Source organism: Choloepus didactylus, chromosome 26 (genome assembly GCF_015220235.1).
Source record: "Choloepus didactylus isolate mChoDid1 chromosome 26, mChoDid1.pri, whole genome shotgun sequence".
NCBI classification, from domain to species: domain Eukaryota; kingdom Metazoa; phylum Chordata; class Mammalia; order Pilosa; family Megalonychidae; genus Choloepus; species Choloepus didactylus.
In genome coordinates this window covers 5,729,184-5,801,272 of record NC_051332.1, presented here as the reverse complement: position 1 = coordinate 5,801,272, position 72,089 = coordinate 5,729,184, and the positions used below count along the sequence as shown (strand labels likewise).

The window sequence follows — 72,089 nt, the reverse complement described above, 5'->3', positions numbered from 1 at the left end:
AACAGGACATAAACTTTGAATGTTTCATGATTTCTGAATACCTTGACAGAAAAAGTGGGTTCTTCCTAAGATTCAACATCCATAGTATCAAAAAATGTCCCAACTACACTTGTAAGTCTGAAATCAAAGGATGGCATTGGAAAATAAAGCATTCTTAAGAAACATATTTCTTAAAGTTGTTTCTAGTTGAAAAAGAAATTCAGATTGTCAGAAAGTAACAAACATTGCTTTTGTCAGGAGAAAAGAGAGAAAAACAACACAGGAAACTGGCTTCATCGTTGAGAGCATGGACCCTAGTTTAACAAAATTCTCTGTTGAAACAGCTCTGTGTTTACTAACACTGCAACCTTGGACAGCCATCAAACAGGATGTTCTGAAAAGTACATCTGTGTAACAGCAGACCTGGGCTGGCCAGTGGACTGGGTTCCAGTACTTTGTGGAAATCATACAGTACCATGGCCTGCCTTGCCAGTCTGTGAGTTAAGTGCTCCATTCTTGTTTTCTAATGCTGCTGTTATGCAAAATACCAGAGATGGATTGGTTTTCATAAAAGGGGTTTATTTGGTTACAAATTTACAGTCCTAAGGCCACAAAAGTGTCCAAACTAAGGCATCAACAGGAGGATACCTTCACTGGCATTGGGCCACCTCTGTCAGCTGGGAAGGCAATTTGCTGGAGTCTGCTGGTCCCTTGCTTCTGAGTTGTGTTTCAGCTCCTCTCTGTCAGCTCCTGTGCATTCTTGCTTCTTTCTCCCTGAGTATTTCTCTCTAATCATCAGTGGGTTATCTCTTTGTTTCTCTGGGGCAAACTCCAGGCTTCATCTCTTAGCTTAACATCTCCAAACATACTTCTGTTCACATACCTAAGCATCTCTCAGTGTCAGCAGGCATCAGCTTTCAACAGCTCTCTCCAAAATGTCTCTCAGCTACTCATGAAGTGTTTTATCCTCTGTGCTCTCTGTGTGAGTGCCCTTCAAAGGACTCCAGTGATCTAATGAAGACCCACCCTGAATGGGCAGAGTCCACACCTCCATGGAAATAATTCAGAGGTTCTATCCTAATCAACTGATGAAGAAGTCTGCCCCCACAAGATTGCATTAAAGAATATGGCTTTTCCAGGGGGCAAAATGGATCCAAACTGGCACATGCTCCAAGGAGGTAACCACCACCATTCATGGGATCATCATTCTGGCCAAGCTCTTCATCATACCTGTGTGCCAAGACTAATGGGGGAACAAGATCAGCAAGCCCACACCTTCCCATGCAAGGTGACAGGACACCTGGACTCCATGCTGGTGTGTCTCATCCATGTCCTGGGGTACTGGCATTGTCTCGACCTCTGTGCCCAAGATACTGATGTTGATGGTTGTATTGACCTCTGCTACACTTCAGCCAGTGCCTGCACAACCACCCTGGGTAACTTCCTGACGGCCACCTTCAATAACATCTCCAAGACCAGCAGCTATCTTTCCCTCAACGTCTGCAAAGAGACCTTGTTCACCAAGTCTCCCTCTCATGAATTCACTAAACATCATGTAAAGACCCACACCAGGGCCATGCAGGGGACCTGGGCCCCATGTGGGCTCTATGTAGGGTTTTTACACAAGAAAAAATAAAAATCAAACAAACAATGCTCTGAGCTTCTTTTTCATCCAGTATAAGAAGAGATTCATTATCATACCTAACTTATAAGGTCATTTGGGAGGATTAAGTTGGTCAGGTATATGGCAGATTACTAACTGGCCCATAGTGAGTAATATATAATTCTTGCTAATTTTACTAATAATATCAGGAACATTATCACTGTATTGGTATTTGTATCAATATCAGCAAAATAGCTGGCACATAATAATTTCTCAAAAATATGTGGCAGGATGCTGACATTTTGTGTGTGCCAATTATTGGGCTGATGCTTTCATATATGTCTATTTTACTTAATAGGATGACCTGTCTGGAAGTATAAGTAATCTTTATGAGCTTCATTTTTTCTCAACTCTGTTGAAAATAAGGGATTTTGGACCTGCATTTAACAGTTAATAAGTTAGAAGCCCTACTTTTAAATCTAAATTCTGAATACAATTCTACTGGTTTCCCCAAACCACAGACTTAACTTCTATAATTCTAGATATTAAAGAACAAAAACCTCTTGGTAACTGCTGACATAAAACTTTGGTTTACTTCATATAAGAGAAGAATCACTAAATCACTCTTTTTCTCATAGTCTTAATTAGGTTTTCTGCTCTGTGGAAATGGAAGTGGGAAATCACACTATCCTGACTGACTTCATTTTGGTGGGCTTCTCAGCAGACCCCAAGTTGCAGCTGATTCTATTTGGAATATTTCTGACTCTCCACTTAGTGACCTTATCAGAGAACATGACCTTGGTTATGTTAATCAGGATTGATTCCCATCTGCACACACCCAGTACTTTTTCATTGGTAATCTGTCTTTCCTGGATTTCTGGTACACATCAGTGTACACGCCAGTAATACTATCCATTTGTGTCTCAGAAGATAAATGTATATCCCTTGGCTGGATGTGGGGCCCACTTCTTCTTTTCCTGTGCTGTAGCCTACTCTGAGTCCTATCTCCTAGCAGCCATGGCTTATGACCACCATGTGGTAATTTGTAGCCCATTACTCTATTCAGGTACCATGATCAGGTCCCTCTGTACTGGCCTTGTTGCTGCGGCCTACATAGGAGGTTTCCTGAATGCCATAGCCCATACTGCCAACACTTCCCACCTGAGTTTCTATGGTAAAAATAGCATTGACCATTTCTTCTGTGATGTCCCATCATTGATAAAAAGGTTCTGCACAGACACCTGGGTCTATGAAAAAGTCCTCCTGGGTGTGGTGGGCTTCACAGTCCTCTCCAGCATACTTAACACCCTGATTTCCTACTTCAACATCCTCCAGGCTATCCTGAGGATCTGCTCTGCCTCTGAAAGGTGCAAGGCCTTCTCCACCTGTGCTTCCCACCTGATCTCAGTTATTCTCTTCTACAGGTACTTGCTTTTCTTGTGTTCCAGGCTGAGCTCCACCTATTCCCTTGAGAGAAACAAAGTGGCTGCCCTGTTCTACACTGTGGTGAACCCATTACTCAACTCTCTCATCTATAGCATGAGGAACAAAGATATTAAAGTGGTTTTCAGGAAAGCAGCACAGACTGTACCACTACAGAGTTGAGATGACATTATTATTCTTTTCAGTGAATGATTTCATTTCATTTTCCAAATTATTGACTATCTGTTTGTATACATTGTTATATTTCAATTGAATTCTGCAAATTATACATAAAAATGAAATGTCATGTAAATCACTTTTTAGTTTGTAATATTTTGATGTGATGTAAAATATTTTAAACCTATGCTGTTAGGTTGTTCCCATCCTGCAGGATGATATGTTGCCAAATTGCAGTTTTAGGTTTTCCTCAAACTTTATCCTCTTGTTTGCCTCTGAGAGTCCTTGGAAAGAGGAAAAAGGATTTGGATTTTTCTTGTGATTCTGGTTTGATTTTGAGGCTTTGGAAGGAAACTGTATTGGATAAGGAGAATACATGGTATAGTCAGACTTTGGAAATGCAATCATAATTTTAGAACTATTTACTGAGTGTAAGGTGTCCTCTCAAAATTCCTTCCTACAGCTTGAATTGAGTATACAGAACATTTCTGTCTGAACTTTCTCCCTTCTAAGTTAACTTCATATTAGGCAAAGTGTTTAATAATTGTTTAGATTCTAAAATTATTTTTCTAAAACCACAGAATATTGTCTTGTTTATGGTATATCCATGTAAGAGTGATTTCTGTCTCATAAAAGGGATACTGCACAGTAATCTCCCTCATGGCAAAACACCATAGCTCAACTAGGGGAAATTAAGAACAAGTGTTAACAAATGAAATAATCAAACAAAGACCCACTGTATTCTAGACACAAGGATCATTTTCTTCCATCAGAAGGCTGTATGAAGAAAGCTGGCAGCTCAATACCTGGCTTCTAGCATATTTTTAGTTGTATTTTATTCAGTACTCTCTATAACACTACAAGTAAAAGATTATTTTTTGAGCTTGACAATTCAAGTTAGAGCTTCAGTATTGAAGTATTATATATCTTTATGAAATGAACAAGTTTAAAATTTTAACCTGTTTTTTAATTTTTAAATTAAAAAAATTAAATTTTAAATTTAAAAAATTAAACTAAATTGAATTTTAGGTCACATTTCCTGTATTTAATTATTTGTATTAGCTCTGATATTTTTGATCTTTCCTTTCACTTGCATTTATTTCCCAATTCTTCACTGCCCTCTCTTTTTTCATCACAATATTCTTAACATTTTTATTCTTCTATCATCACAGATGCTCTGAGAGTCCTTGAGTAGAGGGATAGAGTACATTCCAGAAACATCAATAATCCATTAAATTTTCTTCCCATTCACTTATTATCAAATCCATTAGTGGGAAAATAAATGATGATTTTAGAGTAGATAGTCATATCAAATTTAATTCTTTGAGATCCCAGATGTACAATATATTCTTCTATTCTGTATTAAATCAAAACAGTGCTTTTAAAAATATATGGTAATATCAAGCACAATCCATTTTCTACAGTATATATGAAAGTCAGATCCCTAAAATAAAACAGACACGAAAACAAAGAAGTAAAATTACTCTAGTGAAATTCCTTTAATAGACAAAATTCTTGTTTTTTACCTAAGTTCTCCAACCTTCCACTGAGAGTTTTCCATTATCTCTTAGAAATTATTTAATTAATTTATGTCATTTCAAATCTCAGATTATGTTAACTTGAAGAGTTTTTTCAGAGCTTCTTTCACATCCTTATTCCTCAGACTGTAGATCATGGGGTTCAACATGGGGAAGACCACAGTGTAAAATGTAGAGACCAGTTTGTCCCTTTCAAGGGAATAGCTAGAACTTGGGCGAGTGTAGGTGTAGAGAATAGAGCCATAATACAAGGTGACAGAAATCAAGTGGGAGGAGCAGGTGGAGAAGGCTTTGAATTGGCCCTGTGTGGAGTGGATCCTCAAGATGGCAGCAATGATGAAGAGGTAGGAGGCCAGTATGAGCACAGTGGGGGCAATGACATTGGAGGACAGGAGGAAGAAGAGCACAGCCTGGTAGCTCTCTTTCACATCACATGCCAACTTCACCAGAGGAGGGACATCACAGAAAAAGTCATCAATTACATTGCCACCACAAAAATCAAATGTGAATGTGTTGCTGGTCACTATTACTGCATTGACGAAGCCTCCAGTATAGGAACATATCACTAAACAAATGCACAATTTCCTTGACATGGCTTGAGCATAAAGCAGTGGGTTGGAAATGGCAACATAACGGTCATAAGCCATGGCAGCCAACAGGTAGCACTCAGTAAAGGCCAGCCCAGCAGAGAAGAAGAACTGAGCTCCACAGCCAGCAAAGAAGATGCTCTTGTCTTCAGAGACGCAGGTCACTAGGATCTTTGGGGTATAGACAGAGGAATACCAGAGATCCAGGAAAGACAGATTCCCAATGAAAAAATACATGGGTGTGTGGAGCCAGGAGTCATTACAGATGAGTGCCATGAGAGTGGTATTTCCCAGTACAGTCACTGAGTACATACATAGGAACACCACAAATAAGATCAACTGCAACACTGGGTCATTGCTGAAGCCCAGCAGGATGAACTCATTCACAGTGTGATTGCCTCTCTCCATGGCTAAAGAAGATATCACCTACAAATGGAGTAGAGGAGAGTTAATTCCCTCACTAGGTATCAAATGAAAGTTTTCTATAAACAGGACCACATGTTATGTTTAAGGCTGCAGGTTTTAGAAGTAGGGAACTCTGTATAGGAATCTTTCCTGTCATTGACAGATGAATGGAGTTCTCTGAACCTCAATATATTCCTTTCTGTAAAATGATTTTTAAAGAAGAATGCCATAATGCTGGTAGGGTCTATTCATTTTTCCACAACATTTTTATTGAGCCCCATGTGCTTTTCTAGGCCCTGGGATTCAGTAGTGAGGATAACAACATGGGCCCTTACTCTTATGGAGCTTTTAGTCTAGAATGGAGAGGTGCATAATAACAAATAAATAAATATGGAAGAACTTTCAGACAATGTTAAATTTTTTTAAGAAAAAAATATTGTTTTTGTGAGAAAACAAATTGGGATAATCAATTACATTTAGGCATAAGCAAGCAAGCCTTCCCCAATTTTCCTGCTCAAAATCTATAATTTGTAAATATCTCCAAAAATTTGGAAGTTCCCTATGGTTCACCATGTGATGACATTCTCCCCTTTTGTAAACCCACTGGAAGTTCTCCTCTCTGATTTTGGTACAATCACCATAAATGCAACAGTAGGAAACTATATTGAAAATCAGGGTGAAATTACAGAGTGGAGACAAAGAAATAAATCTATCCCATTATCTTCAATAAACTGAATGTGAGTCTTTTGTGGGTAAATATCTGGAGTATAGAATTATTTTACAGTCTGTCTAATTAGCCATGTCTGTAGCTCCCAAAAAAGAAATATCTTAATTTTTTATCTTTGTAGCAATAATTCTGACCTATCAAATTAAAAAATATCCTTCATTTAACAGATATTTTTATTACCTTCTTTATACTTCACAAACAAAATTTATCAATTATTTAAATTACCTACAAATACAAATAAATACATACATCGACGGATGGGACTATCCTATCTGTAACAAAAAGGTGGTATAGAGAGCATTCTTAATCCAATTATCATATTATAACCTGTATAAGATAGGAACTACAATAAAATAAGGTACATTTTAATATGTCAATGCTATGAAATTTATTGAAATAGTCAGATGCACATATATGTAGAATCAAAATGAATATATTTATTACTGAAATATCAGGAATGGCATTAACATTGGTCATAGGATTTTCCCAATTTGTTGAATAATTTTTGATAAAGTTCTAAGAAAACAAATAAAATTCTTTCCTCTATTTTCAAATCCTGTGCAAGATAGTATACATTACATTTCAAAAATATTCTTTGTGTGTATATAATCTTTTTCTACAATAGTAAACATTTCTGGGTAAAAACTTTCAAACAAGCCAATTAAAATCTTCTTTTGATTTTTCTCATAGTTGCATTCCTAGAAAAATGGGTATATATTAAAATACATCAAACATACTTTGTGTTTGAGGAGGAATAGATTTCAAATTCATAATTCTAAAGGTCTTTTACAGAAGGCATTGGAGGTCAGATTTTGGAAATTTTTCTTTGAAAGAGGCTATCTCACACATCCAGGACAAGTATTATCCTTGTGTTTTACATATTTTATATCCAGTACAGCTCCCAATTGTTGTGATGACCAATTATTGCAATACATACTTCAAAAATGTTCCTTCAGTCTTCTGGGACACTGGGGGAATAGGAGAGGCAGGGCAAACTTATCCCCATAGAAGAAACTGGAGAAAATGCAGAAAATGCTCAGGATAGCAGTCCCAGTGTATGAGTGGCCAACAAAGGACCTCTACAAAACATAATGGAGACTTGGATGAAAAAGCTGAGAAATTACATATGAAAGGATGGAGTGAGTTTATTCAACTGGGACTGTGCCAGGAATGGCAGCTGTGAGCTCTGTGGTTGAGGAGGGGGAAGCAGCTATCCACTCCCATGTACCATCTCAGCAATTAGCTGGGGAGATAATCCTCCTTAGACCTGTGGTCAGGAGGTCTCATGAGGGAATTCAGGAAACAGTGGACATCTGTTGACCCCATTACCCTTCCTCTACAGAAGACTGAAGTGTGCACAGGCAAGAGGTGGGGATAAGTGAAGGTGCCACATGGAAGCACCAGGACCCACCCCTTTACCCTAGAGGCTCATGGGCACAGGAAGGTGGAGACCAGGGAACATTTGAGCTGGAGGGTGTAACATGAAACATCAACAGCCCAAGAATGATCCACTTGGAGACCTGTGAATCACCAGAGCAACTGTACCCTTATACATACTTCTTGCTGAACTGCACAGTGCCTCCTTCTACCACCAGGGCTGGTAGTACCTGTGCACAAGGAGAACTGGTGCAATGATTGGATTTGCACCTGGTTAAGACAATGCCCTGTGTGCAGGTATAGTTGGGGAAAACCTGGCTTGAGTGTAAGAGAAGACTCAAGTGCACCATCTGCTGGGAAGACAGGGAAAGTGCACTCCAGTAAGGTGTGGTTCTTCCAATTTTAAAATAAATGTCCAGGTAGTCCTGCATTTCCCAAAATAACCTTATCAATATAAGCTAATGCCCAGAAGTCAGCAGAACATTCCAAAGTACATGAAGACCTACAAAGATATGGGGAAGGCAAATGACCAAATTAAAAGGCCAGAGGGGACACAGAAATCAGAGCAATTAATCAAAAAATACATACAAATCTCCAAAACAACTTCAATTGGTTGGCTAAATACATAAAGCATGTCATGAAGACTCTAGAAAAGCATAAAGATTTTGAAAGCATAAATTTAAAAACAGCTGATCTTAAAGAAATAAAGGATACTGTGGCTCAAATTAAAAATATACTAGAGACATAGAACAGCAGAATTTGAGGAGGCAGAGGAAAGAATAAGTGAATTAGAGGACAATGCAATTGAATGTGAATGCACAATAGAACAAATGGTGAAAAAAAAATTTAAAAAAATAGTAATAGATCTCAGGGAAATGAAAGACAACTTGAAGAACACAAAAATAACTATCACTGATGTCCTATTAGGAGAAGAGATGCATAATAATGGGCTAGGAAGAGTATTTGAGGATATAGTTGGAGAAAACTTCCCAACCATTATAAATAATATAAATATGCAAATCAAAGAAGCCCAATGAACTCCAAAGAAACAATTCCAAATAGACCCACTCTGAGACACATACTAATCAAAATTATCAAATGCTAAAGAGAAGGAGAAAGTCCTGAAAGCAGCAAGAGAGAAGTGTTTCAACACATACAAGGCAAACCACATAAGTGAGTACTGACTATTCAGCAAGCACCATGGAGGCAAGCAGGCAATGGGTATGAAATATTTAAGTTCTTGAAAGAGAAAATTTGTCAGCCAATAATTCTTTATCCAGCAAAACTATCCTTTAAATTTGAGGGAGAGTTTAAAATTTTCAGACAAACAAATGCTGAGAGAATTTGTTAAGAAGCAACCTGCCCTGCAAGAAACAATAAAGGGAGTTCTATCAGCTGAGGACAAAAAAAAAAAAAAAAAAAAAAAAAAAAACAATAGAGAGAGGTCTGGAGAAGGTCATAGAACTGAAGAGCATTAGTAATGGTGACTTAAAGGGAAAAAGAGTATGGAGGAAATAGATCTAAGAAAAACCAAAGGTTAAATGGTTGGTTCAAGAACTGCTTTCACAGTAATAATTTTGAATGCTTTGGATGTGAATGGATTAAACTCCCCAATTAAAAATACAGACTTTCAGAATGGATTACAATTATGATCCATCAATATCATGTTTACAAGAGACTCATCATAGACCCTGTGACACAAAAGATTGAAAGCAAAAGACAGAAACAATATTCCATACTAGCTGCAGCCAAGAGAAAGCAGGGTTAGCTATACTAATATCAGACAAAATAGACTTGAAATGCAAAGATGTAATAGTAGACAAAGAAGAACAATATATATTAATAAAAATGACAATTCACCAAGAAGAAATAACAATGATAAATGCTTATGCATCCAATCTAGTTGCTCCAAAGTACATGAGACAAATATTGGCAAAACTGAAGGGAGCAACAGATGTTTCTACAATAATAGCAGGTGAATTCACTACACCATTCTCTTCTATATGAATAACAACCAGACAGGAAGCCAATAAGGAAATTGAGAACCTAAACAATTTAATACATGAATTAAGCTTAAGAGACATATATAGATCATTACATCCCAAATTACCAGACTATACATTCTTCTCTAGTGCTCATAGAATGTTATTCAGGACAAATTATATGCTGGGTCACAAAACAAGTCTCAATAAATTTAGAATGATTTAAATTAGTCAATGTACAGTCTCTAACCATAATGGAATATAACTAGAAATCAATAACCACCAAAGAACCAGAATACTCACAAATACATGGAGGTTAAACAACGCTCCTAAAAAAATCAGTGAGTCAAAGAAGAAATTGCAAGAGAAATTGGTGAATATCTAGGGACAAAGGAAAACAAGAACACTACATATAAAAACCCATGGGATGCTGTGAGGGTGATGCTGAGAGAAAAATTTGTAGCTCTAATACACACATTAAAAATGAAGAAGGACCTAAAACCAAAGACCTAACCAAACAACTGAAGAGCCAGAGAGTGATCAGCAAAGTAGCCCTAAAGGTAGTAGAAGAAAAGAAATAACAAAGATAAAGCAGAAACAAATGATCTGGAGAAAAAAAGACAATGGAGAGAAAAAATAAAACCAAAAGTTGTTTCTTTGGGAAGATCAAGAAGATTGGCCAACTCTTAGCTAGACTGACAAGGTCAAAAAGAGAGAAGATCCAAATAAAATCAGAAATGGGATGGGGTCATTACTGTGGATCCCAAACAAATTGAAAGAAAGATATTAAGAGGACACTAGGAACAACCTCATGCCAACAAAGTAAACAAATAGAGGAAATGGCCAATTTCCTGGAAACATATGAACAATCTAGACTGACCCAAGAAGAAATAGAAGACCACACCCAAAGCAGTGACAAGTAAAGAGATCCAATCTGTAATCAAAAATCTACCTACAAATAAATGTTCAGGGCCAGAAGTCTTCATAGGGGAATTTTACCAGACTTTCCAAAAAGAAAAAATATTCCTGCTTAAACTCTTTAAAAAATTGAAGAGGAGGAGATCCAAGATGGTGGATTAGGAGGGACAGAGCAAAATTCTCCTCTATGAAAAACACTAGATATAGAACTGAAATGACTCCGGAACAGCAGTTCCAGAGTTCCTCCAGCGGGGCAGGGACTTCTACACCCATAGTGAGTTTGTACCTGTAGAAACCAAAAGACTCTGTTCAAGATGGGTGAGTGTTCATCCCAGAATGCTGCTTGGGAATGGGCAGCTGGATCTGGCAGACAGCAAGGTGGAGAGCAGCCTTCCACTCCCTGCACACCTTCCTCACTACCTGCCATGGGTGGTAAACCTTCACTGACCTGCAGCAAGCAGCTCTCATGCTAGGGACTAGAGGTTGGAAATGAAAACATGGAAAGGTCAGTTTTCTATGCCCTGTGCAGTCATCTTTGCATCTGGCTTGGAGACAACCCTTCACAGCCCTGTGGCTGAGAGCTTCCTTGAGGGAATTTGGGATCCAGTGGGCTTGTGATTGTGTCCATACTTCCTCCACAGAAGCCCATGGAGTGCACAGCCTAGAGGCAGGGGTGCCTTGTAGAAGTGTCAAGGGCCCTTCCCCAATCCCAGGAACTCATGGGCCCATGGCAGAGAGGGTCTGTGGAGTATTTGAGCTGAAAGTGAGACACACAGTTCTACACCCCCAGAGTATACTCCATCCACAGCCCCAGGAATGGCTGGGACCACTGTGCCATGGAGCAGGCTCCCTGCCAACTGGACAGGGCATGCCCCCACCCACAGGGCTGGTAAACCCCAGTGCACATGGAAAAGTGGTGCACTGATTGGACTGCCACATGGTTTGGACACCCACTAAGTGAATAGATTAATTTAAGGAGAACTGACCTGAGCATAAGAGGTGACTCAGGAGCACTGTCTTCCTGTAGGTCAGGGAAAGTGCATCCCACCAAACTGTAGCTCTGCCAAATTATAGATAAAGTTTCAAATAACCCTGCATATCCTAAAAGAACCCTATCAAGATGAGCAAATTCCAAGAGGCCAACAACAGAAATTTATGAAGCATATGAAGAAACCAGATGATATGCATAACCCAAATGTCCAAATTTAAAAGCCAGAGGAGACACAGAACTTGGGGCATTAATCAAAGAAGTCCTCACAAACATCAGTATCATTGCTCAGGATATAAAGGACATGAAGAAGACCCCAGAAGAGCATAAAGAAGAATTTGCAAGAGTAAATAAAAAATAGTGGCTCTGATGGAAATAGAAGACACTGTTGGTCAAACTAAAAATATTCTTGAGTCACATAACAACAGATTGGAATAGGTAGAGGAATGAATTAGTGAACTCAAAGACACAGTTATGGAAAGTGAAGCAGAAAAGAGCAAATGGTGAAAGAAATAAAAAAAAAATTGAGATGGATCTCAGGTAGACAATGGACAACATGAAGTGCACAAATATCAGAATTATTGGTTTTCCAGAAGGGAAAGAGAAGAGTAAATGGCTTGGAAACATATTTAAAGACATTGCTGGGAAAATCTTTCCAACCTTTCTAAATGACATAAATATGCAAATCAAAGATTCCCAACAAACTCCAAATAGAATAAATCCAAATAAACTCACTCTGAGACATTCTGATCATATTGTCAAATGCTGAAGAGAAGAAGAAAGTTCTGAAAGCAGCAAGAGAGGAGCCATTCACCTCATACAAGGGACGAAGTACATAAGACTAAGTACTAACTATTCACTGGGCACCATAGAGGCAAGAAGGCAGTGGTATGACATATGAAAGTTCTGAAAGAGAAAAACTGTCAGCCAAGAATTCTTTATCCAGCAAAGCTCTCCTTCTAAATTGAGGGAGAGCTTAAATTTTTTACAGAAAAACAAATGCTGACAGAATTTGTTAACAAGGAACCTGCCCTACAAGAAATGCTAAAGGGGGCTCTACTGGCTGAGAAAAAAAAGAAAGGAGAGAGGACTAGAGTAGGGCACAGAACTGAAGAGTTTTAGTAAGGGTACCTCAAAGAAAATAATTTAAGAGAGAGGGAAAATACATCTGACAAATAAAAACCAAAGGATAAGATGGCTGATTCAAGAATTGCCTTCGCAGTGATAACATTGAATGTGAATGAATTAAAATTCCCAATTAAAAGATATAGATTGCCAGAATGGATTAAATAATATGAACCATTATCAAGCTGTTTATAAGAGACTTATCTTAGACACAGTGACACAAAGAAATTGTAAGTGAGAGGATGGAGAAAAATATTCCTTGCAAGCTGAAGCCAAAAGAAAGCAGGGGTGGCAATACTCATTTCAGATAAAACAGACTTTAAATGCAGGGATGCCATAAAAGACAAGTAAGGACATAATATATTAGTAAAAGGGATAATTCACCAAGAAGAAATAAGAATCATGATTCTTTATGCACCAGTCAAGGTGCTCCAGGGTATATGAGACAGACACTGGCAAAATTGAAGGAAAAAATAAATGTTTCCACGATAATTGTGGGAGACTTCAATACATCCCTGTCTCCTATAGGTAGATCAACCAGAGGACCAATAAGGAAAATGAGAACTTAAACAATGTGATAAATAAATTATACTTAACAGGCATATATAGAACATTACATTCCACATTTCCAGGATATACATTCTTCTCTAGTGCTCCTGGAATTTTCTCCAGGACAGGTCATATGTTGGGGCATAAAACAAGCCTCAATAAATTTAAAAGATTGAAATTATTCAAAGCACAATCTCTGACCACAATGGAATGCAACTGAAGTCAATAATCATCAAAGATCTAGAACATTCACAAATATCTGAAGATTAAATAACACACCCCTAAACAATCAGTGTGTCAAAGAAGAAATTGCAAGAAAAATTGCTAAATATCTAGAGACAAAGGAAAACAAGAACATAACATATCAAAACTATGGGATGCAATAAACACAGTATTGAGGGGGGAATTTATAGATCTAAATGTATACAATAAAAAAAGAGAGAGCTAAAATCAAAGAAGTAATGGAACAACTGAAGAAGGTAGAAAATGATCAGCAAACTAACCCTAAAGTAAGTAGAAGAAAAGAAATAAGAATTAAAGCAGAAATAAATGATATGGGAACAGAAAAGAAGATAGAATAGATAAAACCAAAAGTTGGTTCTTTGAGAAGATCAACAAGATTGACAAAACCTGAGCTAGACTGGCAAAGTCAGAAAGATATGAGAACCAAATAAACAAAATAGTAAATGAGAGAGGCGATGCTACTGTGGCTCCTGAAGAAATTAAACAGTCATAAGAGGATACTATGAACAACTGTACACCAACAAACTAGAGAATTTAGAGGATAATTTCCTGGAAACACAAGAACAACCTAGATTGATGAGAGAAGGAAATTTTGAAGACCTCAACAAACCAATCACAAGCAAAGAGATCCAATCAGAAATCAAAAACCCTTATACAAATAAAAGCCCAGGGCCAGATGGCTTCACAGGGAAATTCTATCAAACTTTCCAAAAAGAACTGATGCCATTCACACTTAAACTCTTTCAAAAAAATTGAAGAAAATGGAACACTACCTAACTCATTTTATGAAGTCAGCATCACTCTTATACCAAAAGCAGACAAAGATGCTACAAGAAAGGAAAACTACAGGCCAATCACCCTAATGAATATAGATGCAAAAATTCTCAACAAAATTCTTGCAAATCAAATCCAAAACACATTAAAAAATCATACACCATGACCAAGTGGGGTTCACCCCAGGAATGTAAGGGTGACTCAACATAAAAAAAAAAAAAAATCAATGTAATACAAAACATTAATAAGTCAACAGGGAAAAGTCAAATGATCATCTACAGACATGTTGAAAACCATCTGACAAAATTCAGCATCCTTTTTTGGTAAAAACATTTCAAAAGGTAGGAATTGAAGGAAACTTCCCCAATACAGTAAAGCAAATATATAAGAAACCCATAGCCAGCATAGAACTCAATGGTGAGAGACTGAAAGTCTTCCATCTAAGATCAGGAAAGAGACAAGGATGCCCACTGTTATCACTATTATTCAACATTGTGCTAGACGTTCTAGCCAGAGCAAAGAAATAAAAGGCGACCAAATTGGAAAGGAAGAAGTAAAACTGTCACCATTTGTAGATGATATGATCTTACATTTGGAAAACCCTGAGAAATCAATGACACAGATACTTGAACTAATTAAAAAAAAATCAACAATGTGGTGGGATACAAGATTAATGCACATGTCAGTAATGTTTCTATACACTAGAAATGACCTAACTGAAGAGACACTCAAGATAAAGATTACAATCTCAATAGCAACTAAAAAAATTAAGCACCTAGGCATAAACTTAACAAGGGATGCAAAAGACCTCTACACAGAAAATTACATCAATTTACTAAAAGAAATAAAAGGAACCTAAAGCAATGGATAGATATTCCATATTCATGGATAGTTAGGTTAAGCAGCATTAAGATTTCAATACTACCCAAATTGATCTACAGATTCAATGCAATTCTAATCAAAATTCCAACAGCCTACTTTGCAAACTTGGAAAAGCTTGTTATCAAATTTATTTGGAAGGGAAAATTTCCTCAAATTGCTAAGAAACATTCTAAAGAAGAAAAACAGTGGGAGGACTTATACTTCCTGACTTTGAAGCTTACAATAAAGCCACAGTAGTCTAAACAGCATGTTTTTGGCCCAAAGATAGACATAGTGATCAATAGAATTGACTTGGGAATTTGGAAATAGACTCTCCCCCTCCAGATCTACAGTAAGCTGATTTTTGATAAGGGCCCCAAATCCACTGAACTGGGACATAAAAGTTTTTTCAACAAATGGAGTTGAGAGAACTTGATATCCATATCAAAAAAACGAAAGAAGATCCCTACCCCACATCCTAAACAGAAATTAACTCAAAGTGGATCAAAGACCTCAATATGAGAGACAGTACCATAAATCTCCTGGAAGATAATGTAGAGAAACATTTTCAAAACCTAGGTAGCTTCTTAGACCTTACACTCAAATACAAGCAACAAAAGGTAAAATAGATACATGGGAACTCCTCAAAATCAAAAGCTTCTATACCTCAAAGGAATTTCAAACAGGTAAAGAGACAGACAACTCATTGGGAGAAAATATATGGAAGCCATGTATCTGATAAGAAAATAATATCTTGCATATATAAAGACATCCTACAACTCAATGACAATAGTACAAACAGCCCAGTCATAAAATAGGCAAAAGATATGAAAAGAGATTTCTCTGAAAAGGAAATACAAATGGCTAAAAACACCTAAAAAAAAATGCTCATCGTTACTAGCTGTTAAGGAGATGCAAATCAAGACCAAAATGAGATATCAGTCTCTCACCAATAAAAATGGCTGCCAGTAAACAAACTGGAAACTAAAACTGCTGGAGAGGATGTGGAGAAATTGGAACTCTTATTCATTGCTCATGGGACTGTATAATGGTACAGCTACTCTGGAGGGCAGTTTGATGGTTCCTCAGAAAACTAGATATCGAGTTACCCTATGATCCAGAAGTTGCACTTCTTGGTATATACCCAGAAGATCTGAAAATAGTGACATGAACAGATATTTGCACACCAATGTTCATAGCAGCATTATTCACAATTGCCAAGAGATGCAAACAATCCAAATGTCCTTCAACAGAGGAGTGGATAAATAAAATGTAGTATATATACACAATGGAACACTATGTAGCAGTAAGAAGGAACGAGGTCATAAAACATATGACAACATGAATGAACCTTGGAGACATAATGCTGAGTGAAATAAGCCAGACACAAAAGGAGAGAGATTGTATGTCACCACTAATGTGGACTCTGGAAAAAATGTAAAATAAGTGTCTTATAATGTAGAATATAGGGGACCTAGAAATAGACAGCAATTAGTGAAGGGGGAACAATAATGTATATGTACAGATATGATACTGAGGGTGATATTAATGGTATGGGAATGATCAGGTATGACTATGGTCTGTTAATGGGATTATAAGTATAAGTGAAGCATTAATGGTGAGCAGGTTTGCAAATGGTTGTTTAAAGTCATGTAACCCGCAGAGTAGCACCAATAACCTGAATAAGTATTAGCATGGTATACTTATAAGTTATGACATTGGTGCAGAGGGATAACAACAGAGTGGTGATGAAAAACTACCTATTATGTATTGAAAACTATATTAAAAAGGAATATCTTATCAACTCTGTACTAATACTAGGGATAATAATTAGCAGCTGATAAGAGCAGTGGAATGTATTATGTTACAATAATTGTTTAAATTTGAGAGTTATGATGATTGTACATGAAAGTGAAGATAATGTAAGAAAGTGATCATTTATCTTGGGATAGAATATAGATTAAGTGAACTTGGGAACCCACCACTTAATAAATCAAGCCCTCAACTTGAGGCTTGCTCTTGCAAAATTTAAGGTTGCATTTAGAATGCTGATCCATCCTATAATCATGACTAAGAGGCACCTCCAGGGAATCTCTTTGTTGCACAGAAGTGGCCTTTGTCTCTCTAAACTCAAATTGGCAAATAACCATCCCCACACCACACCCAAGGGATATGACTCCCAGTGGAATGAATCTCCTTGGCAATGTGGGACATGACTCCCAGGAGTGAACCTGGCCCTGGCAGTGAGGGATTGAAAATGCCTACTTTACCAAAAGGGGGGAAGAAGGTAACAAGCTGAAGTCACAGTGGCAGAAAGATCCCAAATAGAGTCACGAGACTATTCTGGAGGTTTCTCTTATGCAAACTCCAGCTATACATCCCAAATTGCCACAGTATGCCTTGCCCTTACCAAATACCTATGTCCTGCCAGAGAGTCTATAAAAGATTCACTCACTAAGTTTTATCTTTCAGAAACTTAAATCCACCATTTTTTCTATACCAGAAAAACCTTAAAACCTGGAGGAAACAGCCTCTTTAAGATCAACAATCACATGCAGCCCCCTTCCCCATGCTATCAACATCCCGTTTAATATGAACAAGTTAAGGTGCTTACTGCCTAGACACCCCTGAAGATGAAAAAGAGATTAAGTGAGAGGCAGGGGTAGCAACAAAAAGGGTAAGATTTAACAAAGGTCTATGAATACTGAAACTTTATATATATATAAAATTTGGATGTTGAGGTTTGGAATGGCTAGAAGGAGGTAAATGACATGGTGGAACTGAAGTCTATAGCAGCCTTTGGAATTTTCTCTATAGCTGCTCATTGAATTGCACCTTGGAGGTCATAACTTTTCTGTATATACCTTGTATTGCATAATAGGGAAGGAACTGAGATTATGGAACTGTAACCCATAACAATTTTTGAAATTACCTATATAACTGCTTGTTGAGCTGGATATCAAGCGTTGACATCTTTCTGTATGTATGTTATATTTTACAATAACGGATATGTCTGAAGTTGTGGAACTGTGACCCATGACCTTCTTTGAAATTTGCTCTCTAACAACTTGTGAAATTGTACTTTGAATGTTATCACTGTTATGTATATATGCTAAAGTTCATAATCCATAACAAAAGCAATAAAAATTTGAAGAAAATGGAACACTACTTATGTCATTTTATGAAGCTAACATCACTCTAATAACAAAACCAGTTAAAGATACTGCAAGAAATGAAAAATGCAAGCCAATTTCCCTAATGTACATAGATCCAAATAGTCTCAACAAAATACTTGCAAATCAAATCCAAACACACATTAAAAGTATCATACACCATGACCAAGCGGTGTTCATTCCAGGCATGCAAGGGAGGTTCAAAATAAGAAAATCAATAAATGTAATACAAAACATTAGCAAATTGAAAGGGAAAAATCAAATGATCATCTCAACAGATGCTGAAAAAACATTAAAAAATTCAGCATTGTTTTTTGATAAAAACACCTCAAAATGTAGGAATTGAAAGAGACTTCATTAATATGAAGAAGTGCATATGTGAAAAACAACAGGCAGCATAGTACTCAATGATGAGAGACTGAAAGCCTTCCCCCTAAGATTGGGAATGAGATGAAGATGCCCACTGTCATGACTATTATTCAACATTTGCTAGAAGCTCTGGGCAGAACAATTTGGCAACTCAACAAAATGAAAGGCATCCAAATTGGAAAAGAAAAAGTAAAACTGTCATTATTTGCAGATGATATGATTGTATGTTTTGAAAATCCAGAGCAACCCATACAAAGCAATTTGAACTAATAAACAAGTTCAGCAAGTGGCAGGATACAAGACTAATGCACAAATGTTCATAATGTTTCTGTATACTACTAATGACCTAACTGAAGAGGCACTCAAGGAAAAAAAATCCATTTTCAATAGCAACTAAAAAAAATCAAGTGCCTAGGAATAAACTTAACAAAGGATGTACAATATTTCTAACAGAAAATTCCAAAACTTTACTAAAAGTAATCAGTGAGGTCCTAAATAAGTGGAAAGATATTCCATGTTCATGGATAGGAAGGCTAAACATCATTAACATGACAATTATACCCAAAATGAACTACAGATCCAACACAATTACAATCAACATCCAACAACCTATTTGAAGACTTGGCAAAGCTAGTTATCAGATTTATTTGGAAGGGAAAGGGGCCTTGAATTGCCCAAATCATTCTAAAAGAGAAGAATGACTTGGGAAGACCCATACTTCCTGACTTTGAGGCCTACTATAAAGTGACAGTGATCAAAACAGCATGGTACTGCCACAAAAATAGACATACTGATTAATGGAATTGAATTGTGAGTTCATAAATGGACCCTCAGTTCTATGGTCAACTAATTTTTGATAAGGTCCCCAAATCCAGTGAGCTGGGACAGAACATTCTCTTCAAGAAATGGGGCTGGGAGAACTGGATATCCATATCAAAAATTATGAGAGAGGACCCCTATCTCACATACTATATAAAAATTAACTTAAGATGGATCAAAGACCTCAGTATGCAAAAGGGCATATGTGAAAAACAACAGCCAGCATAGTACTCAATGGTGAGAGACAGCATCATAAAACACCTAGAAGATAATGTAGAGAAACATCTTCAGGACTTAGTATTCGAGATAGCTTCTCAGACTGTACATCCAAAGCACAAGCAATGAAAGAAAAAAAGAAATAGATAAATAGGAACTCCTGAAAATCAAAAGTTTCTGTACCTTAGAGGAATTTGTCAAAAAGTTGAAGAGGCAGCTAACTCAAGGGGAAAAAGTATTTGGAAACCATATATATAAGATAAGAGGCTTGTATCCTGCATATGTATTGAAATCCTACAACTCAAAGACAATAGTACAAACAGCCCAATTACAAAATGGGCAAAACATATGAAAAGACATTTCTCTGAAGAGGAAGTACAAATAGCTAAAAAAAAAAGCCACACATGAAAATATGTTCATATTTACCAGCTAAGGGAAATGCAAACCAAAACCACAATGAGGTATTATCTCACACCAATTAAAATGGTTCCCATTAAACAAACTGGAAAATAAAATGCTGGAGAGGATGTGGAGAAATTGAAACTCCTATTCATTGCTGGTGGGAATGTTTAATCGTACAGCTGCTGCGGAAGACTGTTTTGCGGTTCCTCAGAAAACTGCCCTACATGGGGCATGATTCCCAGGGAAGTGAGACTCCGTCTCAACATGGGACATGACTACCAGGAGCAAGTTTGGCACTGTCATTGAAAGATTGAAAATTCATTCTTGACCAAAAGGAGGAAAAGAAAGGTAACAGAATAAAGTTTCAGTGGCTAAGAGATTTCATGTAGAGTTGAGAGGCTATCCTGGAGGTTACTCTTATGCATGCTTCAGTTAGATATTCCAAATGGCCACAGTAAACTAAGCCCTAATCAACAGGAGTCAACAAAATATTAAAGAATACTTAAGTTCTTTGCGAGATTCTATAAGTTTCACTCATGAAGTTTATTTGTCAGAAATTTAAATCCTCTTGAGTGTTCCTATGCCAGATAAGTCCCCAAACCCAGAGGCAACAGCCTTCTCAAGAACATCAACCAGATGCATCCCCATTCCCCAGAATGTTCACACCCCTTTTCAATATAAACAAGTTAGAGTGGCCACTGTGCAGGTATCCCTGAAGATTGAGATAGTGATCAAATGAGAGAGGATAGCAACAGACAAAATGGGATTTAACAAAGGATTATGAACACTGAATCTTTATATAAATATTTTTTTCAGTTTCTAGTGTATTAGAATAGCTAGAAGAAAATAACTGACATGGTAGTTATAATATTCTTTGAAATTTGCTCTTTAAACACTTGTTAAACCATACTTTGAAAGTTATAAACTTTCTGTATATATGTTATATTTCACAAGGAAATAACTGAAATTGTGTAACAGCAACCCATAACATTCTTTGAAAGATTCTCTCTACTTATTAATTCATAAAAGTTATCATTTTTCTCTCTATATATTTACAATAAGAATTGTAAAAAAAAAAAATCCACTGCCAAAAAAAAAGTTCCCTTCAGCAACTTTACCACTTCGTTCTGAATATCTTCTCCAGAGTTTTTCATTTTCCTTTGTAACAAACACTTTCTAGGATTCTACTAGGAATTTGGTGAAGGAATGACAAACAACGGGAGGAAATCCCTAAGTGGTCACATTACCCAGGAGAATACCATGCTCCAGCCACCTTTTCTTATGTCCTTTGGAGACCAAAGGAGATACTTGGATGTAAACCAGTCCTAGTAACCTCATTACTTTAGGGTGTCATCCCTATGAGACAAAAATGTAATAAGGGCAGGAATTTTGTCTGTTTCATTCATCACTACATCCCCCATGCCTAGCCTAGTACCTGGTGTAGAGTAGAAAAAGTAAATGTTTGCTGAAGGAATTACTAAATGAATAGATGGACTGTCCTCTTTCTGAGAGGAGAAAGCCCTTAGAATCTGTTTCTGTGTGGCCTTTAATGAAGTCTTGCTACCCTAAAATCACCAGAATTGTGTGGCAGCCCAAGTGCCTTTCCTGGCATAAGTAATCTCCAGCTATTTGTATTATTTGCAGACAGGTATAGAAAGAAAAAAGAAACCTGCCTGCACATTAGTTTATCTGACCAAATAACAGGTCATTTGTTTTCCCATATGCAGTGAGTTTATAAAGAAGGTGGTGTTCATTTAGCAATAGCTAGACTGATATATAAATTTTGATGGATAGGAAATATGTCTTACTAATCAGAGCTACCTGCTCCAATTGGCAAAAGCTGGGATGTCATAGAAAAAGTGTGTGACCTCCAGACAAATAATATGGGTTCTAGTATTGTCTACTTTGCTTACAGAATCTGAGACATCAAAGAAATCTCTAGAGTTTTTTTTTTTTTTTTTAATATGTAAAACAAGGAATATTTCTCTCTCCAATGGTTTGTTTTAATGATTAATGGAGAAAATCTGTATTAAGGGCTGAGCTTGGTAATTACTCATTACAAGTTGTCCTTAAATTCAGGGCATATTAGAATCTCCTTGTACCCAGCTCATCCATTCTAAATTAGCACATTGTGGTCGATGCCCAGGAACCTCCTTTCCTTCTAGCAGCTCAAGTGCTTCTGATTCAGTTTTTTGGGCAATCATGTCTGAGAAATTTAGAAATAATTACCATTTTGTTATTATTTTAATATTTTCTGATTACTACTTATTACATCAGTCTTGCTTATATTGCAATGCTGTGACTATTCAAGGAGCTAACAAATGTGAAGATGTGTTGCACAATGTGTACACTTATAAAGATGAACAGATCTCAGTTTGAATCCTGTTGCCAAAATTTTCCATTTCTGTGACCCTGCAAAACTTTTTCTAAGTTTCCCTAAGTGTCACTTTTCTCAACTATTTATGGGAATAGGAATAATTTCCTTATATTAGTGTAGGAAAACTTAAAGGAAATATTGTATATAATGTGTTTAGTTCCTTGTGTGATATTTAAACTTATCCATCACATGTAATTAATGATGTTACACAGTAATAACCAGTGGTATTGCCTTTTTACACAAAACATTACAATGAGCTAAATTGGTATCCAATACCACTCCTTTGTCCCCTTGATTTGTAATCTCTAATCCATTCAGTATCTCTATTATCTACACCATCACCACTATCCTTGGCCCAGAGTCCTTTCCATGCCCTCATCCTCCATCACAGAGCCCAAGGTTTTGCTCTTTCCCTTCCATTCCCTCCGCCCTTAAGTTCTCTTCTCTGAGCCCCATTAATTTAGAAAGGATAATTAACTTTGATTGGGTTCCAGGCCCTTTTTAGTCTCTTAAGAAATATAATTCCACTTAGATGGAGAAAAAACTCTTATAAGAAATTTGGACAAAAAATCAAAACAGGGCATGCATCTCCTTGGTTCTTCTCCTGAAATCCACCTGCGTCCCTAAGTGGAGAGAAGGGCTTGCACAGCTGAGTTCTTTGTTAATCATAACCAGAAGACTATGGTAACCTGAAAGTGTATGCAAAGCAGCTGAAATTATCCTTTCTAACTCTTAAGTTGTCTGCATATCTTAGATCATGTGACTTCCTGTTTTCTCAAAAAGTATCAAAATGGAAATATTAAACATTTCTTGATTTCTTTTGCTGTTAGTCTCTGCTACTTTAATTCCTACCTCTGTTGCTCTTGACATATTCACAGGGATGGTTTCCTTTAAGTGGTTTTTGATGCTTGTTTTTTGTTTAAATTTTCTCCCTTTTTCTTCCCTAGTCATTAATTTTCCTTTTTTGCACAAGCATGAAAAATAATACACCCATTTTTGTCCTCTCAGCAGTCTCAGAATCTGCTCTAGTATGATGATGAAGATACTTGAAAAGAGGCCCTTTTTTAGCTCTTAACAAACTTAGAATTTTCCATCTATCTCTACCATCTGAAATAGGCAACTTACCTAACATTTTGAGTAACACCATCATCCTGAATAATGAAATCTTGTGGTCACAGAAACTTTTATATCAGTTTCTGGATCTTGAGCACTGTAGATTCCTATGCCCCTCAGGATTTCAGAGGTTGGGGAATTACTAACAAGGCAATTTAAATAATTAGATATTGAGAAAATGATTCTCCTTTAACAAGCTGGAAAAATATTCTGGAGTTTGTGATCCTCTGTGAAACTGCAACATGTCATTATATTTGTTCTTATTCCATTCTGGGGTGTTAAGAAATTAAACTAAAGATATGTGTGAACTAAACCTATAAGATATTTACTACATGTGTAGCTGTCTCTACTGAATTATTTGCATGTAAATGCTAATTGTATATCTTGTGCTTGATATCTCCCTTTAGCCCCTCCAATTCCGTTTTTCAACATTTTCTACTCTCATCTTTGCTCTAGGGGCCTATGATGTATGCATCACTTGATTCAATAGGCTAATTTATTCATGGTCTTCCTAATTGGTTTAGCCAATGGTTTACATTAGTAGTGACAAAAGTAAGATCAGTTTATTTGGCCCTAGTTACTTCCCCTAAAGGTTGCCACAAGCTCATTACATCCTTGGGCAGAGACCATACCTCCTGGCAGACAACCCTTTACCAAAATTCTCCCTTCACATCTTTACCACTCACTCTTCATTCTTCAGTGCTACGTGTGGTAACAGTTCTCAGAAGTGGCTAGCCCTGGGATTGATACATTATTCCATGGGATTCTCCCATAACATATGCACTCCTTTGCAAAAATTGTAATGTTTAATCCTCTTAAAATTGCATGCTTAATGTGGGACATCTGTTATTTGTTAGTTTCATAACTAACACTGGTCCTAGACATAGCTCCAGGTAACAAATATTCAAATGGATCAGAAATATTCATGTATTTGATGAGGGTGATGGGACTTTTGTAACCCATGGCATCCAGAGCCATCATGATTTCCTGATATGAAGTACTGGTGGTGAACAAGTATCGAGAAAACAAATGCCTACAGAATAAGCCATGGAAATAGAAACTATAGATCAGTTTGGGCCATTGAGTTGGCTGATATTGAAACCAGTATATATTCACCTGAAAATCCAAGCAGGCACCCAGGGGTCTAAATCATATCTTCAGAGAAGACTTTCATCACCTGGATCCTAATAAAGATATTGTTAAAGACTAAACCTATGTCTAATTGTTAGGATGGTAGAATTGCAGTTGAAATAAATAATTTATCTTGGTAATGGATAAATAAGAGTACCAACTAGAAAGGAGTAAGATCCTGAGATCCAGGATAGAGGAATTTGGGCAGAAAAATACAAGTCTAAGAAATTTGAAACTCAATTCTCCATGAGCTTTCTTGCTATAAGAAGTAGTTCTTTCCCATCATGTGAGGCAATAAGGGACTTCTCTACCTGAAAGCTTTTCAATGACCACATCTGGGAGGTCTAAAGTGCAGAGTGATCAAGATATTGTGAATATCCCATTACATGTTATCTGCTCTGCCACTCCATAATCATAGCTATCACATCCCCATCTTGCCTCCAAGGACTTCAGGGACACTGATCTCACCCAAGCATTAAGAAACGTATTATTGTTGGGGTCATCAGCATCCCTGTAAATCTCTGTTGTGGCTGCCACAAGTACATTAGAGATGATGAGAAGCTGAAATGGAATTGAATTCCCAGGGAGATAAAACCAAGGAGGCAGTATGTAACTATCTGAGATAAGAACTAAGCAATTACCAGTGTAAACCACAATTATCATGTGGTAATTAAACTGTGTGTGTGTGTATGTGTGTGTGTTCATTCATGTGTAGACATCTGTGAGAATGGCTTCTGGATCAAATGGATCCTAAGGGATTAAATAGATGGGAAACCAACATATACTCTGTTTCCTTGTAATGAAGAAACATTCCATTTTACTGGGTGAAAACTCACTCAAGTGGTCCTAGTAGGATATCACAATAAAATTATCTGCCCCAACCCATTTTATAGCCCAAAAACCTGGAGATTGAGAAGGTGGTCAGTCCCCTTTGGGGAAGCACCATATATCAAGGTACATACTGTCCGTCTTCCTGAGAAGTTTCCTTGGAAATCTTGCAGCCATTTATCAAGGAAATCTACTTTTGTCCACACCATACCTTTTATTGTAACACATCTATGGCTCCCTATAGAATTTAGATGATACTCCAAAATGTCTAACATGGGCTACCAAGTTCCAGTGTTATCTGGCCCTGACCACATTGCCTACCTAATTTAGCCTGGCCTTATTTATCTGTCTGGAGTCCAGCCACTCTGTACTTATTTCATATCTTTGAATACACAATGGCTTTTCTCACCTTGGAACCTGGAACTTGGTAAAGCCTCTGCAGAACTTCTCTCTCTACCTTCCCAGCACCTTCACTAGACACTCCAATTATTGAACTCCTATTATTACCATTCAGGCTAGTTTTTCTCAGTTAAATCCTCTCTAAGATCCCTTAGTATGTCAGAGTTTCTAGTACTATCTAATGACACCTTATAGTATTCCTCCTTAACACTTTTCATAATTTATAAATATAAATTTATAAAATTATTTGATTATGTCCCTCATGATGATGTCAGCTTCACATGGACAGGTGCTGTATTTCTCTCTCTGTGTCCCTATTTCTACTACCTTATTTTAATTATTTTTAAAATTTATTCCTTTTTCTTTTTTATGATTTTATTTTATATCTGTTGAAGCCCTTTACGTATGTTATCACATTTGAACTTTAAACAACCTTATGTGGAAGACAGAATTCTCCCCATTTTATGGATCTGAAAAAAGGAGTTTATGTATTTAAATCTGTTGCTTTTCTTGTCTTAACTTGTGAGTTGTAGCCTTTGGATACACACTTAGACAACCTAAGTTCTCACCCTACTTCTTTACTATATGAATCTAACCTAGGTTGACTTTGCTTCATTATTTTACCTCCTGTATTATCTTATACAGTGAGGGCACAGAGGAATTGCTTGGTAAGTACTGCATGATATGAATGAATAAACATACTTTTGGTCTGACATAGGTAAAGTTTGCACTAACCTTATGGTTTGCAATAATCCATAAATTCACTATTTCTCAATTTCATGGTTTGTAAAATGAGACACTTTCATTAAATTATAGTAATATGTTTCAGGACTAAATTTGTATGATTTTTTTCCCTGATTAGTTTTTATCCTTATTATTTGCACAGCAAATAATTCTTGAGGATCTGCAATGTGGAATCTATACATTTAGGTTTTTCTTTCTTGCCAATTTTTGTTTACTCACTTGTATAACCAAAACTCACAAATTAAACAATAATTTGTAGTTTTTTTGGAAGTATTATATTCAGGATGAGTGATCTCTCCTTACTTCTTTCCAGAAAGATAAGTGAGCATCAAAATTGGGTGCCTGGCATCAGAATAGTAATAGAAGATCCTCTTTACTTTTAGAAGTATATCCAAAAGGAATCTCATACATTTAGGTTCTCCCAGGATTATCAATATTGAAATATCAATATAGAGTAAGTAGAATGAGTTTTCTTTCCAATTTAATGTGGGAAATTCATTGAAGTCACTATGTGTGTTCATGAAAATAGCCATTGTATTAAACAGCCAGAGGAAAGGTCAGTAAATCACAATATGGGTATAATAAAAGAATTTTTCTTAATGTAATCAAATAATGCTGTAATTCAACTTCATGGATTTGAGTAAGATACTATCTATCCTATTAATAATATTTGACAAAGAAAGCTAAGTTTACCCAAATATCCTCTTCTCCAGCTTTATTTCCACCTACAGTGAAGTAGTGAATTAGATATATTCTTGACATGAACCTGATGGATGTTTTTGTTTCTTAAATCCACTATTGTCTCTTTTTATCTTGAAGAGACTATATTAGTCCTTATAGTAGGCTAATGTGTGTAAAATTTAAATTGGTTCAATAATTTCAATGTTTTAAAATATTTGAATTTCTGTATTAGGCATTGCACAGGATGTATCTTCTTAACAGAGAGAGCATGCAATTTCATATCACCATATGATTATATTGAACATTTATAATTTTTCTAGACTTCAAGGATTAAAGTTACAGAGTGAATGTTATATTCAGCAGGTGCATTAAGCCTTGAGTACTAAGAGTACTAAGAGAATTAAGATGACAGCTCTTTTTGGTATGACAACTCTCAGAAGAAATTACTTCTTAAGGAAACATTCTGGTGAACACAGGTGTTTGATCCATGTGGAGAAGAGATGTCAAACCTCAAATCTAACAAGGCATGCAAGCACTTTAAATATATGTACTAATGACAAAGAAATGTAGCACAAAAAATATTTCCTTAATGTATCCATATATAAAAATAAGTAGAATAGTGTTAAATATATGATGCATAATATTTCACTCATTCACTTTACAAAGAGCCCCCAGACAAAAGTTTTTCAAGGTTTGTATCAAAATGGCAACTTCTTGTCCCAATTTTTGGTTGGTTACTTTATCTTATGAACACTACTAATTATACATATGGGCTGTTGGTATATTCAAGTGAAATTTGTGTTGCAATTGATAAGGCTTGGCATGTGATGGATTTGTCTCTGCCTCTATTTTCTTTCCAGGTCCACTTTTCCTTTTCATATCTTCTTAATTTATGCTAACCATTTAAATAGTATTCAGAAACTGGGATTGAAACCTAGGGATCTCCACTTATTAATGGTTAAGGAGAGACCAACCCCTATTGTCATCAGATAGCTAAATAAAATGAAGCACATAAAGATTTTCAATATTCAATGTCTCCTGAAAGTTCATCTAATTGATGAAAGCAGACATGCATGAAAACACCAGGCTAATGTTCATCACATGTTGGGCACTCAAAAATGTTACCATCTTTTTTCATATTATTTGGAACTTCTTCTGATACAGGCATTTTGTGTTCATATATATCCCCAATATAGAGCTAATTCTCTTGCCATTATTACTAAAAATACCAAAAATTGTGTTTTACTCAAAATGTGACAGTTACTATTCTAAGTCTTATAATTAACCCAACTAATCCTCACAACAATCTTATAACATAGGCATTAGAATCATTCTCTTGCTATAGCTGATGAAATGGAAGCTGAGATTTAAGTAATATGTCCAAGATCACAGAGCCAGTAAACACAGGGTTGGTACTGGAAAACACAGATTTTTCTTCATCAAGAGCCCAGACTCTCAATGGGTAAGCCATTTTTTCTCTTATAAATGAATATCTTCTGACACAGACAATGTTCTAGCCTTCTGTCCAACTGAATTTCTTTTCCCTTTAAAACAACTTTAATATTGGTATCTTAAGAATGCTTTTTTTTTCCATTATCCTTTTTTACTCTGAAATTTATATGATGGTTGGGACATTTGTTGATTCTGTGTATGTTGAATATCGGGAAGAACTCTCATTTTGTTGTCAAGGCATTGAGAAACCATGAATCTTTCAAAATCTAAGTCCTGATGCTCCAAAGATTTTCAGAGAAGCAAAGAGTAAGGCATCCATGTAAAATTATCATCATTACTGAATTAGAGTATCTAGCTGACACTCCCATGCCTATAATGGCAGTAGGAGAGGACTAAAACCAAGAAAGAATTGTGAGTAACTGATGTCCAAAATACTTAATTTTGAGCTTAGCCATAGTTAATGTTATAATTAGAATGCAAGTCCAAATCTTCTAAGTTGAGCTCTAGTGTTTTGCTTTGTTAGAATGTGATATGTGCTTGTCTATTTGTTTCAAATATACCTTACAATGTTCAGTGAAGATGAGAGTTGATTGATAAAACTGAATAAGAGCAACTTGTAGTCCTGAAGGCCATTCTATTTCTCTAACTTGTCCTATATAAGGAATTTCTACTTATTAGCAAACAAAGTACAGATGCATTACCCCAACACCCAAGATTCTTTACAGGCTGACTTCAACTTACATTTAGAATCTTCTGTTCACTACTTGTTTTCACCCACTCAATTTCAACACAACTAAGTGACTCATTTAGTCAGTCTCCCCATAATAATCTCAAATAATTAAGGAGATTCAAAGTTAGATGCATAGCATTGTTATCATTAATTTCCTGCTAAAATCATTTTATGAAATCTCCCACTTACAAAATGATGATTATTGTATGTGTGATATAACAAATTTGGGGTTATAAAGCCACTGCCTCAATGGTTACCCTGAACTTTCTCTTCTTTTTATATATTAGTAAATGCACTCAGTGTTTGAATTTATATATTGGTGCTATGTCACTTATTTAGACAGGGGTACTTATATATGGGACACAGTATGTTGATTTAAATTCAATTACTTGGGAAAAATTAGAAACATCTGACAGAGCCAATCACTACACATTTCTTTGCCTGTAAAAAGGATAAAAATGGATAAAACACATTTTCTCTTCCACTGTTCAAAAAGGAGGGATTATTAAAGGAGACTCAGATTCTGAGAAGTCTTGATCTAGGTAGCAGCTCTTTGTTGGGACAAGGAGAGGGGGAGTACAATCACATCAGAAGAAAACAGTGTATACCACAGTTCTCACATGAGACAGAGCTGGACAATTTCAAGAATCTAAGAGAGATTAAGTACAGATGTGGTGAAGAAAGATGAGCCAAAATGGTCAAATTATCACAAAACACATTGGAAGCTATATTCAGGATATTATTCTTTAAATCAACCCAAATGAAATCCATTGCTACAAGAAGAAAATCACGTGAGCAAATCTACACATTTTAACTTTGCTCTGGCTGCAGTCCAGTTAATGAATTGAAGCCAAACAAGCTTCCTTCTTACCTGGAAACTCCCTGGAATCCTCATATTCTGTCAACTCTTAACCACTCCTTTATCAAAGGGTAATTACAAATGCCAGTATTATTATATTATAATGTTTGGTTTGTAACTTCACTTATTACTTCCAACAGGTGTTAAAATGCAAACACATTAAAAAGTAATGATAAATCTAGGTTTTTGGACATACAAGGTACAAAGATTTAAGTGGTAAAATTTATATGGAACGGTAAGGGGCCCCAAAATATCTAAAACTATCTTGAAAAGGAAGAGTGAAGTTTCAGGACTCACACTTCCCAATTTTCAACTTATTACAAAGACACAGTAATCAAAACAACACTGTACAGGCAAAATGATAGACATATAGACCAATGGAATATAAATGATAGCTCAGAAATCAACCTTCACATTATGGTCTACTGATTTTTGACAAGGTGACAAAGACAAGTCAAATGGGAAAGAATAGTGTCCAACAAAAGGTGCTGAGAAAACTAAACCTCAATTTGAAAAACAAAGAAGTTTGACCGCCTATCTCCCAGCACATACAAAAATCAACTCAAACAGATAAAAAGCCTTAATATAAGAAGTAGGACAAAGGGAAGCATCTTCAGGGTCTTGTGTTATGCAATGGTTTCTTAGACTTTCCACCCAAAGCAAAAGCAACTAAATAAAAGAAAAACAGATAAATGGCATCTCATCAAATTTAAACACTTTTGTTCCACCAAAGACTTTATAATGAAAGTAAAACAATAGACTATACAATGGCAAAAATATTTGGAAACCACATATCCAATGAAGGATTAATAATCCAATATATATGTGAAAATTTGTCAACTTAACAAAAAAACAAACAACCTGATTTAAAAGTGAGCAAAAGTCTTGGACAAACATTTCTAAAAGGAGACATGGGATTGACCAGATAGTCCATGAAAGATGCTCATCATTAGCCACTAGGGAAATGCAAATCAAACCCACAATTAGATACCATTTACACCAATAAGAATGGCTGTTGTTCAAAAAATACAGAAAATGAGAAGCGTTAGAGAGGAAGCAGACAAATTCAAACATTCATTCATTGCTGGTGAGTATGAAAAATGGTACAACTGCTGTGGAAAACAGTTTGGTGGTTCCACAGAAAGCTAATTATAGGACTACCATATGACCCAGCAATCCCACTAGTAAGTACAGACTCAAATGAATTGAATGGAGTGCTGAAAGATATTTTCAAACTGATATTCATAGCAGGATTATTCACAATTACAAGAAGATGGAATCAACTCGTGTCCATCAACTGCTGTATGAATAAATAAACTGTTGTATATGCAGACATTCAGCTATAAAAAGGAATGAGGTCCAGATACATGTGAAAATATAGATGAATCTTGAAGAAATCATGTTGTGTGAAATAGTACAGATGGAAAAATGCAAATATTGTATGAACTCACTGATTTGAAACAATTAGAATAAACAAACTCAAAGAGTCACAATCTACAAAATAGAGTACCAGGCAAGGGGCTAGGCATAGGTAATGGCTAGTTAAGGTTTAAAATGTACAAGTTTCCCATTTAAAATGATGTAAATGTTTTGGTAACGGATGGTGGTGATGGTAGAGAAACACTGTGAATGCAACCAACAGCAATGAAACGTATCTGAATGTGATTAAATTGGAAATATTATATGGTATATATATACACACACACACATATATATATATACATGTGTATGTATGCATATACACAGATACATACACACATATACATAAATGAAATAAAATTGTTTAAAATATCCATGGAACTATGCTACAGAGTGAAGCCTAAGTTAACCCATAGCTTTTAATTAAAGATAAAAATAAAAATGTGCTCTCATCAATTGAAACAAATGTCCCACACCAATGAGAGTTGCTGTTAGCAGGGTGAGATTTGAGATTCATGTATTTTATGTATGCTTATTCTGTATATCCACAACTTCTCTAGTAAAAAAAAAAAATAAGAAAAAGAGATTTTAAAAGTTCTGGAAAGAAATGGCCATGGGTTGTTTAAACTGTTTCTTCATTCTGGTTACACAGGACACAGAGTCTTTCCTCAAAGTCTCTTCAAAACAGGAATTTATATTTAAACCATAGTTAATCCTCAGGTTTCCAATGAAGTCCTGGAAATGGCATATAAATAAATTTGGTGAAATTTTTTAATATTCAATTAAAACACCCAATATTATTCACCATTTTGTCTTCTGTGTGCAAAATAATGATATCACAAATACATCATATTATATTTTAGTACCAAAGTTTGAATGTTTAGAATAGAATAAGAAATAACAGATACCATAAAACAATGATCTGTAGGGATTATTGTGAAAAAAATGGCTCTATATCTTCCCAGGCCCTGATTTCAAGAGTGGAGTCTGGAAGCAGAGATGGGGCAAGAAGATGGCAAAAGGGGTGTTGAATTTAGCTCATCCCGTACAGAAGCTAGTACATAGTCACAGACTCTCAGGATCAACTGGGGGACTTCTGTGATCAGACAGACATTGTACCCCAGTCTGGATAGGTGGAAGAGCCATAATCACAGCACAGAACTTTAAGTAAAGTCTCCCAAGCTCTGAAGGTGGGTACCCTCTGCACTACCACACCAGGCTCTTTTGGACTCATTTCCCCAATGGAAATAGAAACTGTCATTACTAGGAGAAAGGGAAGGTATTCAACTAAGCTCCAATTGCAGATTTAATTAACAAATTCTGTCTGTTGAATACAAGCTCTGAGCAGAGCTAAACCTGTAGAAGGCCTGAAAGGAAGCTGGAGGTTTCTCCCTGGCAAAGAACAGGTGGTAATAATGAAAAAAAGAAAAAAGAAAAAAAAGTCTGAGTTGTCTGAGTGCAGAACACTGGAAAAGGGCTGTACCAAGAAAAGGGGCACATGGAGCAAAACTTGGATGGGGGGGTGTCTGTGATCTGGCTCTGAAAGGGAGATATTTTTCTTTTACATTTTAGCAGCCCATTAAATAAATCAGCAGACTTTTTCAGTTGTCATTACTTCTCTAGACAACAGTAGAGTTAAGGTATATATGAGAGACAAAGTAACAAGTAAGGTGAAGGAGATAATTCCCTGAGGAGGGATTCCTTCCCCCAAGAAAAAGGGGGCAGAGCCCAGGAAAAGTGGCAGCTCTCCTTCAGAGAGTTCAGACCCAAGTGGCTGGAAAATAAAAATAGTTTAAGACCATCTGCCTCAGCCCATGTCTCAACTATGCCTCTGTCAGGAACAGGACCTTCTGAGAATTAAAAGCACTGTATGACCTTATGCTGGTGTGGAGATGTGGGATTTAGAGTCCCAATTGCAGGGCAGGATAGGAAAAGCACAGAATCAAAAGGCTTCATGGGAGATACTGGCAAACCCCTGGATCTCATCTCTAGGGAAACTTGATACTGATTATACCCTTTTCCTGAGTCCTAGGACTGTCTTGTCTGAGAAAATATGATTAGTATTGATCAAACCTGGGTAGACCACCCTCAGAAAACTTCCAAATAGGCAGGCCAAAGCCAGAAAAGCAAGAGCCAAAAAATTTAGATCAGTTAAACAGAAGCTTGGATAGAGGTCTTGAAAAAGTTGAACTGAATGTCAAAGAGCAGGTAGAGAAAAAAGTCAACCAACAAGAAACCCTAGGTAAAAGAAAACAACCTCCAGAATAAACTAATCAGGAAATCAGATGCCTAAAGACCAGTGAAAAATTATGAGTCATATTAGCAAGCACAAAGATATGGCTCAGTCAAAGGGGCAAACTAACACTCCAAATGAGATACAGAAGTTGAAAGAAATCAAGATATTCAAACAAATCTTCTAAATCAAATCAAGGAGTTGGAGGAAAATATGTAAAATAGATGAAGGATATAAAGAAGACACTGGGTTTCTATACAGAAGAACTTGAAAACTTGAAATAACCCATGTCAGAACTTATGGGAATGAAAGACACAATAGAAAAGATGAGAAACAGAATGCAGTCATACAACAGCAGAATTAAAGTGGCAGAAGGAAGAATTAGTGAACTAGAGGACAGAGCATCTGAAACCCTACACACACACACAAAAAAATGATAGGAAAAAGAACTGAAAAACAGGATCTCAGAGAATTGAATGACAGCATGAGACTCGTGTATATTTACTTTATGGGTGTCCCAGAAGGGGAAAAATAGGGAAAGGGGACAGAAAGAATAAGAGGAAATAATCACTGAAAATTCCCAAGTCTTATGAATGATATAAAATTACAAATCTGAGAAGCACAGTATATGCCAAACAAAATAGATCTGAATAGACTTTCTCCAAGACACTTACTCTTCAGATGGTCAAATTTCAAACATGAAGAAAGAGTTTTAAAATCAGCAACAAAAAAAAATCAGTCCATCATATTACAAGGGAAGCTTTATAAGACTAAATGCAGATTTCTCAGCAGAAACCATGGAGGCAAGTGGGAGTAGTATGATATATTTAAGATACTGAAAAAGAAAAACAGCCAGCCAAGAATTCTATATCTGGAAAACTGTCCTTCAAAAATGAAGGGCAATTTAAATTATTTTCAGACAAACAGACATTGGGAGTGTTTGTGAACAAGTGCCCTGCTCCATAAGAAATACTAAAGGTAATGCTACAGGCACATAGCAAAAAAACAGGAGAGAAAGGTTTTGAGAAAAGTGTAGAAATGAAGATTATCAGTAAGAGTAAAAAAAGAGAAAAAAAAATAAGGTATGACATATAAAATCCAAAAGACAAAATGGTAGAAGAAAGTACTACCTTTACAATAATAACATTAAATGTCAATGGATTAAATTGCCCAAAAGGCATAGACTGAAATAATGGATTAAAACACAGGATCCACCTATATGCTGAATTATGGAAATAATTTGATCAAAGTTCTCACTGGCAGTTGAGTAGGGCAGTTCTCAAGCTCTCATGAGTACTCTAATGAACTAAATAAGACCCACATTGAATGAGTGGGTTCCACACATCCATGGAAATAATTTTATCAAAGTTCTTATCCTCAGTTGAGTAGGTCACATCTCCATGGAAGCATCCAATCAAAAGGTTCCACCCCACAAGATTGGATTAAAAGATCCTATGGCTCTTCTGGGGTCCATAACAGTTTCAAACCAGCACATTTTACCCCTTGGGCCCCAGAAAGACATGCTCCTTCCAAATGCAAAAAATACATTCATTTCATCACAATATAGATAAGTACAAATTCTTATCAAAATAAGTTAAAGGTGTGGTTTGTCCTCACTAACATTCTCCCATGGCCATGGACCTGTGAAACTCAGAAAAAGTTATCTTCTTTGTATATATGAAGGAGGGACAGTCATAGGATAAACATTCCCATTGCTATAGGGAGAAACTGGAAGGAAAACAGGGATCAAAGTTCTGAAACAGTTCCTAAAACCCACAGGCAAACTTCATTAGATTTCAAAGACTGAGAGTCATTTATAGAATGATGTTTTATCCTTAGGGCTTGAGAGAGCAGGAATCCAACCCTTTCCAAGGGCCTTCATGGCATCCTTTTGTTCTCCAAATGCTGGACTGAGTGGTCCAACATGTCCATGCACTGGGGAGACAACATTCTTCTTGGCTATACCATCCTCAAGCATCTGGGTGGCACCTGGATTCTCTTCCATCTCCAGGGAACACTTTCAACTCCTTCAGAACAGAGGAGTGGTGGCCAGCCTTTCCCAAATCTCCAGGGAATGTGATCCACCCTCTCTGAGGCCTGAGATAGCAGCACCCTTCCTGAGCATTGAGGCAGAAGATCCACCCTTTGCCTCTTAGCAAACTCACCTTTCCCATGTGCATGGGTTGCTTTGCTCTCCTTGCCCAAGGTTTCTTGGCTTTCATGGTTCTGCTTTCTCTGAAAAAATTTTTCTTTCAATATGTCCCTTTTCTGTCTCTTTTACTCCAGACTGGCAGTGGTTGCATCTATAAATTTTTTGGCTTGGCATGCAGCATACAGGGGTCAAAGCTATCAGACAATAGGACTTTCCACAAATCTTTTCTGGATAACTCCATCTCCAATTCTCATCTGTACTGAAATGGCTGGCTGGTTCCAAGTTTTGTTAAATCCTCACCTAGAGCTGGAGTCTCTGGGGTTTCATTTTCTGGAAGCCCAGAGTTTTCCAGATCATCAATTTCTGGTTTCTTTGAACCCAAGTCTTCAGTCCTCAGCTTATCTCTTTACTCTCACATTTTACTATAATCTGCAAGAAGAAACCATGATGCATTTTCCACAGTTAGTTTGAAGCTCTCTTCAGCTAAGTATCCCAGCTCATTGCTTTCAAATTCTGCCTTCCGTCTAACACTAGGACTCAATTTTAGCAAGTTCTCCACCACTTTAAAACAAGGATTGCCTTTCTCCCAGTTGACAATGACACATTCATCATTTTAGTTTAAGGCCTCATCATAAGTGTCTTTAGAATCCATATTTCAACCAACATTCTCTTTGAAGTAATCTAGGCCTCTCCTATCAAGCTCATCACAACTCTTCCAGAATCTTCCCTTTATCCATTAAAAATCCATTCTAACCTGTATGGTATTCACAAACTCAGCATCATCCCACTTCTATGGTACCAAAATCTGTTCCAGTTTGCTAGAGCTGCCATTATGCAAAATATAAGAAATGGAAAGGCTTTTATACAGGGGATTTATTATATTACAAATTTACAGTCCAAAGGCCATAAAAATGTCTAAACTAAGGTATCAACAGGAGGAAACTATCACTGAAGAAATGAATTTCATTCTATGCATCTCCAAGTGTCAGCATCTGTGTTAGCTCTTGAGGTCTCTTAAGTACTCCAGTGAACTAATCAAGACCCATGCTGAATGGGTGGGGTCCACACCTCCATGGAAATAATTTGATCACTCTTCTCACCCACAGTTGAGTGGGTCACATCTCCATGGAAACATCCAATCAAAAGCTTCCACCCCACAAGATTGGATTAAGAGATCAGGGCTCTTCTCAGGTCCACAACTATTTCAAACAGGCACAACATACAACAGATATTGAGTGGCTGCAATAAGGAATGAAACTGTGAAGCATGCAACTAGGTGAATGAAACTTGAGGACATTGTGTTGTGTAAAATAAGCCAGAAATGAAAGGACAACTATTTTAATATCAGTAATATAAACTAAATATAATGAACAAATGCTGAGAATTGATTTGAGAGCATAGGTTATCAAGGGATTGAACGTGGGCAGAGATTGAGCAATCGATGAAGGAGTAGAGACATTTCAACAAGGCTTATTTTAAAGGTTTCTAGATTGTAAACTCTTTCAGCTCACATCTATTTCTGAGTTTTAACTGTTATTTAAGAGATACTTGTTTGGTACAAAATTTAGGTTTTCTGAAGCATACAAGCTAATTTAACCTGTATGGTCAGTTTATTTAAATAACATAATTTCATGGAAACTACAATAAGGAATGAGGTTTTGTTAATCTTTATAGGTTAATGTAATACCCCAATACTTCCCAGAGAATTTTGAGCAGGAAATAAAAAAAAAAAAGTATTTGCAAAGTGTCCTTGAGGGACTGGGGAAAATGTGGAAATAATTAACTTCCCCACCTGGGGAATTCCTGTTATTCTCGCAAGCCTTAGGAAATTCCTATTTAATATTTCAAGCCCTGTATCTTGGGGTTTCCCCTTACGATACTTATTTCTGCAAAGGAGCAGCTAAATCTACTTATAATTATGCCTAAGAGTCACCACAAGAGAACCTCTTTTACTTCTAAAATTGATTGTGGAGATGAATTCACAACTGTATGATTATACTGTGACCCATTGAATAATTTGGGTCAATTATGCTGTGTGTCAATATATCTCAATAAAATTGCAATTAAAAAAGAAGTGTACAAATGGATTTAATTAGAACTGTGAAAAACACACCAGCATATAGTAAAAAAATGACAAAGTAAAATTGTTAGCTGTGGTTATAGTGGGATGGCAGGACACTAAATGGATGACTTTGTCTTTTTTGCAATATTTTAGTTTTTGTTTGGTTTATTTACTTTTATAAGAAAAATGTTTTAAAATAAATTTTTAAATATCTGTGAATAAAACAATTGGAGTCTGTTTCTCTTCCCCTTTATCTGGGATGCTCTTGTGGTTTATAAGGCCAATTCCTTATAGCATAGGCTGCTCTGTGTGAATCTGACAAGGCTGGACTCACGTAACTTTGAAATCTTCTCTTAGCACATTTGGAATCCTACCACCACCAACTAAACCAACTGGGTAGCATTTTAGAAATCTGGCTATGCTTTCCCTGTCATCTGCATAAATTAAGAAGTTCTATAATTCTATATAGTTAAGAATTAAAATCTATAGGTCACTCAAGTAATTTTTGACTTAATTGATGCCCTTGCATGTTTCTTACAGTAGACATGTCACTAAATCATTTTTTTCCTCCTAATCTTATTCTGAGTTTTCCCTCTGTGTACATGGAAGTGGGAAGTCACACCATTCTGGCTAAATTCATCTTTGTGGGCTTCACCTCAGATCACCAATTGCAGCTGATTCTATCTGGAATATTTCTGACTCTCTCCTTAGTGTCCTTATCAGGGTACAGGACCCTGGTTATCTTAATCCAGACTGATTCCCTCCCACACTTTTCCATTGGGAATCTATCTTTCCTGGATTTCTGGCACATATTAGTGTATACCTCAGAAATCCTGTCCATTTGTGTCTCAGGAGATAAACTTTTATCCATGGCTGGGTGTGGTATCCAGTTCTTTCCCTGTTTTGTAGCCTACAAAGAGTTCTATCTTCTAGCAGCCATGGCTTATGACCACCACCTGGCAAATTGTATCCCATTATGATGTTCATGTACAATGTCCAGATCTCTCTATACTGGACTTGTTGCTGACTTTACTTAGGAAGTTTCACAAATGCCATAGTCCAAACTACCAACACCTTCTGCCTGAGTTTCTGTGGTAAAAACATCATTGACCATTTCTCATATGATGCACCATGATTGGTTAAAATGTTCTGCACACTCAGATCTATGAAATAACCTGCCATGGTATTGTGGTCTTCACAGCCCTTTACAGCATGCATATTTCACAACCTGATTTCCTGCTTCAACATCCTCCTGGATATCTTTAGGATCCTCTCTACCTCTGGAAGGCATAAGGCCTTTTTCACCTGTGCTTCCCACTTGATCTCAGTCATGAACTTCTATGGGTCCTTGGTCCTTGATTTATTCAAGATCTAGCTTCACTGATTCCCTCAAGAATAGTGACTACCTTGTTCTATACCATGGTGAACTCATTACTCAAACTTTTCATTTATAGCACATGGAATAAAGATATGAAAGGGCATTTCAGGACAACACCACAGACTAAAAGACTACAAAGATGATACATCATCTCAGAACTTTTTTCTAAGTGTTCTTACACATTTTCCAAATTATTGACTTTTAGACATGCCTGTAATCATTGCAATTTTCCAAATAATTCCCACAAGTTATACTGAAAACAATGAAATTTGTAAACCAAGTTTTGATTTTTATTTTCTTTAGAAAGAAACTATTTTAAACCTATTATATTGAGTTGTGAGTTTCAGCAGAATGTATATTGCCATTTTGTTCAAACAGGTTTTCCTCAAAATTTATTTTGCTTGTTTTTAGAGTTCTTAGGAAAATATAAAATTATTTCTATGTAGTGTTTTTTCAGGGGAGAGGTTTTCTGTAGCTTGAATTTGAAGCTTGGTAAGCAGATTTTATTGGGTGAAAAGAAGATATGAAATAGATTTTTTTAAATTTGACTCTAGATTTTAGGAATATTTATTTGGTATGGTGTCCTATCTAGTTTATCTGCTGCTGTGATAAGTATCATACAGTTGGGTGGCATAATAAACAGGATTTCTTTCTCTCACAGTTTCAAAAGCTGGAATTTGTGCTGCTTCTTGTGTTTTGGTCATGTTCTGAAGGGCTGGAAGCCTAGTAGTTTCTAGGCTTTCCTGTCACATGGCCATGTGGTCTCCTTTCTCTTCCAGGTTCCATAGACTTCCAGTTTCTACTCTTTGAAGTGGCTTTCTGTTCATAAATCCTCCAGTAATGGCCTTAAGTCAAAAACTCAACTAGTTGCACCACACCTTAACCAAAAATAACATTTTTTATTGTTCCTATTCACAGTGGCTTCACACATGCAGGAAAGGACTATGGTTAAGAGCTTGCTTTTTGGTTTTTTTCTTTCCCCATGGGATTCAAAAACATTCTGCCACAGGGTACTCTCCAAGTTCCTTCACAAAGATCAAATTGAGTATATAAAAATTAGGTTTCTAAATCTTTTGTCTTCCACATCAAATAATATTGGGCAAAGTATTTAAAGTTGTTGGGTTATAATAGTATCATTCTATAGCCACAGAATGATGACTTTCACTATTCTGTATCAAGGTATCAAGACTGATCTCTCCCTCTGCTAATGGGTACATCACAGTGCTCTCCCTCCTGGAAAACAGCAATATATAACCCACTAGGGGAAAATAAGAACAAGTGGGACAAGAGGAAACATGACAAAGCAAACAAAAATCCACTATATTGTAGAACTAATGATTGTTTCCTTCTATAAGAAGTCTTTATGAGGAAAGCTACAGCTTAATATCTGACATATATCAGATATTTAGTGGATATTTAAGTTAGTACTCTCTATAACACTTTGGGTTGAGGATTATTAGTCACAATATACTAATGAGTAGATTGAAATTCAGTAATTAGAATTTGGTTATTTAAAGATTAAAACTATTTCTGAAATGAACAAAATTACAAAATGAATCTAAATAAAATTACAGGACTAATTGTAAACATTTCAACATATTTCTTAGTGCTGAAATGTCTCATCTATTCTTACCTGTGCATTGTTTTCTAACAACTCTGTTCCCTGTCTTTTCCATCATAAAATTCTTAATGTTATTTATTCTTTTATTGCCACAGCAGCTTGGAGAGTACTGGCTTGAAGGATTTGTGGTATATTACTAAATCTCAACAATCCATTAAAATTTTCTACAGTTCACCTATTGCCCATCACTTTGGTGGAAAACAAACATCTGGTCAATCTTAGAGGAAACAGCTAAATTATCTTTAATTCTTTTGGATCCCAGACATATTACATAACCTTTGACTTTTTATCAAAGGAAAAAAAACTGCTTTTTTAAAACTATAAAAATGTATACTGATCTCTATCTACAGTACATATTAGAGTCTGATCACTAAAATTAAACAAAGAAACTGACAAAAAGAAATAGATTTATCACTGAATTTCTTTTCTTAGAAAATAGTAAAAAGGAGTTTTTAAAATCCCAATTCCCCAAACTTTCCCAAAGGATTGTTCATTATCACTTATCACTGATTTGAAGCAGCAACAACAGAATGTCAGTTTAGATTACAAATTATGTTAATATGAAGTGTTTATTCAGAGCATCTTCAAATATTTTTTCCTCAAGCTGTTGGTCACGGGGTTCTTCATGGGTAAAACCAGTGTATAAAATGTAAAATCATTTTGCCTTCCTCAAGGGAATAGCTCACACTTGTGTGAGAGAAAAGTAGAGAACAGAAGCATCAGAAAAGGTGACAGAAATCAAATGGGAGAAGGAGGTGTTGAATGCTTAGAGACTCTAGATGGTGGCAATTATGGAGAGAGAGGAGGCCAGTATGAGCACAGTGGGGGTAATGACATTAGAGTCAGGAGGAATAGCCCAGCCACTAGCTACCTTTCACATCATGTGCTAATTTCACCAGGGGTGGGACATCACAGCAAAAAGTCATCAATGATATTGAACAAAAAGATCTAATAAAAATATATTGCTGGTCTGTTATTGAGCTGATGAGGTCTTCAGTATAGGAATGTGTAACAATACAGATGCACAATTTCCTTGACATGGCTTGAGCATAAATCATGGGGTTGGAAACAGCAACACAATGGTCACAAGCTATGGTAGCCAAATAGAAACACTCAGTATTGGGCAGCCAAGCAGAGAAGAAAGTCTGAGCTATGCAGGTAGCAAAGGTGATAGATCCTCTTGTCTTCAGGGATGGACATCATTACTATATTTGGGATGTAGATAGAGGAATAGCAGAGATTCAGGAAAGACAGATTCCCAGTGGAATACAGAGGCATGTGGAACCTGGAGTCATTACAGATCCACACTACGAGAGATGTATGTCCCTTAGAACCCCAGGAGCATCCCAAGGGATACAAATTAGATCAACTGCAACAGAGGGTTTGTGGTGAGGTCCACCAGGATACAGTCAGTTCTCTAGTGATTGCTTTGTTCTCCACAGCTTAAAGAGACCTCATATGCAAATGGGGTTTAGGGATGTTTAATTCCTTCAACAGTTATTAATTGATGGCTGGGCCAGGGCCATGTGAACTGGCCAAAAGTATAGGCAGTAAAGGAGAGAAATCTGAGAAGGCATCCTGCCTTATTTCAGAGGTAAAGGAAGTTTTCTGAGCCTCAATAGATTCTTTCTTTTGCAAGATGCTTTAAAGACCGGGAAAGTTATAATGATGCTGGAGGTCAATTCATTGTTATAGAAAATTTTTCTTGAACCCAGGTGCTGTTATAGATCCTGGGATACAGCAGTGAAGATCATGATTGACTCTTAATCTCATGGACATTTAGTGTAAAAGGGAGAAATACATAATACAATAATCAAATAATAAAAAATACAAGAACATTTCCAGATAATATTAAATGCTATTGAGAACTCAAAAGTGGACATTGGAAGCAATATGAACTGGTAGAAATTTGTAATTAAAATTACAGATCATGATGGTTGAAGTCTCTTGTATCTCCTCAATATTTCATAGCTTGGGAAATGACTAACAAGGCAATTAAAAATTACTGTGCATTGAAAATTTGTTTATCATTTAATAAGAGGGAGAGAATATTTTAGAGACTGATTCCCTGGGCAAACTGTTGTCAGTCATTATATTCACTCATATTCCATTTGGGATTATGAAGAAGTTAACCTAAAGATATTTGTAAACTAAACATATATTTTATATACAATATGTGTACTTCTGAATATTAAATTATATGTGCACATAAATCCTGAAAATTCTGTCTCCCATTTGCCCCTCCAAGTGCATTCTATACCCTTTGCTAACCTCCTCTTTGCTCTAGGAGGTTAGGGAGCATCATTTGCTTTAACAGGCTCATTTTCTCACCATTTTTTAATGGTTTAGCCTATGGTTTTCACTGGCAGTGAGGAAGATAGTTCAGTGTGTTTTATTCTAGCACTTCCTTTCAGGGTTGCCACAATCTGGTTACATCCATATACATCCCATAGATTCTGCCAGACAAACTTCTATCAATATATCTCTCTTCATGCTTTAACCACTTGTTCTTGTTTCTCAGTGCTGGGAATGATAAATTCATCAGAAGTGACTAGACCAAGGATTATTATGTTATTCCATGGGACTCCACCATTGCACACCCATTCTTTTAAAATGGTAACAGAGGCATATAACTGATTCACTCCAACATCCTTATCTCTCTTAGCTTTTGTACTCTTTCCTTTACAGTAAGTAGGGATGATATTTCATCTCAATCATAATGGTTCTAAGTCTCTGTTTATGTTACTTCTTAGTACCTCTACCTTGGGTCAACACCTTTCAAATCAATTCCTAGGCATGCTCCCAGACCCTGAGTATGAGAACTAGCCATATCCCACCTCTCCTCAAGTGTACCTGCCAAGTCCTTCCTGAGCATTAGAGAATTAGAAGCTTCCTGTGCTTCTAATTCTTATCAGGTTTATATTTGTATGTAACTCTCTTTTGGGCCTAGAAGCAAAGAGGTTTCTTGAGGGTAAGGATTTAGAAGATAATGACTCCATTGCAATTCAACTGCCCTAGATAGCATCATGGAAGTTTTTGTTCATTTTTTTTCTGGGTAAACTATTTCCCAGAGATAGGGGGGAAGGGATTACCTTCACAGACATAGAAATTTCTGGGGTTCAAATTCTCATCACCAGCTCTTTTACCTGCTAGTTCTCAAATATCTCTCAGATCCATCTCTCACCAAGTCGATCTTTGTCCCCCTTGCCCAGGTGCCATCAGCTCTCATTTGTGTTTCTCTGTCATCTGACCTGGCCCCTCTGCCTATACATACTGTTTTTCATAATGAAAATGGATGTTTAAGAAAATAATTTTGCTGACCACACCATACCATTGATTAAAACTCTTCATAGGTTCCACATTGAAGACATAATCTAAAATATTTAATATGGGCTAGTCAGTCCATATTTTGTCTGATCCTGCCCACTCCAACTGCCTAATTTAATGCTGCTTTGTTCATCACTTTGGGTTCCAGTAACTCTAGACTTGTTTTATTACTGTTATTATTATTATTATTATTATTATTAGAGAGGCTGTGGGTTTACAGACCAACCACGCCTAAAATGCAGGATTTCTGGGTTCCCATATACTAACTTATGATTAACACACTGTATTGGTTTGATACATTTGGTACAATTAATAAAAGAATATTTTTATAACTATAGTATTACCTATGTTTCATAGTTTAACTTAGGATTCATTGTTTAGTGTAGTTCCATGGATTATTTTAAAAAATATTTCTATTACCATTTATACTTCCTTTTCTGCTTCTTCAATTTCCCAATGCCTTTTGTCAACTTGGAGTTTGGCACTTGATGTAGCCTCTGCAGGACTGCTCAATCCTTCCTCCCTGCAGACTGCTACCCCACCCAAATCACCCTCTGATTAGTGAGTTCCTATTATCATCCTGTTCTTAGACTAAATATGATTTCAGATAGATCTTCACTTATCCTTCACTATGTCAGCCCATCTAATATAGCCTATGTCATCTTACATTTTCTTTGCAGCAGTTTTCATATTGTATAATTATAGATTTACATAATAATTTTATTTCTCTCATGAGCCTGTAACTACATAAGGATAAACTCTCTGTCTTTCAATTTTCTTCTTCTTCTTATTTTTTTGCTTGCCTTGATGCTTTAGTTGATATTGAAATTTGAGCAATGGGTGAGTTTAAATAAATTTATCTTTAGCACACTACTAGTGAATTGTTGACCTGGGAATCATACTTTGATAAACTTTCTTCTGATCTTGCATCTTCACCCTTACCAAGCTAACCTAAGTCCTTTCTTTGCCTAATTGTTTAATCTTCTTCAACACATTACACAGTGCTGGGCACATAGGAGTTTCTCCATAAATAATTCACAGTTTGAATAAATAAATGTACTCATGGTCTGATGTGTAGAAAGAGTTTGCAGTAACCATATGACTTTGCAGTGATCAACAAATTCACTGTCTCAATTACATTTTTTGTAAACTAAGAACAATTTTATCAAGTGATAGTCATCAGGTCTCAGGAATGAAGTTTTACGATCCTTGATTTTTCATTATTATTATCATAATCATTATGAACTACAAATAATTCTTGGGCTTCTGCTATATGTGCACTATCCTGTCAGGTTGTTTTCTGCCAGTTTCTTATGATATAAACACATAAATGGCACTCACAAATTAAAAGGCTTTTTAGGTTTATTTGACCAGTGATATTCCTGATGAATGATCTCTTCCTCCTTCATTCCAGAATGAAAAGCGAGAGTTATAATTTGGTGCTTGGTTCCAAGACGGCACTAGATGGTCCTCTTTACCTTTAGCAGCATGTCCCAAAGGGATGCTCAAACATAAATGTTCTCCCAGGATTGTTCACAATGGAAAGAGGATGCTTTGAGAGAGTAGAAAGCACTTTCTATTCTAAGGTAAAGTGGGAAATTTTGGACTTCAGCCAAATTCAAATGATGTGACTATTCTTATTCATGACATTAGGATTTGCATTTAATCAACTAGAGGGAAAAGTGCAGTAAATCACCATATGGACAAAAGCCAAAAAAGATTCTGAAGATAATCAGATCATAATATGATTCTATTTTTGAAATAAAATAAGATTGTTTTGTAAAATAACATTTGATGAAGAAACTTAGATTCCCAAATGTCCTCTCTTCAAGCCTTATTTCCTCAGTTAGTGAAACCATGAACTACCTATGAACTGACATTGAAGATGGATGTTTTCATTCTCATAAGCCCTCTGTAGCTGTCCCCCGCACTTGTCTCTGCTGTTATCCTGTAGGGTTTGTATTAGTCCTTTGAGTGGGTTAATGGGCAGAAAAATTGAATTGGGACAAATTTTCATGACATGAAAATGTTTCTTTTTCTATATTAGGCAGTGCATGGGACAGTTGCTCCACAAAAGAGAGAGTGAAATTCTGTGACATTTAGGATAATACTCAACAGTGGTAATTAATATATAATTCAAGGAGTATCCAATAAAAGTAAAAGGGGAATGTCACAGACAAGAGTTGCTCTTATCCTTTAAGGGAATAAGAATCACACTGAGAAGAGCTCCTTTCCATGTAAGGACTCCTAGAGGACCTACTTCTTAGACTTCTGGTGAAGAAAGCTGTTTCATAGATGGGAAGGAAGGAGAGATGTTTCTTGTGGAGAAAACATTCCAGCACTCCTAGAATACAAGTCATGCAGCTCAAGAAACTCTCCATTGTTTCTATACAGATAAGAATATAAAAGAAAACTATGAAATAATTAAGGATTATATTTCATTCTTTCTCATTATAAGGAATATCTGGAGAAACAATTTTTGAAGTTAGTATCAAAAAATGCAAGAGGTTGTCTGACTTTGTGGTTGATTGTTAGTCTTACAGACACTTCTAGTTGTATACATTGGGCTATAGAAAGTTTCAAATCATTTGAGTTCCACCAAAAGCCATGGATTGGACATTTTTTTGTGTGACAGGTTTTATCTGTGTTTCTACTTTATGTATTGTTCTTATTATTCCTGTTCACATATTCTTAATTCATGCTATTTACTTGTATTTTATGTCTCACAGTAGCCACCTTAAAACCATTTTAAGGGTAAAAGTGTGATATCCATATTCATGTGTTTATACATTTGTAAATATTAACTTTATATAAGATACATTGGGGACACTTGCTCTTGTGATTTTCATTCTCAATTTGGTCTTTGCAAACAAGCACAACAATGATCTGGCTTGTTTAAAAGACAAAGAGAAAAGAGTGGACAGTTTCTGCATAAAACACCATGAAAGTCTGGGCATCATATATCTGTATATATGGAAATCCTTGGGAGTTAATAAAAATATATTGGAGGAAAGAATATCTGAGATGAAGTTATGAAATTATAGAGAACACAATATTCACTTCTAAATTTCTAGTTTTTCAATGGGCATTCTCACGTCTGTGATCTCATTTGAATTCATAAATTCCTACTGAACTAAGTCAAGTGAGATAATAGTGTTCAGGAGGGGATGATTTCATTTAAATATGGCAGTATCTGTGTGAGATCAAACCCAGGTCTCCCGATTCTGGGCCGTGGCTGATTTAAATTAGCATTAAATTGCCCTAAACTATGAAGGGAACTAAAATGACACTTACTCCAATCCTCTTTGAATTATTAGGAAGTACTTTTACTTTAATATAATTATCATAAAGATTTTGTTTTAAAAATCTCATAATATAGATTCTTTTCATTCCAGTCAGAAGACATTGTCTCTGATCAAATAGGAGCATTTCAGAGAGAACGTTCTTCATTCTCTAGTAAAATTTTAAGCCCACTGCCTGGCACAATGGCCAAAATAATAATTTTTTTCTAGTTAAAGAGATTAATAAGCCATGCTTATACAGCATACATGCTAGGTGCTCTGTGAATGGAGAACCTTGGCAATCACAATTCTGCTCTTTTAGATTGTGGTTAGTAGTAAAGTCTCCTCCAGGTCCCCCACACAGACAAGCAGAGATGGTGCATCCCCCATTGCTGGCAACATTCCAGCCTCTGCTTTTACCCCTAAGGGAAAAGGACTCCCAGTGTCCACCACCACCCAAAGCAAATCACTGAGCCAGTGTTTTTCAGCTCTTAATTCTTTAGAATATTTAACCAGTAATACTAACATTTAATTTTTTCCTACTTTACTTCAGGGTGTATTTGAGGATCAGAAATGTAGCCATGGTCTCAAATTAAAAACATCTAAGGAATTTTTAGTCTTTTATACAACAATTTCACATTTTCATCTCCATTCCAACCTTTTTGCTTCATTATGGGGAAAAAGGATGAAATAAACATAGTTATTACCTTCAAGAAAATAGTCTAGTGAACTTACAGATTATTCTAAAATTAAGTTGGTAAAATTAATTTAGCTTCTCCATTTAAATCTTGGGAAAGAGACAAAGGACAGAGATATCAGAGTACCTTTCAAATTATCTTTTTTTAATAATATTTACATGGTCTGCAATCAACCTAAGTGCAAGCAGAAAAGAAGATAACTCACACTCCCCAGGAAATGATGAAAAATTGGATTAAAAATATAAGGTGAGACACACTGTATAGTGGACATAATAACTGAGAACTTAAAAGAGCAGCACAGAAGTGGTTCCCTAGTTATTCAAAAAGGGGTAACACCCAGTCCAGTATGGACACATCTCATATTCATTAACGTAGGTGTGTCACTTGGAATTTTTAATGAACTTAAATGACAAAGACAGGAACAGGGGGATGGTTGTATCTTAATTCATAACATACTTATTGGTCTTTTCCCAGAATGGGACTTTAGAAATCCAAAGTCAATGGAAGAGAAAAAGTTCAACAAAGTGAATGACTTCATTCTTTTATGGTTCACAGCTGACTTACAGTAACAGAGAGTACTCTTGTTGATCTTCCTCATCATTTATGTCTTCAGCCTCAGGAAATATCATCCTGAATCCTCTGATTTGTGATGATTTCCAATTCCATACACCCATACATTTCTTCACTGAGAACCTGTCATTTCTGGACATCTGGTATGCTTTTGTCTGTGCCTTGAAAATCCTCATCACCTGCATTTCTGAGGACAAAAGTGTCTCTTTTGCTGGCTTCTTAGCTCTGTTTTTCTTTTCTGCTGTGCTGGCTTTTAGTGAGAGTTACTTGTTGGCTGCCATGGCTTATGGCCATTATGTGGCCATCATCAACCCCCTGATTTATTCCCAGGCAATGTCCCTGAGTTTATTGGCCAGTCTTGTTGCAGCTTCATACTTTGTTGGCCTTCTTAACTCAACCATCGTCAACAGGAAAACATTTACACTGAGCTTCCATGGAAATAATTTCATTGATAATTTCTTCTGTGATCCACCCCCTCTTATGAAGCTCACACATGACATGAAGGAGAGCCACCAGAATGTGCTCTATTTCACACTTCCCTCCAACATCATTACTCCCACCCTTACTTATTCTTATCTTGTATTTCTTCATCATTGCTGCCATTTTGAATATCTGCTCTACCCAAGGCTGTCTGAAGGCCTTTTCCAATTCTAGTTCTCATCTGACAGCTGTCACCTTGTATTATTGTTCAGTTCTCTTCATTTATTCTAGACCAAGCACTAGCTATGCCCTAGAATGGGATAACGTGGTGTCCAGTTTCTGTAGTGTGGTGATTCCATTCTTGAACCCTTTGGTCTTTAGCTTAAGAAATAAAGATGTGAAAGATGCCCTGAAGAAAATGTTGACTAGAACCAAGATAATCTTAAATGAAACTTGGTAAACAACAGTGCTATATTTTTACAAGTTACCTCCATATTATGGTAATCATCTGGAACTCTTAGAAATAAATGGAACAAGAAAACATGAAATCATTAGATAATATAGAAACGTCTGTTTGCCTTTGTGTTTTTAAGCTGGTTCCTAATGTATTTGAGTGTGTTTTAAAAATATTGGTGGATAAATAGGGCCTTGTCTTTTGGAAATGTGTCTGTCTGCTTGGAACATAGTCTAAAAAACTGCTCATGTTTTGAAATATTTAAAACAAATGCTTATTTATTTTTACTTTCATTTAACAGTTTATAAGTTTCCTATATGTCTATTTCAAACTATAAATGTGAAAATGGGGATATACCACTGATTATGGAACAATTCTTTGTATTAAATGTTTTAAATAACTTGCTTTGAATCATGTCATTTGAAAGAGTGAATTAAGGAGTGAAAACTGAGAAATTCTGCTTCCAAAGGTACTACATGAGTTGTTGGGAAAGAATATGAGGTAGGAAGTTATGAGAAAATGATCCACTGTAAAGAGGAACTAGAAACAATTATTATTATTTCTGATTCTTGTTTCCTGGTTTGCTATTATACAAAGATAACAGAGTTCCCTAGGTTCATGACAGAACAAACACCTTTAATTGGGTTCACTCTAAGCTTCCAGCAATATAATTTTCCCCCAAAATTAAAGAATCAAGGGCAAAAATGTAGCAGCTGTGTGAGACAGAAATAGATGATAGATTAGGTAGATAGATAGATAGATTTCAAAAAGCTTTAAATCCTATGGGCATAATCCAGAATAACAAACTGTATTCTGTGAAAAACTAATTTATAACAAGCAAGGTTGTATGAACATCTGTATTTCTTCAGTTTTATATATGATAAATTCATAAATAAAATGAAGAATAATTCAAAGTGATGCAAAATATTTCCTAAATGTATCAGCATTTTTAAATATAAAACACGTTTGTGCCAACATAAAAGTTCCTGTTACTGGATAGATAGGAGTTTGCTGAGGAAAAGACTTAGAAGATAGCGTGGACAGAGTGAAAAGCATATGGCCAAGTACAATGTTATGGACCACATGTTATATTCTAGAAAATCTAATTGGCACACTGTTGTAAATTTCTTCGGAACATTTAATATTTACATTCTGATATACACATAATAGATCAATTTTTATTAAGACACAGCTTATTTCACCATATGCTAAATAATGCATCATCCCCAAACTAATAATGAATTATAATTGAGTCTTTGGAGACTGAGCTAAAATTTTCTGGGTTGTTGCATGGATGGAGTCCCAAAGGCCTGTGCAAGAAATACATATATGCATTGAGCAAAGGCAATCCAAAACATCAGAGGAGAGGGAAAAGTGTGACTTTTCCAGGAAACTGCCTTTCTGAACAAGGGTAAGTACAACAAAGCATTTTGGCCTCTCTGTGCCCATAGCTGACATTAGGAATGGGGATGCAGAGTCCAGCCTGGCTCTCATGGATCTCTGCTGTGCCAAACCCCCCCTCACACACATACACACATGAACACAAGAACATACATATCCATGCTCATACACTCTCACATTCAAACTCTCATATGTCCACTTCTAAAATAGGGTGCCATCCATGTGGTATTTGGCCATCATCTCAAATTGGAAATACAGACTTGTAGTTGCACAGGGTCCATCATACATTCCCTTCCATAGTGGAGAAATCTCAGGGACAAAAAATGTGTCATGCTTTTTGACTTGTAATTGTGTTTTCCAGGCTATCAGTATTGATATTTTCATTTGTTGATACCCATTTTCTTGTCCCAGAGAGAAACAGTTTTTACACAGAATTTTGAGTGTTCCCAGTCAAGGAAGCAGGGATAGGGCTGTTACAGGGGAAGAAATATTTTGAGAAGCCATACAGGTCTGAATGTTTCTGTGCCTCTTGTTTCACATTCACATGTTATATAAATTTATTTCAAATTGAAGATGCTTTTGAGGTCTTGGGATGGGGACCCTTCTTTATTTACTCTTCCTATTTGTCTTATGGTACATGGAGTTTTGAAAGGCCACTTCTGGGTAGAATTTTTTTTCTTTTGAATATAAATGCAACAATCCACTTATTCTTTCTAGAAATATTTGTAGAGTTCCAATTATTTACTAGGAACTGTTTAATGTGCTGAAGATACAACACTAAAAAAAATAAAACAACAAATAAATTGTTCTGCCCTTGTGGATGTTGAATTCTGGTGTGAGGAAAAGATAGCAAACTTAATAAGCTGGACTTATAAGATTACAATAGGTATGGGGAATATAAAGTTGAATTGGAGCATTGTAACAGGATAAAGTGTCTTGGTGGAAGTGTGCATGGAATTTTAAACAGAGTGATTAGGATGGGCCTTAGTGAAAAAATGACATTTGAAAGTGACTGAAAGGATGTGTGGGTGAGCCATGCAATTATCTGAGAAAAGAGTGTTCCAGGCAGAGGGAAGAGACAGTTCAAAATCTCTGATGCTGATGCATGGTTAGAATTTCTGAGGCACAGTGAGAAAGCCTGCAAGGCTGGAATAGAGTGGTTATTGGGAAAATATTAGGACATGAAAATAATTATTAATGGAGAGTCAGCTTATAGAGGACCCTGGGTGCATTGTATGGAATTTGACTATCGAGTAAAATGGGAGTATTTAAAGGGTAAAATTTAACAGCTATTAATTATTTGCACATAAAGTGGTCAATGGATTGAAGGTGTAGAGAAAATACACAAGCTCACATGATAGACTTTTAGGTAAACAACTATAAGAATGCGAATCTTAAAATTAAAGAATACTGTCTTTAAGTTCATTGTGTCCCTCCCTTCAAACAAAATCTTGAGAACTTCCCATATAGTCAAGGATATTAGCCCTTGAAAGATTGCCAATCTTTCTCCCACACTGTATTTTCACAGTTGAGGTGATCTATTTTTACTTTATAATGGATATACAGGAGGTGTTACAACAAATTGGAATCATAGAAAATTTGTTTCTGTGATTGTATTAGTTAGGGTTCTCCTTGGAAACAGAATCAATGAGAGATGTCTCTTATTATCAAATTATAAAAGTGACTCACACAACTGTGGGAGTGCACGAGTCCAAATTCTGCAGAGCCGTCAACAAGCTGTCAACTCCAAGGAAGACCCACGAACTCCTCGGGAAATGAACCGACAACTTTGATGAACTCCTCAGGAAACGAACTGGCAACTTTGACGAACTCCTCAGGAAACGAACTGGCAACTTCAACGAGCTCCCCAGGAAAAGCTTCACTGAGCAGCTGAAGAAGTGAAGGTTCTCTAACCGTCCGGCTTATAAGCCTCCAACTGATCACCCGGACCAAATCCAGCCAATTGCACTCTCTCACTGTGGAAGCACGCCCCGTGATGAGTCATCAGTCAGCTGCAGTCAACTGACTGATGATCCGACAAACCAGCCCGTTGGTTTATTAACCAGCCTCAAATAGCCTCACAGCAATCGTCAGGCCAGTGCCCGCTTGACCAGACAGCTAGGCCACCTAGCCAAGTTGACACATGAACCCAACCATCACAGTGATCAACCAAATTTTTCAAATGGGTGCATTATGTTCTAGAGAGGAAAGGAAAGGCTCTTAAAATAACACAGTATAAGTGTGAGATCAAAGACTGAGTGTTAATCTGAGAATTTCTCAATCCTAGGCCAATGAACTTCATTCTTCCTTGCCTGCCACTCCCTTTTCAAATCATGCAGAGTAGCTGACAAAAATATTAAACTAAAGTACTTTAGGAAGACTCTGACTGACAAGCCATTTGAGCTTATATTGTTGTTGGTAGAAACTTGTTCTTATTTTCACATTCTCAAGCTCAGTTATCATAACTAGGTGAGATATTTTTCCTCTCATTCAGATTAAAAATATCTCCCATTTGTTAAGTATAATTTTATACCACACTGTGACCTAAACATTTCACATATACTTTCCTTAATCCTCAGTATATTTTACAGCATAAACATTTTTCTTACCTTTTTAAAGGTGAAAACATTTAGCTTGGGCTGTGTTTAGAGACTCTCATAAGATTAGTTTCCAAGTGGTGGAATCAGGATTTGATGAGGTGTCATTTCAATTATGCATTCTGCCAGAGCCAGGCTTGTCTGCTCTCACCTGGGCTTGTTCAATTGTCTGTGCTCAGCTTTTCACTCAGTTGGGATGGATGATCTAGAATGGCCCCACTTACATATCTGGGGGCCAGCTTTCTGTCACTTAGGGAAACTGAGAGAACATGGCCAGATGTCTAGAAAGTTGATACAGTTTTGTTTACATGGTAGTGGCAGGAATCAAAAATTGAAGAAGAGAAGCAACCCAATCCTCTGAGACCCAGGCTGGCTGGGAATTCAATGACACAGAATATGGCACAAATTATTGGCCAAAGGAAACCAAATTATATTATATTGAAATGAGATGTCAATTGTATAATGAGATGATCAGCTTTAATTTGGTAAAAATATTGTTTTACATAGATGTCTCCTCTTAGTCTTTCTCAAAAGCTTTGGAGCTACAGTGCATAAACTTTGAAGGTTTCATGGTTTTGGAATGCCTTGACACCAAAAAAGAGGATTCTACCTAAGATTCAACATCCACAGCATCAAAAAATGTCCCAACTACACTTTTAAATCTCAAATCAATACAAGACAGTGATAAACAAAGTATTCTTAAGAAAATTATTTTTTAAGCAGTTTTTAGTTGAAAAGAAATTCAGATTGTCAGAAGGTAATGAGCACTGCTTTTGTCAGGAGTATAAGAGAGGAAAATATTCTATCGGGAGAACCAAATAATGAAACAAAAGAGGAAAATGGCTTACTTGCTAAAAGCATGGACACTAGGTTAACAAATTCTGTTGACACATCAGCTCTTTGTTTATTAACTTTGTAACATTGGACATGTCCCTCAAGGAGGAGATTTTGATAATTATATCTGTTCAACAGCAGACCCATCCTAGCCAGTGGACCAGGTTCAAGGCCTTTGTGGCCATCGGGCATTTCAGTGACCTGCCTCACCAGCCTGGGAGTTGAGTGCTCTAAGGAGGTAGGCACCACCATCCATCAGGCCATCATTATGGCCAAGCTCTCCATTATCCCTGTGTGCTGGGACTACTAGGGGAACAAGATCGGCAAGCCCCATACCTTTCCATGCAAGGTAACAGGACACTGGGACTCCATGCTGGTGTTTCTCATCCATGTCCCCAGGGATACTAGCATTGTCCTGACCCCCAAGCCCAAGAAACTCCTGCTGATGGTGGTATTGACCACTGTTACATCTGGCCAGGACCTGAACAACACCTTGGGCAAATTGCCCAAGGCCACCTTGATGCCATCTCCAAGACCAGCAGCTATCTTTCCCCCAAACTCTGCAAAGAGAGCTGTTGCCCAAGTCTCCCTCTCGGGAGTTCACTGTCCATCTTGTAAAGACCCGCAGCAGAGTCTCTGTGCAGATGACCCAGGCCCCTTGTGGGCTCTACATACAGTTTTACAGAAGAAAAAGAAATGAATTACTTATGTCAAAAAAAAAAAAACAAAACAAAACAAATGAATGAATAAAACAAAACATTCTCTGTGCTCCTCTTTAATCTAGTATAGCAAGAGAATCATTATGATACCTAACTTACAAAGTGGTTGTTGTGAGGATTAAGTTGGTTAGGTGTAGGGCAGAATAATAACTGGTCCATAGTGATCAATAAATAATTTTTTTTCTGGTTTTACTAATAAAATCAGAAGCATTAGCACTGTATGGTATTTATATCAATATCAGCAAAATACATGGTACATAAAGAGTTCTCCATAATATGTGGAAGGATACAGACATTTTGTGAGTGCCAACTATGTGCCAATTAGTGAGCTGGTGCTTTCATCTATGTCTGTTTCACTCAATAGGATGAACCATCAGGGAGCTGCGAGTAACCACTTATGAGCTTCATTTTCCTCAACTGTCTGTTGAAAATAATGGATTGGACCTGCATTTAACAGTTAATAAGTTAAAAGCCCTAATTTTAAATCTAGATTCTGACTCCAATTCTAGTGGTTCCCTTAAATCAAAGACTGAAATTCTACAATTGTAGATACTACAGAATATAAACCTCTTGGTAATTGCTGACATAAAACCCTTGTTTACTTCATACAATAGAAGGATCACTAAATAACTTTTTTCCTCACAATCTTAATCAGGTTTTCTCCTCCAGGGAAATGGAAGTGGGAAATCACACCATCCTGACTGAGTTCATCTTGGTGGGCTTCTCGGCAGACCCCAAGTTACAGCTGATTCTATTTGGAATATTTCTGACTCTACTTAGTGACCTTAGGAATATGACCCTGGTTATCTTAATCTGGATTGATTCCTGGCTGCACACACCCATGTACTTTTTCATTGGCAATCTGTCTTTCCTGGATTTCTGGTACACATCTGTGTATACCCCCAAGATCTTGGCCAATTGTGTCTCAGAAGATAAACATATGTCCTTGGCTGGATGTGGGACCCAGTTGTTTTTTTCCTGTGTTGTAGCCTACACTGAGTGCTATCTCCTAGCAGCCATGGCTTATGACCACCATGTGGCAATTTGTAGCCCATTACTCTATTCAGGTACCATGACCAGGTGCCTCTGAACTGGCCTTGTTGCTGGGGCCTACATAGGAGGTTTCTTGAATGCCATAGCCCATACTGCCAACACTTTCCGCCTGAGTTTCTGTGGTAAAAATATCATTGACCATTTCTTCTGTGATGCACCACCACTGGTAAAAATGTCCTGCACAGACACCTGGGTCTATGAAAAAGTCCTCCTGGGTGTGGTGGGCTTCACAGCCTTCTCCAGCTTACTTGCCATCCTCGTTTCCTACTTCAACATCCTCCTGACCATCCTGAGGATCTGTTCTGCCTCTGGGAGGTACAAGGCCTTCTCCACCTGAGCTTCCCACCTGATCTCAGTCATGCTCTTCTGTGGGTCCTTGCTCTTCATGTATTCAAGGCCAAGCTCCACCTATTCACTTGAGAGAGACAAAGTGGCTGCCCTGTTCTACACTGTGGTGAACACATTACTCAACCCTCTCATCTATAGCATGAGAAACAAAGTTGTTAAAATGGCTTTGAGAAAAGCAACAAAGACTATAGGACCACAGAGATGAAAAGGCATCATGGTTCCTTTTAATGAATGAGCTAATTATTGACTTATATGTGGTTTTATACATTGCTATATTTCAATTAAATTCAGCAAATTATACACAAGACAATAGAATATCAAATAAATCACTCTTCAGTTTTTAATATTTTATTGTGACATAAAATATTTTAAACCTATACCATTAGGCTGTTGACATTCTACAGGCTGATATTTTGCCAATTTGCAGTGCTAGGTTTTCCTTCAAATTTATCCTCTTGCTTGCCTTTGGGAGTTCTCAGAAAGAGAAAAAATTGATTTGGAAGTTTTTTTCTGAATGTAGTTTTACTTTTTAGCTTGTGAAGGAAACTGTATTGGATAGGGAGAATATATGGAATGGTTAGACTGTTGGAAATTTGCTCATGTTTTTACAGATTTTACTCTAAGTAAGGTGTCCTCTCAAAATTCCTTCCTAAAGCATGAATTACATATATAGAATATTTCTCTCTGAACTTTCTGCCTTCTAAATTAACATATTAGAGCAAGTGTTTAAGACTCTAAAAATTTTGTTCTAAACCACAGAACAATGTCTTGCTTAGGATTGTGTATCAACCTAAAGAGTGATTTCTCCCTCATATACTGGGCAATGCACAGTACTCTCCCTTATGGCACAACACCATAACACCTACTAGGGGAAAATAAGAGTAAGTGTTAGAAAATGAAACAAACAAACAATCAAAGACCCAGTGTATCCTTGACCCAGTGATTGTTTTCTTACACCAGAAGACAGTATGAAGAAAGCTAGCAGGTCAATATCTGGCTCCTAGAAGATTTTTATTAGTATTTTATTTAATACAACACTACAAGTAAAGGATTATTGGTTACATTTTATGAGGAGAAGCTTGAAATTCAGAAGTTATAACTTCAGATTGAAGGATTATAGATCTTTATGAAATGAACACCTTGACAAAATTAACCTAAATTGAAATTTTAGGACACATTTCAGGTATTTCAGCATTTGTATTAGCTCTGACATTTCTGATCTTTCCTATAAGACTGCATTTATTTCCTATTTTCTCACTGCCCTCTCATTTTTAATCACAAAATTCTTAAGATTCTTTATTCTTCCATCAAGATTCTTTATTCTATTCTTTCAAGGTCTGAGTGCTTGAGTGGAAGGATATGGGGTACGTACCCCACATGGCAACAATCTATTAATTTTTCTTCACGTTTACTTATTATCCAACCCATAGGTGGAAGAAGACTTGACTAATTTTAGAGGAGATAGTTATATCAAATTTAATTCTTTAAGATCCTAGATGTATTACATACTATTATGTATTAAATCAAGATACTGTTTTTTAGAAATATATGGTTATATTAAACTTGACCCATTTTCTACAGTATATATTAGAGTCAGATTCCTAAAACAAAATATAGGCACTAAATCAAAGAAGTAAAATTGTTCCAGTGAAATTCCTTTAATAGACAAAAAGTCATTTTTTTTAACTTATATTCTCCAACATACTACAGAGTGTTGTTCATTATCTCTTACTATTGATTAAAAGTTTTATGGCAATTTAGACATCAGACAGTTTTAACCTGAAGAGTTTTTTCAGAGCCTCTTTCACATCCTTATTCCTCAGACTGTAGATCATGGGGTTCAACATGGGGAAGACCACAGTGTAAAATGCAGAAGCCAATTTGTCCCTCTCAAGGGAATAGCTAGAACTTGGGTGAGAGTAGATGTAGCGAATAGAGCCGTAGTAGAAGGTGACAGAAATCAAGTGGGAGGAGCAGGTGGAGAAGGCTTTGAGGCGGCCCTGTGTGGAGTGGATCCTCAAGATGGTGGCAATGATGAAGAGGTAGGAGGCCAGTACGAGCACAGTGGGGGCAATGACATTGGAGGCCAGGAGGAAGAAGAGCACAGCCTGGTAGCTCTCTTTCACATCACATGCCAACTTCACCAGGGGAGGGACATCACAGAAAAAGTCATCAATGTCATGGTCACCACAAAAATCTAATGTGAATGTATTGCTTGTCAGTATAGGAATATATAACTAAAGAAATGCAACATTTGCTCAACATGGCTTGAGCATAAAGTAGCGGGTTGGAAATGGCAACAAAGCGGTCATAAGCCATTGCAGCCAACAAGTAACACTCAGTGTAGGCCAGTCCAGCAGAGAAGAAGAACTGAGCTACACAGCCAGCATAGGAGATGCAAGTCACTAGGATCTTTGGGGTATAGACAGAAGAATACCAGAGATCCAGGAAAGAAAGATTCCCAATGAAAAAACACATGGGGTTGTGGAGCTGGGAGTCATTACAGATCAGTACAATGAGAGTGGTATTTCCCAGTATGGCCACTGAGTTCACACATAGGAACACCCCAAATAATATCAACTGCAACTGCAGCAGGGGGTCTGTGGTGAAGCCCAGCAGGATGAACTCATTCACAGTGTGATTGTCTCTCTCCATGGCTAAAGGAGACCTCACCTACAAAGGGAGTAGATGAGAGTTAATTTCTTCACTAGGTATCAAATGAAAGCTTCCTGTGAGCAGAACCATGAGTTATGGTCAAGACTACAGGTCTTCGAAGTAGGAAAATTTGAGCAGGAATCTTTCCAGTCTTGGACTGGTGAAGGGAGCTCTTTGAACTTCAATATATTCCTTTCTGTAAAATTATTTTAAAACAAGAATACCACAGTGCTGCTGGGGTCTACTCATATTTTCAGAAAAGTTTCCTTGAGCTCCATGTGCTGTTCTAGGCCTTGGGATATAGCAGTGAGGATAACATCATGGGCCCCTACTCTTATGGAGCTTTTATTCTAGAAGGGATAGATGCTTGTTAAGAACTAAACAAATATGGGAAGATTTTCAGACAATGTTAAATTCTTTAAGAAAAATATCTGGTTTCTTGGAGTAAACAAATTGGAACAATAAATTAAATTTAGACACAGGAAAACAAGCCTTCCTCAATTCCTCTGCTTGGAATGTATAATTTATAAAGATCTCCTAAGACTTAGGGATGCTCCTGTGGTTCATCAGGTGTTGACATTTTCCCCTTCTGCAACAACATTGGAGATTCTCCTATCTGCTTTTCTAGAGTGGTTTTGGCACAGTCACTGTAAATCCCAGAGTAGAGAACCAGATTGAAAACCAGGGTGAAATTGCAGAGCAGAGACAAATGAATGAATCTATCCCATTATCTTAAGTACCTGAATGTGAGCCTTTTGAGGTGTAATCACCTGGAATATAACATTATTCTACAGTTTGTCTTATTAGTCATGTACATAACTCCCATGTATGTAACAAAAATCACATATCCCAATTTACTATTCTTTGTAGCAACAATTTTCAGACCTATCACATTCAAATATACCCTTTATATCACAGACCTTTTTATTGACTATTTATACTTCTCAAACAAAATTTTCAATTATGTAAACTACCTACCAATATCAAGAAATATAAACATACATACAGCTATGTGAGTATACTATCTGTAAAAAAAAGGTGATATAAAAGGAAATCCATTCATAGTACAATCGTATGATAAATATAAAACAGAATTCCAATAAAATAGCATTCTCTAAATGCTAGAAATTTTAGTGAAATAGACAGATACATATATGTAGAATCAACATGAATATATTCATAACTCAGATATCAGGAAGGACATTTACATTGGTAATAAGATTTTCTTGATACCTAAACAATTTTTCATTAAGTTCCAAATAAAACCTACAAAAGATAGTATACATGAAAGCCTTCCAAAAATATACTTTGTGCATATGTAATTTTTTTTCTACAATACTTAGAATTTCTGGGTAAAATTTCAAACAAGTAAAATCTACCATTAATTTTCATATTAGTTGCATTCCTAGAAAAAATGGGTATACATTAAAATACTTCAAAATATACTTTCTGTTTATTTGTGAAGTGGATAGATTTCAAATTCATAATTATATAAGACTTTTTCACAAGGTTTTGGAGATTGGGTTTGGGGAATTTTCTTTGAATGGGGCTGTCTATCCCAAACATGTAGGACAACTATTATCTTTGTGTTCTATATAGTCAATGTCCAGTATAACCCTGAATCACTGTGATGATCAAATATCACAACACTTATTTCAAAAATGTGCCTTGAGAGGCAAGCTGTGGTGTAAGCCATATGACAGAAAATTATGGGATATAAGAATATAAGAATATAGGAATATTGTGGCATATAGGGAGGAATGAAGTGATGTATACAATGACATGAATGAACCTTGAGGACATTATGTTGAGTGAAATAAGCCAAACACAAAAGGAGGGATGTGAACTAACTATAATAAGTAAACTCTGAGAGTTAATTTTGAGAGCATTAGTTATCAGGGGAGGTCAGAGATTGGGCAATTGATGCTTAAGGAGTACAGAATGTTTAATAAGGTTGATTGTAAAGTTTCAGAAAAAGCACCATACAGTGTGATGTTAACAAAATATTATTAGTGCAATTAAGAAAGCTGCATGTAAGTGTGGCTGAAAGAGGAAGATTAGGGTCATGTATGTCACCAGAAGGAAAGCTGGAGGGTAAAAACCGGGACTGTATAACTTAGCAAAACCTAGAGTGGATGTTGGCAGTGCTTAATTGTATAAATATAAGAAAGTTTTTCATGAATTAGAACAAATGTATGTCATGAATACAAGGTGTTAATAATGGGGTGGTATATGGGAAAAATACAATTAATGCAAACTAAGGTCTATAGTTAACTGTAATAATGTAATATTCTTTCATTAATTGTAAAAAAAAGCACCATACCAAAGCAAAATGTCAATAGTAGGAAGATATAAAGGAAGGGTATGGAATGTTCTTTCTTTCTATTCAGAAGAAATTTCTATTCAGAAGAAGTTCTCACATAGATTGCGGTGGTGAATGCACAACTATGTGATTGTACCAGGAGCTATTGATTGGACACCTAGGACGGATTATATGGTGTGTGAATAAAACTGTTTTTTAAAAAACTGTGCCTTCAGAGATTTTATCACTTCGTTTAGGATGTCTTCTCCAGAGCTTTTCATGTTCCTTTGTAACAAACACTTCCTAGAATTTTCCTAGGAATTAGATGAAGGAACAGCAAACAAATGGAGTAAATCCCTGAGAGATCACATTACCTGCTATGACATCGTGCTCCAGCCACCTTTTCATGTGTCCTTTTGGTCACTGCAGTCAAGAAGACATACTTGGATATAAACTAGTCCTAGCAAGCTCATTACTTTAGGATATAAACCCAATGAGATATAAACTTCAGTGGGCAAGATATTGTGTCTTTTTCATTCATCACTGTATCCCCCATGCCTAGAAAAGTACCTGGTGTAGAATATGGCAAAATAAATATTTGCTGAAGAAATTAATGAATGAATAGATGAATTGCTCTGATTCTGAGAGGAGAAAGCCCTCATTATCCTTTCTGGGAGGACTCTAATGATGTCATGTTATCCTAAAATCTCCAGAATTGTTTGGTAGCCCAAGTGCCTTTCCTGGCACAAGTAATCTCTGGCTATTTGTGCCTGGACAATGGTAAATACTCAATCTGAAAGTGGTCCTTAAAATCAGGGCACATTAGAATCTCCTTGGTCCCAATTCATAGATTCTAAATCAGCATGTTGTGTGTGACAACCAGGAAATTGCTTTCCTTCAAGCAACCCAAGTGCTTCTGATGCAGTTTGTCTGTAGATCATGTCTGTGAAATTCAAAAATAATTACCACTGTATCATTATATATATATATGATTATTATTGCAATGCTGTGAAAAGTCAAGGAGATAACAAATGTAACAAGGAGCTAACAATGTATAGATTTATAAAGATAAGAGCTTAAACAAATAGCTTGAAATCTGTTGCTAAAATTTTCTATCTCTGTGACCCTAGAAAACTTAAAAATTTCCCTAAGTCTCAGTTTTTTCATCTATTTATAGGGGTAGTAATAATTTCCTTATATTAGTGTAGTAAAATTTAAAGGAAATATTGTATATAATGTGTTTGGTTCCTTTTGTGACATTTAAGCTTATCTATCATATGTAGTTAATGTTGTTACACAGTAGTAAGGCAGTGGTGCTGCTTTTTCATACAAAACAGTGCAATGAGCTAACTTTGTGCCCAATACTGCTCCTCTGTCCCCTTGCTATGTATTCTCTTCTCCATTCCAGTCCCTCTACTCTCTACCCCATCACCAATGTCCTTCACTCAGAGTCTTTTCAATCACCACATTGTCCATTATGGAGCCCAGGGTTCTGCTCCTTCCCTTTCATTCCCTCTGACCTTAAGTTCTCTGCTCTGGGCTCCACTACTTTAGAAAGGATAATTAACTTTGATTGGGTTTCAGGTCCTTTTGAGTCTCTTAGGAAAGAAATATAATTCTGTTCAGCAGGGAGAATACCTCTCATAAGTAACTTAGGACAAAAAAGTTAAAATAGGACACACATTTCTTTGGTTCTTCACCTGAAATACACCTATGCACATTAGTTGAGAGAAGGGTTGGGATATCAGAGTTATTTGTTAACTGTAACCAGAAGACTACAGTAAACTGACAATGTATGTAAAGCAGATGAGACTATCCAATCCAATTCTTTTATCTTTATGTCTTAATCAGGTGTCTTCCTGCTTTCTCAAAAAATATCAAAGTGGAAATTTTAAGCATTTCTTGATGTCTTTTGCCTCTTAGACTCTGCTACTTCATTTGCTCTCTTTTTTCTTCTTGATATATTCATAAGGCTGGATTTCTTTAAGTGGCTCTTGATGCTTGTTTTGTTGTTTAATTTTTCTCCCTTTTTCTTCCAAATTATTAATTTTCCTTTTTTACACAAACATGAAAAACAATATATCCCTTTTTGTCCTCTCAGTTGTCTGAGAAACTACTCTAGTATGATGATGAAGATATTTGACAAGAGGACCTTTTTTGCACTTAGAAAAATTTAGCATGTAAATGTCTAATATAAAGTTGTCAGCATGTAATAGAATTTTCCTTCTATTTCTACCATCTGAAGTAGATAACTTACCTAAAATTTTGAGTAACACCATCATCCTGAATAATGAAATCTGGTGGTCACAGAATCTTTTATATCAGTTTCTGGATCCCAAGTGTTGGAGATTCCTATAGTCCCTCAGGATTTCTGAGGTTGGGGAATTACTAACAAGATGATATAATAATTAGGCATTGAAAATTTGGTTCTTCTTTAACAAGCTGGAATAAACATTTTGGAGTTTGTGATCCTCTGGGAAATTGCAATCAGTCATTTTATTTGTTCTTATTCCATTTTGGGTTGTTAACAAATTAAACTAAAGATTTGTGTGAACTAAACCTATAAGGTATGTACTACATTTCTAACTCTATTATTATTACTTGCACATTATTTCTGATTGTATATCTTGTGATTAATATCTTTCATTTGCCCCTTTAATTCCATTGTCCATCCTTTCTAGCTTCACCTTTGTTCTAGGGGGCTAGGATGTATGTATCACATTTTTCAATGGGATAATTTGTTCAAGGTCTTCCAAATGGGTTTAGCCAATGGTTATCAGTGGCAGTGACAAAAGAGAGGTCAGGTTATTTATCCCCTGTTACATCCCTTCAATGTTGCCAAAAGCTTGTGGTCTCCTTGGACAAGACCATAGAGCCTGTTAGAGAGCCCTTTACCAAAAACTCCCCCTTTGTGCTCTTAACCATTCACTCTTCTTCTTCAGTGCTAGGTTTTGTAACTCTCCTCAGAAGTGATTAGCCTTGGGATTATTACACTATTCCATGGGATTCCCCAATAAAATATGCACTCATGTGTAAACATTGCCTCCTTAAACCCTCTTAAAATTACACAATTTATGTGAAACATCAGTTAATTGTTCTGTTGATAACTAACACTGATCCTAGTCATAGCACCAGGTGACAGATGTTCAAATGGATCAGAAATGTTCACATATTTGATGAACAGACAGATGAGCCCCTTGCTGAGTGGAAATGGGACTCTGGTAACCTATGGCATCCAGGGACATAATGGTTTCCTGCTATGAAGTACAGGTGATAAACAAGGTATTGAGAAGTCAAATGCCCATAGCAAAGAGGCATGAAAATTTAAATTATAAATCTGCAAGGGTCATTGAGTCAGCTGATATTGAAACCACTATATATTCACTTAAACCCAAGCAGACAGACAGTAGCCTAATCATATCTTAGAAGGAATCTTTCATCTCTTATGATTCTAGAGAAGATATTGTTAAGGTTATATTGTTAATATGCCTGATTATTAACATTGCAGAATTGCAGTCCAAATAAGTAGTTGACATTGGTAATAAAAATATAGGAGTACAAACTAGAAAGGAGTGAAATCAGGAGATCTAGGATGGGGACATTTAGGAAGAGAAAGACAAGTCTGAGAACTTTAAAACTCAACTCTCCATGACCTTTCTTGCCATAAAATGTAGTTCTTTCTCATCATCTGAGGCAATAAGGGACTGCCCTAGCTAAAAGCTTTTTTCTGACCACATCTAGGTGGTCCAAAGTGCAGGATGATTAAGATACTGTGAGAGTTGTATTATGTGTAATCTGCTTTGCCACTCCATCATCAGAGCTATCACACACCACATCTTGTCCCTCTTCAGGATTCAGGGAAACCAATTTCACCCAGACATTAAGAAATGCATTGTTGTTGGGGTCATCAGCATCCTTGTAAATCTCTCCCATGGCTACCACAAGTACATTAGAGATGATGAGAAGCTGTAGTGAAATTGAATTCATGGAGGTTAAACCTAGGTGGTAGGGTGTAACTCTCTGTGCCAAGGTACCACAAGAAAAGAAAACTACAGGCAAATATCTTTTATGAATAGAGATGTAAAAATATTCAACAAAATATTAGCAAACTGAATCAAACAGTATATAAAAGAATTATACACCATGATCAAGTGGGATTTATCCCCAATATACAGCAATGGTACAACATAAAAAAAAATCAATTAATGGAATACATTGCATCAACATAATGAAGGAAAAACAATATATGTTCATCTCAATTGCTGCAGAAAGGCATTTGAAAAAAAAATACCACACCCTTTCCTGATAAAAACACTTGGAACACTAGGAAAAAAATAAACTCCCCAACATGATAAAGGGTAGAGATGAAAATCTCATAGCCAGCATCCTACTTAATGGGGAAAGACTAAAATCTTTCCCTCTGAGATCAGGAACAAGACAAGAATGCCCACTGAAACCACTATTATTCAACATTGTGCTGAATGTCCTTGCTGAAGTAATTAGCAAGAAAAAGAAATACAAAGCAGCCACATTGGAAAGGAAGAAGTAAAACATTTCCTATTTGTACATGATATGATCCTACATGCAGAAAATACTGCAGAATCCAAAACAAAGTTCCTAGAGCTAATAAACACATTCAGAAAAGTGGCAGGGCACAAGATCCAAATCCAAATATCAGTATTGTTTCTATACACAAGCACTGAACAATTGGAAGAAGAAATCAAGAAAACATTCCATTCACAATAGTGACTAAAAGAATCATATATCCAGGAATAAATATAACCAAGTATGTAAAGGGTTTGAACATGGAAAACTAAAAAAATAAAACATATTTTTAAAAGAAATTAAAGGAGAACTAATTAAATGAAAGGGTATTCTGTATTCATTGACTAGAAGACTAAATATTGTTAAGAGCCAATACTGCCCGAAGCAATTTATAGATTCAATGCAATCCTAATAAAAATTCCAAAAAACATTTTTGCTGGAATCCAAAAAACAATAACCAAATTTATGTGGAAGTTAAGAGGCCTGGATACCTAAAACTATCTTGAAAAAGAAGATTGAAGTTAGAGGACTCACACTTCCCAATTTTCAGACTAATTACAAAGTCACAGTAATCAAAACAGCCTGGTACAGGAACAATAACAGACATATAGACCAATGAAATAGAATTAAGAGCTCAGAAATCAACCCTCACATTTATGTCCAACTGATTTTGACAAAAGGCAAAGAACACTGTAATGAGAAAGAATAGTGTTTTCACTAAATGGTGATGGAAAACTGGAACTCTATTTGCATAAGAAAGAGGGAGGATCCCCTATCTCACACCATATACAAAAGTCAACTCAAAATTGATAGAAACCTTAATATAAGAAGTAGAACTATCACATTCCTAGAAGAAAAAATAAGGAAGCACCATCATGACATTGTGTTAGGCAATGGTTTCTTAGACTTTATGCCCAAAGCACAGGCAGCCATATAAAATAAATAAATAAACAAACAAACAAATAAATAAATAAATAAATAGGACCTCATCAAAATCAAACACATTTGTTACTCAAAAGACTATCATGATAGTAAAACAGCAACCTACACAATGGAGAAAATATTTGGAAACATATTTTCAATTAAAGATTACTATCCAATATATAAAAATAAATTCTTCAACTTAACAAGAAAGCAAACAACCCAATTAAAAATTGACAAAGACTTGAACAGACATCTCTGAAGAAAAGATATACAAATGACCAGAAAGCACATGAAAAGATGCCCATCATCATTAGCCAGCAGGGAAATGCAAATCAATACCTCAGTGAGATACTATTTCACACCCACTAGAATCACTGTTATTAAAAAATACATAAATAACAAGGTAGGAGAGAAAGCAGACAAATAGGGACACTTATTCATTGCTGGTAGGAATGTAAAATGGTGCAACCACTGTGAAAGACAGTTCAGCAGTTCCTCAGAAAGCTAAGTTGAGAACTACCCTATGACTTGGCAATTCCACTATTAGATATATATCCCAAAGACTTGAATGCAGAGATTGAACAATCATTTGCACACTGATGTTCACAGTGGTATTGTTCACAATTATCAAAATATGGAAACAATGTTAGTGTCCATCAACTGATGAATGGATAAATTAAATATGGTATATGCATGCATTTGGGATATTATTCAGTAAAAAGGAATGAAGTCCTGATATATATGACAACATGGATGAACTTCGAAGCCATTATGTTGAGTAAAATAAGCCAGACACAAAAGGACAAATATTGTATGATCTCACTGATTTTAAACAATTAGAATAAGCAAATTTATAGTCACAATCTACAATATAGGTTAACAGGAACAAGGTGGGAATACAGAATGGAAAGTTAAGGCTTGAAATATACAGGGTTCCTACTTGGAACAATGGAAATGTTTTGGTAATGGATGGTGGTAATGATAACACAACATCCTGAATGCAAATAACAGCAATGAAATATATATCTGAATATGACTAAAGAGGAAATATTTATTATATTCTATATATGTTAAGAGATTGTTCATTATCACTTAGCATGGATTTGAAAAAAAAATAAGAAAACTCAATTTATATTTCAAATTATGTTAATATGAAGTGTTTATTCAAAGCCTCCTCACATCTTTTCTTCTCAAACTGTTGGTTATGGGGTACAACATGGGGAAGACCAGTGTATAAGACGAGTAAATCCACTTTCCTCTTTCAAGGGAAGAGCTGAAAATTGGGTGAGAGAAGATGTAGAGAATAGGGCCATAGTTCAACGTGACAGAAATCAAGTGGGAGGAGCAGGTGGAGAAGGCTTTGAGGCGGCCCTGTGTAGAGTGGATCCTCAAGATGGTGGCAATGATGAAGAGGTAGGGGGCCAGTATGAGCACAGTGGGGGCAATGACATTGGAGGCCAGGAGAAAGAAGAGCACAGCCTGGTAGCTCTCTTTCACATCACATGCTGACTTCACCAGGGGAGGAACATCACAGAAAAAGTCATCAATAACATTATCACCACAAAAATCTAATGTGAATGTGTTGCTGGTCTGTTATTGAGTTAATGAAGCCTCCAGTAAAGGAATGTATAACTTATACAGATGCACAATTGCCTTGACAAGGCTTGAGAATATAGCAGCAGGTTGACAATGGCAACATAAATTTCATAAAGTATGGCAGCCAAAAGATAACACTCAATATACACCAGCCCAGCATAGAAGAAGAACAGAGCTATGCTGTCAGCAAAGGAGATGCTCTTGTCTTCAGAGATGAAGGTCACTAGGGTCTTGGGATGTAGACAGAGGAATACCAGAGGTCTAGGATAGACAGAGTCTCAGTGGAAAAATTCATGGATGTGTGGAACTTGGAGTCATTACATATCCACACTATGAGAGAGGATTCTCCTGTAGGTCCTCAGGAACACACCAAAGGACCACAACAAATTAGATCATCTGCAAGAGAGGATCTGTTGTGAAGTCCACTAGGATATAGTCAGTCCCATTGTTATTGTTTAGCTTTCTACAGCTAAGAGTCATTACCTACAAATGGAATATAAGAATTACTAATTCCTTCAATTTTTATCAATTGATGGCAGCCAGGATTATGTGATGTCACCAAGACTATCTGTATTAGAGAGAGGGAAATCTGAGCAGACATCCTGCCTGATTTGGGAGGGTGAAGGGGTTTATCTTGGCCTCAGTGTGTTCTTTTATTCAAGATGTTTTTAATAACAGGAATGTCATAATGATGCTGGGGGGTCAGTTCATATTCGCAGACAATTTTTCTTGAACCCAGGGCTGTTACAGTTCCTTGGATGCAGCCGTGAAAATCACAAGATTGGCTCTTAATCTCATGGATTTTAGTATAAAATGGAGAGATACATAATAATCAAATAAACAAAAAAACACAAAAACATTTCCAGATAATATTAAATGCTAGTAATAAATCAAAATATGTTTTGTATGAACTATGAACTGGCAGAAACATTTATGCAAAATTATGATTTCTGATGGTTGTAGATTCTTGCAGCTCCTCAGGATATCCTATCTTGGGAAATGACTAGCAAGGGAATTAAAAAAATATTGTGCATTGAAAAATTGAGTATCATTTAATATGATGGAAAGAAGTTCTTTCAGGTCTTTGATTCTGTGGGCAAACTGTTTTCAGTTGTTATTATCACTTTTATTTCATTTCTAATTATGAAAAGGTTAAACTAAATACATTTATAAAAAAATGGTCTTGCATCTCAATTATATTGCTTATAAGTCTCTGTTGATGTTACTTCATAGTACATCAACATTTGTTCAACACCCTTAGAATCCATTCCCAGGCATGCTACCAGACCCTGCTAATGACAATTAGCAATATCCCAACTCACCTCTGGTGTACTTACAATGTCCTTCCAGAGCAGTGATTCTAATCCACATCAGGGTTATATTTGGATATAACTCTCCTTTGGACTTCAAACAAAGCAGTGTGTTGAGGGTTAGGAGTGAGAAGACACTGGCATCTCTTGCAAGTCAACTGTCCTTGATGGCAACATGGAACATTTTGTTCATTTTTTTTTCTGGGTAAAACTATTTCCCGATGATAGGGGAGAAGGGACCACTTTAAAAGACACAGAAATCTCAGGGGTATCTGGATGTTCAAAATTGTCATCACTAGCTCCTGTAAATGGTATTTCTCAAATATCTCTCAGCTCTATCTCTCACCAACCATTTATTCTCCACCTAGTCCGAGTGCCATCAGCTCTCATTTTGCGTGTCTGTAAGTCATCATTCTTGGCCCTCTCTGCCTTCAGACTTCTATTTTGTACACTGAGAGGAGTTTTTTGCTTTATATTTTGTTTGACCACACCATGCAAGTGATTAAAACTCTTCATTGTTCCCCCATTGGAGACATTCTCCAAAATCTTTAATAGGGGCTAGTCAGTCCATAGTTTATCTGACCCTGCCCACTCCACTGCCTAATTTAGTGCTGCTTTATTTACCTCTCAAGGTAATAAAGACTTTTTTTGTTAGAGAAGTTGTAGGCTTACAGAAAAATCATGCATAAAATAGAGGATTCCTGAATTTTCATACACCACCCTATGATAAACACATTGCATTGGTATGATACCTTTGTCACAACTGATGAAAACATATATTTATAACTTTAATATTAACCATATTGCCTGGTTTAACTTAGGGTTCACTGTTTACTGCAATTCCATAGATTTTTTTAATGTATTCTTCTACCATGTATAATTTCTTTGCTGCTTCTTTAATTACACAATGCCCTTTCTCACATTGAAGCTTGGCACTTGTAGCCTCTGCAAAAATGTTCTATCTTCCCTGCAGCCTGCTACCCCACCCTCTTCACTTTCTCTTCTTAGTGAGCTCCTATTATCATCACTCAATCCTCAGGTTAAATATTACCTGAGATAAATCTTCCTTAGGGTCCTTGACTATGTCAGCCCTTCTAATACAATCTCATGACATCTTATAATGTTCTTTGCAGCACTTGTCATAATGTATAACTATATATATATATATATATATATATATATATATATAATTATTTGATTATCTCCCTCATGAGGCTTTAAGCTCCATAAGGATAAACTTACTCTTTTTCTCAATTTTCTTTGCATTTTTTTATTTTGCTTGTCCTTTTTTTAGTTGATACTGAAAGCTGAGGGATGAGTGAGTTTGAATATATTTCTCTTTGTCAAAAACTATGAATTGTAGACCTGGGATTCTTTCTTAGACAGATTTGTCCTGATCTTGCATCTCAACCCTTACCAAGCTAATCTAAGCCCTTCCTTTGCCTCATTGTTTTGTCTCCTTCAACATGCTACTCAGTGCTGGGCACATAGAGTTGCTCCATATATATTGCATGTTTTGAATGAATAAATGCACTTATGCTCTGATGTGTAGATGGAGTTTGCAGTAACCATATGACTTTCTGGTAAGCATTAAATTCACTGTCTCTTAATTTCATTGTTTGTAAATTGGAACAATTTTTTT

General features: G+C 36.4%; 1 protein-coding gene and 5 pseudogenes across 1 annotated transcript; 3 read left to right on the top strand and 3 right to left on the bottom strand.

Annotated features, from left to right (window-relative positions):
• The first annotated feature begins 2,245 nt into the window (after positions 1 to 2,245).
• LOC119520833 lies at positions 2,246 to 3,187 on the top strand (annotated as a pseudogene).
• A 1,603-nt stretch (positions 3,188 to 4,790) lies between these two features.
• LOC119520705 (olfactory receptor 1013-like) lies at positions 4,791 to 5,720 on the bottom strand. The gene has a single exon (XM_037818687.1). It carries the CDS (start codon positions 5,712 to 5,714, stop codon positions 4,791 to 4,793), a length of 924 nt encoding a protein of 307 aa, XP_037674615.1. The 5' UTR covers positions 5,715 to 5,720.
• A 36,845-nt stretch (positions 5,721 to 42,565) lies between these two features.
• Positions 42,566 to 56,263, top strand: LOC119520704 (annotated as a pseudogene).
• A 91-nt stretch (positions 56,264 to 56,354) lies between these two features.
• Positions 56,355 to 57,320, top strand: LOC119520703 (annotated as a pseudogene).
• Positions 57,321 to 58,872: 1,552 nt separating this feature from the next.
• Positions 58,873 to 59,770, bottom strand: LOC119520875 (annotated as a pseudogene).
• Positions 59,771 to 65,834: 6,064 nt separating this feature from the next.
• Positions 65,835 to 70,837, bottom strand: LOC119520702 (annotated as a pseudogene).
• Between the last annotated feature and the right edge of the window lie 1,252 nt (positions 70,838 to 72,089).

What these genes read in the sequence shown, in the direction of transcription:
- LOC119520705 (XM_037818687.1), bottom strand. Translation starts at nt 5,714, where the DNA reads ATGGAGAGAGGCAATCACACTGTGAATGAGTTCATCCTGCTGGGCTTC.